This window comes from Lepidochelys kempii, chromosome 7 (assembly GCF_965140265.1).
Source record: "Lepidochelys kempii isolate rLepKem1 chromosome 7, rLepKem1.hap2, whole genome shotgun sequence".
Classification (NCBI taxonomy): domain Eukaryota; kingdom Metazoa; phylum Chordata; order Testudines; family Cheloniidae; genus Lepidochelys; species Lepidochelys kempii.
The window spans coordinates 106,412,211-106,473,158 of record NC_133262.1 but is presented as its reverse complement, the minus strand read 5'-3'; the positions used below and the strand labels follow the sequence as shown (position 1 = coordinate 106,473,158).

The window sequence follows — 60,948 nt, the reverse complement described above, 5'->3', positions numbered from 1 at the left end:
AGGTTATTTGGTATAGCATAGTATCAAATGTTTTCCTTTGTGGCTAGTCAAACTACTAGCTTTTCTAAACGTCTTTAACAGCAACGATTGCATTTTGGTTTAAATACAATACCCATGCTTCAGCTGATGTCAGATCGAACCATAAAGTATGCAGATAGCTGACCAATAAAATGATCTCTTCAGAATGTATTTTTTCCCACTCACTATTGTTTGTATAAAAAGCTCAGTTTACAGAACCTGTACAAGAGCAACAGTCAACTAGATTAAATGTTGAATGAACTGTAGTGCAACCCTCAAAATGACAATAGATATTCAAGTGTATGATTTCAGATGTCTAGGTCTCAGTTTATGCACAAGTATGGTGTAACTGTAGAATTGTTCTGTTTGTGAAGTGTAAGTTTAAAAAAAGCAATTCTAATAAAAGGTTAGTTAATTTTATTACATTAAAATTTATAGTCGCTAAACAAATGCATTCTCCAAATATTCTTGAGTTTATTTATGCAGAAATTAATTAAGAGCCTTCCATTTATTAAAATCCCACTGAAGTCAATGGATTTGGATCAAGCCCATAGCCAGGAAGTTTCATCTCTGATATTAACTAGTGGCATGGGGTGAATTATATGGCCTAATAGACATTTTCTACACTCAATCAGCCACCACAAATTACATACCTACACAACTCACTGGCTATTGTAAGGATAAAAATAGTCTCATGCTAGACAAACCTGTAGAGCCGTGCACTCAAGACCCAAATTTATAATTAAATAATGAAGTGAAAGAAAAGCTCCCAATACCACAACTCTTCTTTCTCCAAGGGCCTGATCCAAAGCCCACTGAAGTAAACAAGAGTCTTTCAGTTGACTTCATTAGATTTTGGATCTTGCTCCAGGACAACAGAAGTTTTTGGATAGACCCCCTACATCTGACATTCAGATGTCCCGTGGGGAAAAATCCCCCAAAATGTTAAGGAAGTAAATCTTGTACCTACTGCCCACAAAACATTCACTCTTATCTTGTATGTCTATGTTCACTTGTGTAGTAAAAAACAAAGCAAAATAACCCACACTTGTCTTGCAACAAGTAGTACAAAATGAAATAAAGTCAAAGTGAATTGCAAAATACAGAGAAAGTTACGTTATTCACTTTTCTGAAACATGACAAATTCAGGTGTTGTAATACCTAGTGCTTTTACAATGATCAAGATTTACAATATAAAAATAGTTACCCCATACAGTGGACGGCATGTACATCTTCAGACAGTATTTGCCAGTCACAGTATTAATCACAGCTTCACACTGTAGCCACCAATATTCCTCTGCCTACCTTCCCCCACAAACAGTGGAGGAAAAAAAGATGGCCATTTGAGCAGGTCCAGAAGGTTAAAAAACCTCTGGTAGGGGCTCTGGTAGACCACAGACAAAGAGAATTCCATGTTAGCTGCAGTTTATATAGACTAGAGTGTGTAACTTTCAAACATATAGGCAACCTAGCAAGACAGTTAAAATACATTGTTTTTCTTTTAAAAAAATTAAAATATGGCCTCTATTTATGTATTTAATAACCTTTAAGTGGGAATGTCTTGACAGTTTTTAAAATGAAAACTGTCCTCATGCAAAGCTGTCTATTGTCTATTTCTCATTTAACCTCTTTTACCAAAGCCTCATTCATAGTGTGTGTATATTTTAAAGGTACCTTCAAGTTTTCTTCATATCTATGAAACTGCTCTCTTTTTTTTTTTTTTTTTTTTTTTTTTTAAGAAAAAAAGAAAAGGCCTAGCATAAAAAAAACTTTAGAATTCACTAAAACTCAGATGAAACTGACAAATTTTAAATTGTATGTGTCCATGAAAGTGTATTCTTTGCTGTGAGTTAAAGATTTTATCCAGTTTGGTAAACAGTTAGTTTATAAGCATTAATATGGTTTTCATATTAACCATACATTTCACTGTATTAACAACTTTTACTATATTTTAGGTACCAAGACTTCTTATCTTGTTTAATATCTAGTCTGATAGGTTGCAATTTATGTTTAAGGATGCAATCTGGATTGGCATTTGTAGAATGTTTGTCTGGATCTTAAGTGCACATAACTTAAATGTAACAAACATAAAACATGTTACTGCACGCGAATCCTCATAACTTTATTTTAAACAATGACATAAAACTACCACCTCCATGACTCAAATATCCCTGGCATATTTTATGACAACATGAAAAGAATTTTGCCTCCATTGTCAAGTTGTTTATTAGATTTCTTGTTGGGGATGAGCAAGGTCTCCTTCAGCAAGTATGAAACATATGTTAAAAAAACTAAATGAAAGCATGTTTTCAGTCAATGTTGGTTATGTTGACCTCTTGCAAAATGGCAAGCAAAGTCATATTTATTTTTACATTTGCACCCACATATGTTGCACTGAAAAGGATTTTCAAACCCATGACATCCCATGTGAATAGTATAAAGGATATTGTCTGCAAAATACATGTCACAGTGCTGGCAGTGATGCAGAAGCTGAGGATCCTGAACTGGAAGGGTTGGAGCTGGAGTACTTGGCTGACTGTTACTTATGCTAGGAGTACTAGTATGGACGCTGCGATCACTACTTGGACCTGCCACTGGACTGTAGTTTCTTTGACTGTGTGGGGGCCGAGGATCTGGGCTAGTAGGAGATGAACTTTGAGGAATATTTGTTGACACAGATGAAACTACTGCTGGTGCAGTAGGTTGCTGTATTATAAAAGGCTTTTCATCTTGGCATGGTACAACATCAGGAGATGCTGGGTTTTGGTTTTCAGGTGGCAAGCTAGACAACTGTCCTGCTAATGTTGATAGCTGATTTAATGGATTGTCTATCTTAAGGTCTTGTGGATCTCTCGCCAGGCCACCAGTCTGTGTTGTTTTTGTCATGCTTTCATATGCTTCAGTCTGAATATTTGGGATTTCATGGGTGAAATCATTAAGGTAGTCTGGCTTCTGAACCACCATGGAAGGTGGGCTCAAATTAATTAATGATCTTCTGCTGTATCCCAGATTGCTGGTCTTCTTCTGCAAAACCCCCCACATTTTCTTGCTGCTCAGGGAAGACCTAGTACCTTTTATAGGTACCATTTTATGCTTGCGTCTACGATGATGAGACAGGTTACTTCTGTCACTGCAGCGGAAGGAACACAATTCACATTTATATGGTTTTTCACCAGTATGTGATCGCATGTGCGCTTCCAGATGACGTTCATAGGCTGATGCAAATGGACATAGATGGCATCTGTGTGGCTTTTCACCTGAAAGAGAAAATTACAGTGTAACAATTTATGTATACTTGTACAAAGCAGCCTAACAGAACATGGAAGAGAGTGAATGTATGTGGGGGCTACTAACTGAATAGAGCATTTCATTTTTTAATCAACAGTTCAAATCCAGTCCAACTCACTGCTAATGGAAGGTTGCAGGGTGTCATAAGTGAAATGAGTTTGGAGGTCTCCTCCTGCTTTCAGTAGGCAAGTTTAAACTTTAGAAAAGCCACCACTATTACTACAATTGACACTAATTGAGACCCTTGTTGGAATGGTGCGAAAATATGAATGGTATGTAGTCTGAATAATACTCACACCTCTAGAAGTGCTTTGTCCAAAATGGGTTTGAGGCATGTAGGCAAGACAGCATGGCAAAGCTTGTTCAGTTACCTGCCATAGCTTTATTTGTTTTATGAATAACTACGCTTCAAATTGAGATTTGCAGTGTTATCAGTCTGCCTTTTTACAAGCACCCACGTGGCTTTCAAATTTAAGAAAAATATAAGGACAAGTTTTTAGGACCCTGTGGTTAAATTAAAAAAAAAGTAAACTATGCCCCTGTAGAGTTAAGTGCTGTGTCACGGAGATGCAATTCTCGAGACACCCCTAACATCCAGCCCCCACCATCATGGAGTAGAACTGCACTGGTTACACTGTCTGGGGAGGTTCTGTATTCAGGAGGCTGGAGCTAGATTTTGGCTTTTTAATGATGCCAGCTGAGCTCTGGTAGAATACCAGATATCATGTAGGCTCTATCCTCACTAATGCATTTAAAGTGTTTGAAAAACCATTTTCAAACATGATTACAGGAAACACATTCGTAACAGTACAGTCGGCGCCTATGATCTTCCTTTAAGATAGAGAGATCCTTCAGAGTTGTTTAGATGAAACCTTTTCATTTGATCCAGAATGTTTCAAAAGCCCAAAGGTTTTAGTGCTTTGTGTTCTGGGAATTAAAACTCCAGATTTATGCTAGTAAAGAGGCTTAATGCCCTGCTGATGGTACTGATATCGTTAACTTCATAACTAGAATTATAGACCAGCTTCCAGGAAGGTGCTGTTCCATTAATTCTTCTACAAAGACTCCAGGGTATAACAGGTGTGACCTTTCTCTCCTTGGCACTAGGGAGAATAGCCTTAACTTTCTCTCTAAAGAAGTTTCCACAAACTGACTTCCAAAAAGGAGTTATGTGTCTGCAGGCATCTACCATTGATCTCGCATTCATACAAGATTGTAGGATGCGTGCATCTGCTGCTCCCAGATGAGAATTTTTATGTTTATATTTCTCCCAGGGGATATTTAGTTGGTTTTCTGCCAGAATTCAAACCAGTATTTTCTCAAGCAGGACTGGTAATCCCGATATAGAAAAATTGGGAAACTTTCCAGTGACAGGCATCTTATTGCTTAGTATCACAGCTTGGGACACTCAACTGTGATTCTTTCTTCTAGCCAGACCTGCTTTACCACCAGCTTCAGAAGAGAAGCGCAAGAAAAAGCAGCGGCAGCCCTTGGTGTAAGGTACTTTTGTACTATCTTTTCAGAGGTTGGCACGTGTTCACCAACTGGGACTGGATATCTCTGTAATAAGCATACAATTTATACCAAGATTAAGCAAACAATCACATAAAGACAGGAGGGGACACTGAGCACTGGAATGCCACCCCTGAAAGATAATTTAACAGCTTTAAAATAAGAGTTATGGGAGGTTCCACTATGAAATGGAAGCATGGTGGAAGGGAGTAGGGCTCTATTGTAACTTATACTTTTTGGAGAATGGAAATTTTCAGTTTACTAACTGATCTTTAGTACTCAAAAATGCCTTCATTAATTTTAGACACTGTGCTTTTCTTGTAAAATTGGCCTACAGGCAGATATTTCAACATTATCTTCTAGTAATAAAATATAATTTCATGTACTAGTGTAAGCAAAATATTTACTCAGTTTCTTGGTTTATAATTAGTGTTTGATTGAGACCATCGCAACAACAAGAGCTATTCTCTGAGACCCAAAATCCTGCCAACATTTACGCATGTGCTAAAACTTTACCAGAAGGACTAGTCCCATTGAAATCAATGCAACAATTTATGCTAGTAAAGCTAACCACACACATAAATGCTTATAGGATTGGGGCCTAAACAAGCATTATGAAAATACAGCACCTAATCTTTTAAAAAGGGAAAAATCTTTAAGAAATCCCACAGACTTTGCGTACAGTTGAGGAAAGTTGTCATCACTATGACACTGTTGGAAGATACATACACACGTCTGCAAAGCCTATGAGTGAGTTAGTTCCATATACACGGAGCATAGAATACAGAGGCACTGAAACACTGCCCCACAGCAAAGTACTGTAGAATCCTTCATACCTGTGTGAATTCTGATATGCTCTATAAGCCGTGCTGTTCCTTTGCTGGCATAGTTGCAATATCGACACTTCAGTTTTCCATCAAATGTCCTTTCAAACCCATCCACTAACATTCCTGAGTTTTCATCCAGTGAAACTTCAACAGAAGGATGATCTAGTCCATTCTGATCACCATCTGCTCCAGCTATAAACAGTAAATGCAGTAGAGATTCTGACTGAGAATCACTGGGTTGTTGCTTTTTGTTACAGTGACACTAGTCCAAACTTCTTAGCTCCTTATTCCCCTAACCCCCACACAAAAATAAACTAATGAGAAATAAGTTTTGATGAAAAATGTTTTTTTACAAAAGACTTCCCCCAAAGATTCTACAGCTTTACAGACTAGTATAGTAGCCTTCATAATAAGCATGTTCAAATGCAAACATCAGCACAATCACCCCCCCAAAAAAACTAGAATACTTGACAGCACTGAAGAGAGCCTACCTCCCTGAAGGGCATCTGCTTCATTGTCCCCACTAACAGATCCAGAAATCATATTTACATGGTGTGTCTGTTGAGTAAGATATTCCTGAAAATCTTTTACAAAGTCCAGAGGCTCCGGTTTCTTTTCACCCATATTCACACTTTGAGTTTACAATAACTTGTGCCTAGAAAAAAATCAATCAGAGAACATTTTACTGAATTTGAAACAAAAGAATTCACATTTACCGAAACCACTGTAAATCAAGGATGACATCTCTATAGTCTTGTTAACTAAAATGCATATGGTCAAAAGTAAAATACACATGAACAGACAATCATAAGAGTATTGTTGAAATCTTCACAGCAGCTCAATGCTATTTAAAGATCTCAGATAGTCACAGTTGGGAAGATGGTTCTCAGCAACAGTATTATAAATACTTTAAATTTAATAAAATGATGTAATAAAAGTCAAAGTTTAGTTGACTATGTGGACACGAGAACAAATTTCAATCTAACTTTACCATTCAGTTCAGAAATATTAAATAATCTTTACAAAGGTTTAGATTCAAATAGAACATTTTTTGACATTCCAGACAATTTTTTTCTTAAATGCCGAGATTTGACATCTTAGCATGGAAGGAAATTTATTGTAAAGAAGAGACTTCTTGCATTGACAATTTTATACTGTAATTGTTCTATAACTTAGAATTTTATGTTCAGAAATAATATTTCTCACGGACTTAAAGTTAGGCACATGCACAGTTATGGTTCATGAAATAATGAACCATAACTATGCATCACAGTGCATTCAAGACTGTCAAGAATGTTCATCATCATCTGGCAAGGAAAATTATATTTTGATTTATTCAAGTTTCAAATCAGCAACTGAGGGGAACAGATTTCAGAGGATGAGAAATTCCAAGTTTTCAAGCGTCAAATTTGGTGTTCAACGCATATTTTCTGTTAGTGTTATAAAAATCGTATAAATTAGAGGGAACTCATTCATTAAGAAGAGCTAAATTACAAAACAACGTTTAATCTTAAAGTCACTGAGATTTCAAAGCAGTACTGATATTATTACAGTACCATCACTTTCTCAAAGTTTCAAGTAACTTGGATACATTTTACTTTTTTTGGTAAAGAAACCCATTTCACATCCAATAGTAAAGCTTACGCCTCTTACCAACAATATGAATTGAAGTAGTGAGTCTAGCACTCTACTCATCTGTAAATTGGACATAAAAACCCTACCTACATTAGTGGTTTTGTGAGACTAAAGAGAACTGATTATTTTACTGCATTAGATGACTAAAAAAATTCATTTAATGTATATTAAAGAAATTAAAAGTCTATACGTAAAAATACTTGGAGACTTGAAAAATCTTCACTGACATGAACTGAGCAGCTCAGCAATGCCTGAGGCTACCATTTTATTGATTATTCCAGTAGGAAACAGAGCTGAATGACGCATATCATGACAGGAAAATCAGAGCTGCAGCCAGAGACAAGAACACAGCAGGAGATTTCTCCAGCTATTTTTAGCTAAGTTCTTTAGTTTTTCCCTGTGTTTGTTTTTTAAAGGTCTACATGAATTGTACCTGAATTTCAGTTTCCTCCTAGGTAGCAAACATACTCCAACCTGTACTCCCAGTAGGTCAGACAGAAAGCAAGGGAGCACAGCTGCCCCACTTTCCCTAGAACAAAAAATAAATAAAAAAATTAGTCTGTCAAACTTATGTTTTCTGATTTCTTAATCAAATATTTTTTAGCTTCTTGCTTAACTTTCAAAAGAGAGGCTCCCCTGCAACAAATAAAATTCATAGCAGTAGTTCAATTATTTCATTACATGAACTACATTTCCAGAAGGAGATCCTTTCATTGACCCCAGCCACTCCTCATACATAGAAAATATGAGAAAATTGAGCAAAACAAAACCCAAAATCTGGCATTCAAGTTAATTGGTTTTAGTGGATACTTAACAGCAAAAACCATATTAATAGCGGCTGTAATGAGGCCTTGGATTGTAGGAGTTGTAGCCATATTCATACTGGGGGTAGTAAGACTGTCCTTGTCTGTGCTGTTGGTAGCTGTTACCCCAGCTTCTTCCTGGCCACTGATCAGATCTATTACCATCTTGCCAGCCGTGCCTATCACCTCTGCCTCCAAACTGCCTGCCATCTTGAAACCACCAAGCTGTATGGAGCTCTCAAATACTTCATTCTGCAGACAACTAGTAGTGATCCACAAAACAAATTTTGGGGGAACCACTTTTCTGTAGGACAGGCAACTGGAAAACACACACTGTAATAGTGTTGATTTTAGTGATGGGAAGAGGGCTTACAGTGGCAGTGCTGCATAATTCTGTGTTCCCAGCCAAAGAATTTGAGTTTAATATTTTGTATAGGACGTGGGGTTTCGTTAGACTGCATTATCTTTCAATAATAAAAAAATTCACCATTTGTCACTCTTTTTCAATATCACCATTGTAAATTACCAGACTTTCATAGGACTTTGACTTGCAGCAAGTTTAAGATGGAAGATAAGTTTCAGTCTGAAAAGGGACAGTTTCAATCAGACGTTTCAATTGCTGCAAATTATCACAGAAATCATTATCTACATTTCAATTGGCAAATCCTTTCATTTTACAGTAATGACCAGAGTTTCATTAGATGATCTGCAAATGTCCAGTACCAAACTCCAGATCACTACTAGTCACACAGTGCTTTGCATTTTCAAAGTTCTTCACTAACACCGAATTAAATAACTTGTAAAAGTCACTTATGAGGCCTAATTCAGCACATACCACTAGAATACTGGTTTTCTGCAGACTCTTTAGAGAGATGTCTATATGAACCTTTCTTTCACAATAATGCTTTGTATTAAACAATATAGTATTAGTGCAACATTCTACTGTATTGTTGATCCCAGTTTGATACACCAGTTAAGTCACTTGCTACTTGTCTAGTAATAGCTGGAAACTTTTCAATGTCAACATGCTAAGCCCCCAGAATAGGGAGTGTCTCCTATACCAATTTACTACAGTGGTATGCAACCTGTAGTCCTTGAGGGCAACTGTACTAAGAAAATTTCTATTAAAATACAAATTGAAAATCTGTTCTGGAAGTGTTTCCTAGAGAACATAAGTATTTGAACAAAACCCACCACTTCAGGAATACAGTATTAGGCTCAACCCCCAACAGCTTCTCCTGAAACTTCTGATGTGAGGTGAGAGCACTGAGAAGTTGCTGTCCTTTTCCTGCTGCAGCTGTTCGCAGCTTCCCCACTACTCATCTGCTGCATGTCAGGAATGACATAAGAGAAGCAGATCAGGTTACACTATTCTCTGCTTACCTGCCAAGTTGCCGGAGTCTCTGGGAGAGCAGGATGGGAGCTCAATCAGCTCTGCCTTAACCTATAGAAATGCCTAGTGAAGGATGTCTCCTCACCCTCACACAGGGCAGTCAGGCAGAGGAGAAAAAAGAGAAGCTGAAAACGAACCACCAGTTATGGCTCCCTGATTCTCTGCCAGAGGTCAGTTTAGAGCCTTGGGGTTGTTCTACCTTGCACCAGTTGTAAGTGGTCCCTAAGGGACCACTAAACCATAAACCAGCTGAGGATTGCCAGAATGCAACATGCTTCAGTGGCTTCCCCTATACAACTTGACCCCAGCAGGGCGCATCAGGATGGAAGCATAAAAGCTAGCTAGGTATATGTGGATGGTGCCCTCCTGAGAAAATCTGCCTCAAAAAAGTGAGCGTGGTGTCTTGACTTTTTTGAAATAACATGTTCAGGCTGAAAGTGTTGGATACCACTGCTGTTCCAATTGCCTGATTCAGGAACAGCACTAATGAGCTTCAGAAGCAGTATTCGGTTCTTATTTGGAAGGATAGTCAACAAGACGTACTTTTGGTGGTTTGAGAGAATAAAGGAGAGGACCTTGGAAACATCAAAGGAGTGAAATAGGAGTGCTACCTTATCAATTCAAATCAGTTCCACCTTGTCCTTTTCACTCCAATATTGAAGAAATACAGAGGCAGAAAACCACTCTGGAAGTATATATCCCATACATATAGAGATAACTTTAATAAAATATGTAAAGTCCCACAAGTCTACAGTGAGAAACAAAATCAAGACATTCCTAGTACTCAAAACTGTATAACAATTATACTTTCTAACAACTCACCAACAACCACATACCACACAACAGAACCACTAACCCAGGAACCTATCCTTGCAACAAAGCCCGTTGCCAACTGTGCCCACATATCTATTCAGGGGACACCATCACAGGGCCTAATAACATCAGCCACACTATCAGAGGCTCATTCACCTGCACATCCACCAATGTGATATATGCCATCATGTGCCAGCAATGCCCCTCTGCCATTTACATTGGTCAAACTGGACAGTCTCTACATAAAAGAATAAATGGACACAAATCAGATGTCAAGAATTATAACATTCATAAACCAGTCGGAGAACATTTCAATCTCTCTGGTCACGCAATCACAGACATGAAGGTCGCTATCTTACAACAAAAAAACTTCAAATCCAGACTCCAGCAAGAAACTGCTGAATTGGAATTCATTTGCAAATTGGATACTATTAATTTAGGCTTAAATAGAGACTGGGAGTGGCTAAGTCATTATGCAAGGTAGCCTATTTCCCCTTGTTTTTTCCTAACCCGCCCCATTCCCCCCCCCCCCCCAAGACGTTCTGGTTAAACTTGGATTTAAACTTGGAGAGTGGTCAGTTTGGATGAGCTATTGCCAGCAGGAGAGTGAGTTTCTGTGTGTGTGTTTCCGGGGGGGGGGGGGGGGGGAGAAAGCCTGGATTTGTGCAGGAAATGGCCCACCTTGATTATCATGCACATTGTAGGGAGAGTGGTCACTTTGGATAAGCTATTACCAGCAGGAAAGTGAGTTTGTGTGTGGGGGGGCGGAGGGTGAGAAAACCTGGATTTGTGCTGGAAATGGCCCAACTTGATGATCACTTTAGATAAGCTATTACCAGCAGGACAGTGGGGTGGGAGGAGGTATTGTTTCATGGTCTCTGTGTGTATATAATGTCTTCTGCAGTTTCCACGGTATGCATCCGATGAAGTGAGCTGTAGCTCACGAAAGCTCATGCTCAAATAAATTGGTTAGTCTCTAAGGTGCCACAAGTACTCCTTTTCTTTTTGCGAATACAGACTAACACGGCTGTTACTCTGAAACCTGTCATTATGCAAGGCACTGCATTTAGCCGTATGGAGTGGAAATCTATCAACTGCATGAAAAAACTTGTACAGATACAGACAGACATCATCTTCCTTTCCAAATGCAAACAGATGGACATCGTACCAAAAGGACTGAAAGTAAAAAAATCCATTACAATCTACATACCACACAGACTATGCTGACAGCTTGTGCCACACGCTCTCAAAGAAACTGCGGAATCACCTGATCAACATCCTCTACAGCAAACAGGGAAAGATTAAGAATGAGCTCTCAAAAATGGATACTCTCATAAAAAAACAACCTTCCACACAAACTTCCTCGTGGCTGGATTTTACTAAAACTAGACAAGCCATTTACAATGCACACTTTGCTTCTCTACAAAAGAAAAAGGACACTAAACTTTCTGAACTACTACATGCTACAAGGGGCCACAGGAATGGTTCCTTCAACCCACCCAGCAATATTGTTAACATATCCAACTATACTCTCAGCCCAGCAGAAGCAGCTGTCCTATCTCGGGGCCTCTCCTTCTGCCCCTCCACCACTACGAACATGATACAGTTCTGTGGTGACCTAGAATCCTATTTTCGACATCTCCGACTCAAGGAATATTTCCAAAATACCTCTGAACAACATATTAATCCACAGAGGCCTCCCTACCAACACTACAAAAAGAAGGATTCTAGGTGGACTCCTCCTGAAGGTCGAAACAGCAGACTGGACTTCTACATAGAGTGCTTCCGCCGACGTGCACGGGCTGAAATTGTGGAAAAGCAGCATCACTTGCCCCATAACCTCAGCCATGCGGAACACAATGCCATCCACAGCCTCAGAAACAACTTGACATCATAATCAAAAAGGCTGACAAAGGAGGTGCTGTTGTCATCATGAATAGGTCGGAATATGAACAAGAGGCTGCTCGGCAGCTCTCCACCACCACTTTCTACAAGCCATTACCCTATGATCCCACTGAGAGTTACCAAAAGCAACTACAGCATTTGCTCAAGAAACTTCCTGAAAAAGCACAAGATCAATCTGCACAGACACACCCCTGGAACCCCGACCTGGGATATTCTATCTACTACCCAAGATCCATAAACCTGGAAATCCTGGGCGCCCCATCATCTCAGGCATTGACACCCTGACAGCAGGATTGTCTGGCTATGTAGACTCCCTCCTCAGGCCCTACGCTACCAGCACTCCCAGCTACCTTTGAGACACCACTGACTTCCTGAGGAAACTTCAATCCATCGGTGATCTTCCTGATAACACCATCCTGGCCACTATGGATGTAGAAGCCCTCTACACCAACATTCCACACAAAGATGGACTACAAGCCGTCAAGAACACTATCCCCGATAATGTCACGGCTAACCTGGTGGCTGAACTTTGTGACTTTGTCCTTACCCATAACTATTTTACATTTGGGGACAATGTATACCTTCAGATCAGCGGCACTGCTATGGGTACCCGCATGGCCCCACAGTATGCCAACATTTTTATGGCTGATTTAGAACAACGCTTCCTCAGCTCTCGTCCCCTAAAGCCCCTACTCTACTTGCGCTATATTGATGACATCATCATCATCTGGACCCATGGAAAAGAAGCCCTTGAGGAATTCCACCATGATTTCAACAATTTCCATCCCACCATCAACCTCAGCCTGGTCCAGTCCACACAAGAGATCCACTTCCTGGACACTACAGTGCTAATAAACAATGGTCACATAAATACCACCCTATACCGGAAACCTACTGATCGCTATTCCTACCTACATGCCTCCAGCTTTCACCCTGACCACACCACACGATCCATCGTCTACAGCCAAGCTCTGCGATACAACCGCATTTGCTCCAACCCCTCAGACAGAGACGAACACCTACAAGATCTCTGTCAAGCTTTCTTACAACTAAAATACCCACCTGCAGGAAGTGAAGAAACAGATTGATAGAGCCAGAAGAGTTCCCAGAAGTCACCTACTACAGGACAGGCCTAACAAAGAAAATAACAGAACGCCACTAGCCATCACCTTCAGCCCCCAACTAAAACCCCTCCAACGCATTATTAAGAATCTACAACCTATCCTGAAGGATGACCCAACACTCTCACAAATCTTGGGAGAAGGCCAGTCCTTGCCTACAGACAGCCCCGCAACCTGAAGCAAATACTCACCAACAACCACATACCATACAACAGAACCACTAACCCAGGAACCTATTCTTGCAACAAAGCCCGTTGCCAACTGTGCCCACATATCTGTTCAGGGGACACCATCACAGGGCCTAACAACATCAGCCACACTATCAGAGGCTCGTTCACCTGCACATCCACCAATGTGATATATGCCATCATGTGCCAGCAATACCCCTCTGCCATTTACATTGGTCAAACTGGACAGTCTCTACGTAAAAGAACAAATGGACACAAATCAGATGTCAAGAATTATAACATTCATAAACCAGTTGGAGAACACTTCAATCTCTCTGGTCACGCAATCACAGACATGAAGGTCGCTATCTTACAACAAAAAAACTTCAAATCCAGACTCCAGCGAGAAACTGCTGAATTGGAATTCATTTGCAAATTGGATACTATTAATTTAGGCTTAAATAGAGACTGGGAGTGGCTAAGTCATTATGCAAGGTAGCCTATTTCCCCTTGTTTTTTCCTAACCCGCCCCATTCCCCCCCCCCCCCCAAGACATTCTGGTTAAACTTGGATTTAAACTTGAAGAATGGTCAGTTTGGATGAGCTATTGCCAGCGGGAGAGTGAGTTTCTGTGTGTGTGTGTGTGTGTGTGTGTGTGAGAGAGAGAGAAAGCCTGGATTTGTGCTGGAAATGGCCCACCTTGATTACCATGCACATTGTAGGGAGAGTGGTCACTTTGGATGGGCTATTACCAGCAGGAAAGTGAGTTTGTGTGTGGGGGGGCGGAGGGTGAGAAAACCTGGATTTGTGCTGGAAATGGCCCAACTTGATGATCACTTTAGATAAGCTATTACCAGCAGGACAGTGGGGTGGGAGGAGGTATTGTTTCATGGTCTCTGTGTGTATATAATGTCTTCTGCAGTTTCCACGGTATGCATCCGATGAAGTGAGCTGTAGCTCACGAAAGCTCATGCTCAAATAAATTGGTTAGTCTCTAAGGTGCCACAAGTACTCCTTTTCTTTTTGCGAATACAGACTAACACGGCTGTTACTCTGAAACCTTTCTAACAACTGTCACACTAAAACCACCTGAAGGTAAAACCACAACAAAACTAAATTGATAGGTGAGAAAGATCCCCAGGTACCCTTGGTTTGAAAATAAGTCAAAGGGGTTTCCCTACTTGACATCTTTTTTCATTTGTTAAACATGATTTTTCCATTTTCCTTTCTTTCTTGCTCAACACTAGCCAACATTCCAATGGGTTATTTATGTCCTTGTTTATCAACATTGATTACTGGTATCAATTGTGTCTAAAAAATTATTGGAATGGGGTTAACCAGTGGAGGTTTCCTAAGATAGGCTTTATCTGCTATTTTTGGAATCTGATACAGCGGCTAAAATTCAGCCCTGGAGTAAGTGGGTGCTGTTGTGACAATTGGGCCTACAAATTTACCCAAAATGTGAGCTCAATGGTAATAAGTATGTATAAATTCATAAAATGTTACAGTACTCTGTAACAACAAAGGTTGATGGATAGAAGTCCAAATGGAAGACAGAATAACTGAATTAGTCTAAATAAAAAGGCCTAGTTGATATGACTCAGGGACTGTTAAAATTACACTTGATAAAAACAGGATATGTGGAGCCAGAAGTTAATAAGCTAAGATTGGTATATCAAATATTAGGCCCAACTGGTGGACAAAATAATGAGGGGATAGGCTATTCCACCCTCACTCCCTTTTTGGGGTCCTTAAAAGAAAGATTTTGTGAGGACATATGGAGAGAACAGAGAGAGGCTACTGGAGTGAGTGTCAGTATCACCGTTGCCAACCCCCAGCTTCCTGGGTCCCTAGGTCTTCATCATCTTGATCCTGAGAGGTGTCCTAACCAGAACGAGCCAAAGAGAGAAGCCCAGATGACATTGCCCCCCCTACCATCTCCAGCTGAATCCCAAACATCACCTAGGATGATAGTTATTACCATCTTTAATGCCATGTAAGAGACTGTCAAACAAGGGGGCTTTTCCTTCTAAGATGAACTGAAAAACAACAGCAGCAGCAACATCTCCAGCCCATCTCAACTAACTTCTTCTCTTTTCCCCAAAAGGACAGTTATTACCATCTTTTGATACCATCTAAGACACTAACAACAGGGGGTTTCTCCTTTTAAAAACATGCTCCTAAAGGGAAAGGGAACAAAAAATACTGTTACAATGAAAGCCTTATTTAATACTTTGCATTTCAAAGGTTTTAATAATTTCATTCTTTTCTGTACCTTTAATACAAGGTTAAAAAGATTTTTAATGGTGTGTTTGCCATGATGCTAAGCAGGCTGAGATCTCTGTATACCAAGCTACAGGCCTTGTATAACTCTGTTTAACATTAGACAATGACTGGGTTTTGTCACCACCTTTAGCTCATTTATTCCATCTAAATTAATACAAGCATGCCACTCTATTGGCTTCCAAAGAGTCGTGCCCTTTTATGGCAGGACTGAATATGGTCCACTATTCTCTCTTCTGATCACTGTAAGTTAACTCTGGGCACACCTTTACACATCAATTTTGCCTACCCTCTTTCAGATATCAGCTTCCTCTAGGTTTAAGTTAACTTGTGTTCCATTTGTTGGTGACTCCTGCAGTAAAACAAAGATACCAGCTCATGCATTAAAAAGGGGGAGGGGGATGGGAGAAAGCAATTTAGATTCCAGAGGCCATGTCTCACCAAGTTATAACTTTAAGGCATGTCAAATATAGGGATTAAACCAGTGGTGCACAAACAGGGGGGTGCCAAAGGTTCGGGAGGGGAAGAGTTGGGGGCCGGGTGGTGTGAAGAAACTTTAGCCTTTCACCCTTTAAAAAAAACAAACCAACAACATATTAATAAAAGCACAGGCTGGCTTATTTTCAACAATTTAAGTTTCTTAACTACTGCAGGCCTACTATGCCTTTAAAATTAATTTTGATTCTCTAATTTTAAAACTCATTTAATGATTAATAATTTATATTAAAAGACAAACTGGTAACATATAAAAGAATAGTTGAGAGCCTGGGACCTTTCAAGTGAGTTAGACACTATAACACTAAACTAAATGAACGAACAGTCATCTCTGTTTTTCCCCCTCCACCTTCTGGCATGAAAAATAGTTTCAGCTCACAAGTAATGGAGAAGGGGTATGACAAATTCTATTAATGGTGGGGGGGAGGGTGGGGGCCTGCGAATGGAAAAGTTTGCGCACCACTGGACTAAACCATTCAACAATGAAGATTAGAAAATTGAGTTTTGGGATGGCTCAACAGGAATCAACATTTAAAAACTATATTTTCACCAAAGAGTCTATTGTGATACTCTTTGCTTCAAGGGGAAAATTGATTCATGTGGTAATTTACACAGTAACATTTCAGTCTGAAAAACTCTAACAGATGAATGAATACTGAAAAGTGCAACTGGGGAAAGACAAAAGATATGATTTAGTGGTCTGACCATCATGTTTAAATTAACTCCATTCCCTCCATTCAACTCCACTGAACCTCAGACGCCCCTCATCCTTCTGATGTTCGTAAATTCCCAACAGGATTTAAAAACTAACTCAAACCTCACCATTTTCTGTTTCGCATGCAAGGAACACTTCTGTGACCTTGCTTAAATGAACAAATAGCATATCATGCATTTAAAAAAAAATGCACACAATTTTTCCCCAAGAGAGAGGAGAGAGAGAAAAAAACCACAGCTGACAGATACTAATCATATTACATACTAAAGTTGCTCATGACATGGCTATGGGTACCTGAACAGAATAAATTAAGCTATATATGTAATTTTTAGATGACATCTCAAACTACTCTTATGAAATTCTACTCATGTGGAGAATATAATTTTTTTTAATGCACCACCAAGCATCATGGAAAATGGAAGGGTAATAGATTTTGTACCTTAACTGGTAAGTTTTCATGATAATTTTGACAGGCCGTATATAGTAATCCGAGATTCTACCTACTACAAGCGTCACAGAGTTTTTTATAGCACATTCTTTAAGAATAGGGGGTTTGTTTAATTAATTGTTCTTGGGCAACATTTTCCATCCTATACTTCACTGTTGTATAGAGTACTGGGTGGGCACTGGTTGTCTGCCTGGATACCCCCATTCACCCTAAAGCTAGCTGCATTTCAGCAGTGCTGTATGCATATATTCTAGAAAATGCTATAGAATGCTTTAATATGAAAGCCTTACGTAAAATATTACTGAAGTCTTCTACAGGTCTCTTAAAGTAAAAATTCACACACATGCACTGTGGAGCCTTCTGGTTTGCTCCTACACTTCAGATACCATGGCTCTGAAATAGCTGTGACACAAACAAGCAGTTTGAAAACCTTTGACAGCAAGCAAACATACATATGAAGTGTCACATTTTCCTTCAAGGAAGTCTCTCTGATACCATCTCAGCCTGCTATGAAACCACTAGCTGAGTATCTCAGAATGAAGGGATTCTTTCATAAAGCGAAGAATCAAACACCTGTGAACCCCAGTAACTGTCATGTGACTTATTCTATTACTTTCTTCCCAAGGAGTACCAGGAGGAGGAGGGGAAAATCAGGATCTAAAACAGTCCCACATAATGCTCAAGGTTTTAAACACAGTTTCATGACCTGAGAATTAATTCCTCACAAAAAGTTACTAACAACTTTTCAAAGAGCTCCCACCTGGCACTCTTCAAAGTCTGTGACACAAATAAGTCTTCATACAAAGGCCAAGAACCAGATTCTCCACACCCCATTCAGAGCACTGCTTCCCACACCAGTTGCCTGGTAGGAGCCAAACATGGGAGGAAAACAACACTACCACTGCAGAATTCTGTTAAGCAAACTCGATTGAAAGAAAAGAGGGTTTATAGCAGATTCATATCCATTCCCAAGGGGGTGCTATGAACTCCAGGCCAGAGAAAACACTTCCCGAAGACGGATCTCTCACACCCATCCCACATTCAATACCCCTCGTTTGTGTCGGTTTAAGTTTTGTTAAAAATTAGACCACCTTTGGAACCGCGCCAGGTGCATCTGTCGGCCATCCGCCCTCGCCATCTGTCTCCCCGGCGGAGCGGTGCAAGAGAAAGAAACGGCCACCCCATTTCTGGAGAAGGGAAAAACCCCCGTGGGCCTCCTCCCTTAACTCCGGGAGCGAGTGGCAAAGAGCAGGGGCACCCTATCCCGCCGGGGGCCACACACACATCCCACCCACTCACCTGGGAGCCAGACAGAGAGCAAGGAAAGCCCCCCCCCACTCACCTGGAGGCAGAAGAGAAGACCCACTGCCCCCCAGGGGTCCGCCTCTGCAGGGCGGGGAGCTGTCACTGCTTCCGCCCTCGGCCCCAGCCCCACTGCAGCCTCCTGCTCCCCGAGGACAGGGCCGCGGCCCCGGGTGGAGAAGACAAGGGGGCTAGTCACAGGCGGCGACGGCGGCGGCCCCTGGGGGATGAGGGCACTGGGCGGCTCTCACCCGCCCCCATAGCCCGGCTCCTGAGCTACGGGGCGAGAGCATCACTCACCTCCCCTGCACCCCACCGCTCCCAACACCCACCGCAGCCGCCATGTTTGTTGTGAGTGTCTCCCGTAGTAGTCGCCCCGCCCGCCCCGTTCCTCCCACCTCGCGAGACTGGCGAGCCCCGCGCAGGCGCAGTCCGCGCGCGGTGGCCGTGGCGTTGGACGGCCGCTGCTGCGAGCCCGAGCGGCGGAGGGGCTCGCTGGGTTCGCCGCCGGCGAAGGGGAGTCGGCAGCCGGGGCGGCGGCGGCAGCAGCAGCGAACATGGCGGCAGCGGCGCTGTGGCGGAGCTGCGCGAAGGTGACTCGTGAACCTGCAGGGGTCGGGCTGCCTCTGCCCCGCTCTACTCGCGGGCCGGGAGCCCCCTTCTCCAAGGAGGCGCTGCGGGGTGCCGGGTCCGCCCGGAGAGCGGAGGCCCCGCCCCTCTGCCCCGAGCCTGGCCGCGCCCGGAGCGGGGTTGTCAGCTTTCTACAGGCACAAAACCCGAACGCTCTGGCCCCGCCCCTTCCCTGAGACCACGCCCCTTCCTGTGGGGGGGCCCCTCTCACTTTCACTGGCTCGGGGGCTGGGGTGCAGGAGAGGCTGAGGGCTCTAAGTGGGGGTGCGGGCTCTGGGGTGGGGCCAGAAATGAGGGGTTCGGGGGGTGGGAGGGGACTCCGGGCTAGGGCAGGGGGTTGGGGCGCGGGGGGAGGGGAGTGAGGGCTCCGGCTGGGGGTGCGGGCTCTGGGCTGGGACTGGGGATGAGGGGTTTGGGGCACTGGAGGGGACTCCAAACTGGGGGGTGGGGCTGAGGGATTCGCAGTGCGGGAGGGGGCTGTGGCTTGAGGCACGGGGTTGAGGTGTGGGAGGGGGTGAGGGGTTAAGGGTGCTGGAGGGGGCTCTAAACTGGGGGGTGGGGCTGAGGAATTTGGAGTGCGGGAGGGGCCTGCGGGTTGAGGCAGGGGGTTGGGGTGTGGGAGGTGGTATTGTCTCTGGGGTGAGGTGTGGGCTCTGGGGTGGGGTCAGGGATGAGGGGTTTGGGATGTCAGAGGGGGCTCCAGGCTGGGGGATGGGATCAAGGGATTCGGAGTGCGAGAGGGGGTTGGGGTGCAGGAGGGGGTGAGGGCTCTGGGGTGGGGCTGGGGATGAGGGGTTCAGGGTGTGGGAGGGGGCTCTGGGCTGGGGCAGGAGGTGGGGACTCTGGGCTGGCAGTGCAGGAGGGGGGTCTGGGGGTGCTCAGGGTTGGAGGTTGGGATGCAGGAGGAGGTGCAGGCTCTGGGGTGGGGCTGGGGGTGAGGTGTTTGGGCTGTAAGAGGGGCCTCCAGGTTTTGCGGGGGCCTCAGGGTTGAGGCAGGGGTTGGGGCGTGGACTTACTTTGGGAGGCTCCCAATCAGTGGGGCTAAGGCAGGTTGCCTGTCTATCCTGGGGCACCATGCTGTGCCCCAGAAGGTCCAGCTCCTAGGTGGGGGCAGGAGGCTCTGTGAGGCACGCTGTTCTCACCCGCAGGCACCGCCCCCTCCCCAGCTCCCATTTGCCGAGAACCGGCCAATAGTAGTGCAGAGCCGGTGCTTGGGGCGGGGCCAGTGCATGGAGCCTTGTGGCCCTTCCGCCTAGCATCACAGCGCGTTGCCCCAGGACAGGTAGGGACTAGCCTGCCTTGGCTCCGCAGCACTGCCGACTAGACTTTTAACGACCGGTTGGCGGTGCTGACCGGAGCCACCAGGGTCGCTTTTCCACCGGGTGTTCCAGTCGAAAATCAGACAACTGGTCACCCTAGCCTGGAGCCCCTCATGCCCCCCTGCCCAAATACATCTGCTCCCGGCCCCCCTTACCCCTCCCCTGCCCCGAGCCTGACACACACACCCACACACACGCCCCCCCCCTCCTGGTTCTGAGCCTGTCTGCCTCCCTCCTCCAGACCCAGGCCATTTTCAAAAGATAAAGATTCCAAAAATGGCCATTTTCGAAGGCAAAAGCAAACCTTTGGAGCACCTATTGTTCTGTGAACTTGTTAAACTAAATATCTTCCACTCAGACCTCTGTAGGTCCTCACCTCCAGGCTGCATCTAAATCTTGCTGATTCTTTCTGCATAACATTACTATAATTTGGCTTTTTCTACCCATCCACAGACCTAAAACTCTCATCCAAACTATTATCATCTTGTATCTCAATTACTTCAATAATCTTCTCACTGGCTTTGACAATTGCAGTCTTGCCTCGCTCATATCCATTCAGAATGTGACTGCAAAGGTCATTTTCTTATCTTGTCATCCCATTCTTTCCGTCCTTTCTATTGTCTGCCCCTTCTCTAGTTAATGTTATAAAATTATTGGACTTTTTGATATGTGTTGAACTTAAGTTTCTCAATTTGGAACAAATATTTTGAAGAAGACATTTAAATTATTTTTTTTGCTTCATTTTTTCATGCAGCTTTATTAATGGTTAAAGCGTTTAACTTTCAGTCCTGCTAATAAAGTGAGCCTGAAACACACATAGCATGCTATCATTAATCTAGTGTTCCATAGCAACATTAATAAGTAAATAAATATTTATATGTTATGGGCATCCTCAAACATTCTTCAGATTTTAATAAATCCATCAAAATTTGAAACTGAAATCTGTTGTTATCCAAAAGAAATGTTGTTAGAATGTTGCAGCTATTTAAAAAAAAAAAAATCTTTGAATGCTAAAGAATTCATATTTCTCCAAATAACCTTAACTAATTTATGCTGTAATTATCTCCCATGCTCTACTTACCCGCCAACAATTTTGCATCCATCTACGATGCTGTCAAAATACCATATCTTATGCACACTTTCTATATGGACTACAATCCTTTAACTACCATACTGTAAATGTAAGCCTACAAACTACCTCACAACCATGATATAGGCTGTATGCACAACCCATTCTTTGCTTCAGCTAGATCACCATTGGCCCCTGATGTGACTTGAGTGCAGTGTATGTGGTTGGCAAGTGAGTGTGGAGTCAGAGATAAGAATATTTGCAGAACCTTTACAGCGAATTTCCTAATTTCAGCTCTTTGTGCTGTATCACTTTTTGACATTTAAAAATAATCAGTCCGTTAAGGCTTATTACCAGTTGGCAGTCTGCTGCTTATCGTCATTTTCATTACACCAACTCTGGGATTTAAAGTAATTAAGTAGAAACATGTTTTTATATAATTGCATCTTTTCTGAAGTGCGTACTCACTCTTAAAGTTATAAAATGTTAGATTACAGTGTATTTTGACAAGTTCTATCACAGTTGTGCCGTAAGTTGTAAAATTATTTTAGCCACATGTTTAATAATATGCATTGTAGCTGAATGATTTGGATGCTGGGGCTGCATAACAGTTAGGAACAAGAACAAAAATAAAAACGCATTCAAGCTTTAATAAAAATAGAGTATTTGTACAACAGTCCATGTAGTTGCTAGCATTACTAGTTGATTGGTCTCAAGGCAGACCCACTGAAAACAGTGAATAGGACTATTATTGTAAAGAAACTTTTAGAATTTAATACAATTATGTTTTGATTGGAGATAAAATTTGTTAAAATGTACAGCTATTAACGTGAACATTCCAGAAAGCTTCTAATATTAGCAGTACTGAAAACAGATTCTAGCTGGTAGCTGCAATTCTCAAAACTATTCACATTTTAAAAACATTAATATTTTTGAATCCTTGTCAAAATAACAATATGTTTACCAAGGTATAGAAAACTGACAGGAAGAAAATAGTTTGTAGGACTGAAAGACACAGGTTGAAAGGAAATTAAATTGGTCGAGCCCCTTTGTTGCAAGTGCTCAAAAACTTGAAATTAGTATAATTGAAAATAATTAATTATGTGTAATTGTATTTCTTTTTCAGTTACTGAATAGAGAATAAAAACATTGGGTGAAAATTTATATTCCTGTTTATAAATACTTGAACAATGTTTTCTGTGCATCAAAATCAGTTTTTATAACTTTCTTTATTATTATTTGTCAACAGCTAAGAAGAAACATGCCAATCTACTTGGCTTCTTGGAAGGCTCCTCCTAGTGTCTGTAAATCATCCAAATCAGAAGCTATGGCAAACCTAGCCAATGAGCGGGTAGTGTGTGCTCCCCTTGACACACTTACAGAAGAAGAGATGATGATGAAAGAAATGGGTAACTTGCTGTTCAAACTCTTAACATGGAGCCACTGGATGCATGTTAGTCCTTTAACTGTCCGTGATCATCTCACCCCCCATCTCTCTGTCCAAAACAGCCTGACTCTTTCTTGACAGCCCTCCTTCCTGTGGAACGGCAGGGCTAAGCAGTGACGCCACACACTGAGGACTAGGCAGAGCGTGCAGGAAGAGTGCAGGGATCACTGTGGAGTCACTGGGGCTTGTTTTCAAAGAGGGACAGAAATGGGGGCAATGGTTGATGGGGGCTTGAGGGCAGAGCGAAAGCCTCCCCCAAGTTGTGATATGGAGACCTGTCCACTAGGAATTGGATCAAAATAGTTGTAACTGGGCCATGGCCTGATCAGCTAGAGAGAGTAAACAGAAGAAATAGATTAAGCAAAAAACCTTTTTCCAGTTTACCATTTACAGGGTTCTTGTTCGACCAAAATAATACACTCCAGCAAGGTGTCTGGCCACATTCGCTGAAAGCATTTTTAAGTCTGTAACCTCTTAAAAAACAAAAAAAAACCCCTAATATAAATATCAAACAAACTAAACAGGAGAGCTCTTATGTCTCCAGGGTTTCTGACCTGACTTTTGGTCAGCAAAGTGCTCTCATATGAGAACTCTCAGAAATTTAAAAAGGGTCTGAGCTGTAAATTGGTAGTGCCCACTTATGTCAGCACAGGGACTTGCATCTAGCTGAAACTGTTAAACCTCTTAACCCAAAACACCCATATTGCTCTCTGGAGCACTTGATCTTCCTTCCTGGGACACCACTGGGTTAGGGTGTTGGATATCTTTGGGATCTCCCTGCATTAGGCACTGAATGGTACATATGCCTTGCTACAAATACTAAATTGCTGACTCAGATATTATTTAAAGAATTGGCTAGAATACTTACATCCTTTCTTTTTCTTCATTATAGTGAAAAAATTTGCTCAAGACCAAATTGCACCTTTGGTAAAAGCAATGGATGCAAATGCAGAAATGGATGAATCTGTACTGCAAGGACTATTTGAACAAGGGGTCTGCATATTTTATTATTTTAATTCAAGGGTTACATTGTTATTAAATGTTACTGCCAGTTGTGCAACTTTTTTTTTGTTTTAGATTAAGTCGTTTGAATGAATGTTACCTTTTCTGTTTTCAACCCTAAATCGATGTTTAGTGAGAAATTACAGTTAGAAAAGTTAAAATGTTGTGTTTCATTCTGACATTTAAATTCTGACATAACTATATCAGAGTAGTCATGGTGATGAATCGCATATGTGTTGATAGCTCTGTATTTTGTTTTTTGTATGAGTAAATAACCCTATCTTGACCCCTCTGCAGTGACTATTAGCTGGTTAATTTATTGCAGGCATTGCAGAGGGATCTGAAGAGATTTTATATTCTCTGACTTGCACAAAAGTATTTTAATTGCTTCTTACCTCTGAAGTAATTTTTTTTCCAGTAGTGAAAATATTTGAAAATCTTGTCAGCCTAAATTACTGTCTGTGATGATCTCCCCAGAACAGTTGTATTTCATTCTCTCCCTTTTAGCTAATGAGTATTGAGCTTGGACCAGAGTATGGAGGAACTGGATCTTCATTTTTTTCTACCATACTGGTGGTAGAGGAATTGGCCAAGGTTGACCCAGCTGTAGCTCTTCTGTGTGAACTCCAGAACACAGTTACGAATAAATTGTTTATTACATATGGAACAGAAGAACAAAAGAGAACTTATTTGCCCAGATTGGCTAAAGATTTGGTGAGTTAAGTATGTCCTTTATGAAATAACATAAAATTTTATATGATTTCATAATGTTAGTGTCCATTTAGAGAATTAAATGATGCATTACATTTTAAGGCAATATCGTCATATGCAAACATTGGAATTCTATTTGAGACCTGAAATCTGTCATTCCATGTACACAGATATATCCCCTTCATCTGGAGGGTGAAGGGGAAAATCGAAAAGTCTGTTGCACGTTTTTCAGAAATTTGGGGCTGATTCTGCAGTCCTTTTGCACACAACTCCCATGGGCTTCAATTGGAGTTACATATATGTAAAAAATAGAGGATTGCATTTTTAGTAGTTTCTCCTGAACCAAACTTTTCCAGGAGATTTTTACCCTATTCTGTCTGTCTTACAGCAATTTGTACTGTTCTTTGATGTGAATTTAACAATAAACAAGGTTTTTATTTTTAAAAAAAAAAGAGGCACAGTGTTTATCACTAGTGAATTGGGTGGGGGAAAGGAATGATTATTATGTGTACATTAACATCAGCAAAGCAAAAAAGGTTGTTCTATATGGAATCATCATGAATACTCTTAAATATATATATATTTTTATTAGGAATCCTAAATAGAGTTTGATAAGAATCTTGACTTGCTGTGGAGAAGAACTTAAAAGCAGTGGACTTGAGGGATATGTATCCATGTAATCACTCAGTAATACACTGTAATATGCAGAAAGCAATACTGTGGTGCTGTAGAATAGTAGGAAGCCCAGATAAGTGTCTCTGTGAATGTAGTGAGTTGTGGTGCATACTCATGCTGTTCTTGCAACTCGGGAGTACCAAAATTAAATCTGAATGCAGCTCATGTAAGATTGGGTTGTGACAACACATCGAGGTCAGTTTGACAGTATTCTAACATCAAGACGTCAGGCAGAAATGTGAGATTTTTCTGCTTGTTTGTTAGAAAAAGGTATTTAGAATATTAGACTTTTTCAAGTATGTAAATCATGTTATTTACAGTATTGCATAAATGTTCTAGTGCTTAGGACCTAGATTCTATAACCTGTACTTGTATTTAGTATCTACTCTGTTACCCATAGATTTCAGTGGGACAAATTGTAAGGAACTACTCAGCATGAGTTACAGAAATTGGTATCAGTCTGTAATCTGCCCTGTCTCCTTAACTGAGGTCCCAGAACAGTTGCCATACTCTGGGGTTTTTTTTCTTTTTGGCAGAACACATCATTCCAGCAGAACCACTAAGACAGCTTACTTGGTAGGTCAAACCCTGAAATACAGTTAGCTAGTTAGTACTAGGGCTGTTGATTAATTGCAGTTAACTCACGCGATTAGCTCAAAAAAATTAACTGCGATTAAAAAAAATTAATTGTGATTAATAGCTTTGGTAAACAGTAGAATACCAATTGAAATTTATTAAACAGTGCTCACTTTATATTATTATTTTTTATTACAAATATTTGCACTGTAAGAATGATTTTAAAAATAGTATTTTTCAATTCACCTCATACAAGTGCTGTAGTGCAGTCTCTCTTTATCGTGAAAGTGTAAACCTTTTTTTGTTATATAACTGCACTCAAAAACACAACCGTCTAAAACTTTAGAGTCTACAAGTCTACTCAGTCCTATTCCTTGTTCAGCCAATTGCTAAGACAGACAAGTTTGTTTAAATTTATGGGAGATACTGCTGACTGCTTCTTATTTACAGTGTCACCTGAAAGTGAGAATGGGAATTCGCATGGCACTTTTGTCGCCAGCGTTGCAAGGTATTTACGTGCCAGATATGCTAGACATTCATATGCCCCTTCATGCTTCAGCCACCATTCCAGAGGACATGCTTTTATCCAAGGATCAGTACTATACCAATATTAATCCTCACAAAACCTTATAAGGTAGTAAGTAAGTCTGGGAGAGCAGGGAAGATGTTGCAAAAGTCATGACTTCGTTCTCCCTAGCTCTAACCTCTAGACAACCATGTCTTCACACCTATAAACCTAACTGATACTACCCGCAATATGTAGGTTAAGATGGTTGAAATATTTAACAACTTTATACTTTTTTTCCTTTCAAGTCTTATATTAATGTTGCATGCTATGCATATATTTTAAATAAAACCTATAATGTAGTTTTCCCTTCAATTGATAGACAGGCAGTTTCTGCCTTTCTGAGGTTGGATCTGGCAGTGATGCATTTTCTTTGAAGACTCATGCTGATAAGAAGGGAGACTACTATATTATCAATGGCTCAAAGATGTGGATAAGCTTTGCAGAACAGGCAGGAGTGTTTTTCGTGTTGGCAAATGCAAATACTTCTTTGGTAAGTTGCTAAGGAACAGTTGTGGCTGTTGATAATATGATACTGATGTAATGTGGTGTAAATTCTTTGCATCTTGCTCCCACTAAAAACTGATTTTTAAAAATTAGTCATATTTTCCCTGAATCATCTATATGAAAAAAATGGAGAACCTGGTGAGTATTTTAAAAAATTTCTTCACACACCTGGGAAAATAAAAATGTCAAAACAGTAACTGCTCAAATGAGGGACCAGCAAATATTGACATATCATGTGTCGTCAAAGAATAGACATTCTGAATCTTAATGGCACTTCTGTTGTCTTATCTTTTAATGGTTTGGTATTGGCAGGATACTGTGATTAAAAGTGCAATAGAACTAGGCCTATATGCAGTGGAAAGGAAAAGTTAGTACAATATTAAAACATGCCCATGTGACAAAGCACATTTGAAAAGAGACATGCCATGTTTTTTCATTTATCAGTTTAGGTATAAGTAAGGTAAAGATAAAAAATCCTAAACTGCATAGTTTAAAATGTAAAAACATTTCCACTAGTTAACTGAAAAAGATGGTGCAATTGAAAGGTGAAAACTGAGGAGCTGCAAAACTAAATTATAAGAAAAAGTGTTTTGTTTATTTATTAGCATTGTTTTGGAGTGACCCATTTAAAAAAAAAAAAAAAGCCTAACTTGAAAATATTTATAAAACGTAGTTATTGAAGTTTATGTTTCAACTGATCAAAAGGGTCTTTTAGTTCCATCAGTGAAGAGCTGACTTTTTAGTTGAAAATCATGTCATTTCCAATCCAGGTCTGTATTTATTGATTGATTCTGTTTATTTATTTATTTAATTTCTTCAATCGTAAATAGGTAGGCAACCTAAATTAAGAAAAAGTTCCACAATATTAGATACACTGAAGTTCAACTAAGTCTATTTTTAATCTCCTCCATGAACACTGAAATTTAGAGGCAAGTTATTAATTCAAGGAAGCAATGTGTTTCTTTGTCAACAAACAGACAATTTCAAACTATAAATTGAAGTGCAGTAGTTAATGAATGGGATAACTCTCACATGAACACAAAATATAATTTCAGTTAAATGCCATTTGTGTGCAGCTGCCATTAGTGTAAATGGGAATTACATATGTGCTATGTGAGAATAGATCAATATAGGATTATATACTGAAATATCATGTAGCCTGTATTTTACACAAAGCTTATAAATATTGCAGCCAGTAATTATGCTAAGAGAATATTAAGGTTGCAAAGTGAAGTAGCCAAAAATTAGTAAATTCCAGAATTAAGGTTGCTTATGCAATCCATGTATATTGTCCCATGCCTTATTTACTGCACACTATTAAAACTGTGATCTGAATACAAAATTAATTTCCTCTTGGACTTTTCTATGATACTGTAGCAATTGAGTGCTTCACTAATGTTAACTAATTTATTTTCCCAATTCCACTGTGCTGTGAGGTAGTAGTATTACCACCATTTTATAGATGGGGAACTGAAGCACAGAGTGACTAAGGTCAAAAGTGTCCACTAATTTTGGGTGCCCCAATTTGAGTCACCTAGGACCTGATTTTTTCAGAATACTTGGTATTTTATATAGCCCTTTAAATGTTCAAAACACAGTTTCTAGTAACTTCAGTTGCAGATGTGAGTGCTCAGCTCCGGGGGTCTTATTTTGACATTCATAAAATGAGGAATACACAATTTAGTGGACGTCTGTGCAAAGTTTAGTTTGTGATTTGCCTTGCATCACATAGAAACTCTGTGATAGAGGTAGGGTTAGAAACCAATTCTCCAGGATAGTGCTCAGCTGCCTTAACCATGAGACCACACTTTCTCTTCTTCCAACCCCCTGCATTCAGTACACACCTTTCAGCTTCTGCAGCAAACGAAGCACTTATCCTACAGACCACTCTCTTTCACTGCACAGTCCTGATTTATCCCATGCCAAGTCCATTCTGCATACTGAAAAAGTTAGGTGTGTGCTGTTGAAAAAATAGTATTAACGGGCAATCCTAATTTGAGTTTATCCTAACTTTTGATTGCTTTCTTTAAAAAAAACTAGGAAATTATAAATGTCAAGGTTGCAAACTGAAAAATAGGAATTCCCTCATATGGAATTATACTGACCTCTGTGTGCATCATCCACAGTGTTGGAACCTTTAGATCCTCTTCATAGACCTTCTTGAGCTAACTTGGTAACTGATAACAGTCGTAGCTTGTCATCCTTTATGGGGACTAGCCATTAGAGGTGGATGAGAGAAACACTTTGTCATTGGGTTTCACAAATAGTCGCTGACAGCAGAGGAATCTTAGGTTCGTTTCTAGGTTCTCCTGGGGGTGTGCTCTAAGTGGTCATACTCTTCTGTCCCTCTTTCTGCATCCACAAGACCTGACCCATTCTGCCTTTGTCCCCTCAGACAGACTGTCTCTATGATAGTCTTGCTTCTCGCCACTTCCAACTCTATATACCAGTCTCTGCCTTTTCTCTGGCTCCTTGTCCCAGTCTGTTTCCTTGCCTAATCAATCACAGTCTCCACTCCCTTACCCAGGCTTCTAATCCAATTCCAGTCTTTTTGCCTAGCCAGTCTAAGTGGATAAAGCACAATTGGGTGACCTTGTTTTTGCTGATGGCATTTTCCTGCTTAGTTTGACACATTATTTAATAGAAAAAAAATCCAGCTTTTGGCAGACACAGCAAAACACGTTGGTTTGTTGATAAACAAGGGGAGGACAATATATGGCTATTGGTGTCCCAAAAGCAACCATTAGCGTAGACTCAGAAACACTAGGAAGAAATAATTTTACCTGTTTAAGGAGTCAGGCGTGCAGTGATGGTGACACCATGCTACATGTCAAGCAATAAATATAAAAAACAGCAAACAGCTTTCATAAGCTTGAAAAGATTTGAAATAGTAGTATGATTGCCACTCATGAAAATATGGATTTTTAACACCAGCATCATGTCTGTCCTCCTTTATGGAGCAGAGTCATGGAAATCTACAACAGAAATTGTAAGAAGATCAACTCATTCCAAAGTAAATGCCTGTGGAATGTCTTCAAAGTCCATTGGAAAAAAGTTTCTTGCAACATCAGAAATTCTATGTAGAGCAAACCAACCTAAAGCATCAAACATGATAAGAAGACAATGATGGACATATTTAGGGCACGCTATTAATGATGCCACCAACATGACTTCCACGTCAAGAGATAACATGGACACCACCTGGGAAGAGGAAAAAAAAGGGTGACCTAAGGAAACATGATGCAGAGCAATAAAGAAAGAAGCTAAATCCGTCAACAGGACTCAGAAGCCTGCACAGAGCACAAGACCTAAATAAATGGTGGAAACTGGGTGGATGCCCTATGCACCTGAGGATGTGTGGCGGATAAAGAGAAAAGAAATCTAAATCTTTCCCTCTGGTCTCCTTGTCTAAGTCCAAGTCTTCCCTCCACCATCCAATCTCTCCCGTCACACTCTCTCCCAGGCTCCTTACCATCTCAGTCCCCACAATGCCTCTCTGCTCCAGTCTCCCCAGGCTCTTAATGCAATCTCAGTCTGTATCCCACCGATCCCACTCTCTTTGCTAGACAGTCCCATTATTTTTCAGTCCCAGTCTTCCTCTCTGTCGCTTCCGCCCCGCCCTTCAGGCCTGATTCCTCATTCTACTGCATTCCAGCCAGGCTGATTCCTCCATCTCCACACTGCCTGGGCTGCAGCAGGACAAGCACTGGGAGCACAAAAGAGATGTTTTTCCTGCTCTCCTTCCCTGTGTCCACTGTCACAGCAGCACCTGGCAGATGGGAGGAGCAAGTGCAATCTGGGAATGAAGCATCCTCAGTGGGGGTGGAATCTTTAGAGAATTTAGGTGCCAAACTAACAAATCTGTACTGAACATGTGTGAACTGAGATCTTTCAAAGGCTTATAATTTGGGCAGTTTTTCATGGGAACAAGAAAAGCTACTGCCATGCTAAATTTGAAATCCCTGCACCAAAGCCTGGAGGCTTAGGGAGTCTCAATGAAGTGGTGCTAAGAAGTATTTTACCGGGGGGAAATGTATTTTCTCTAATCTTGAAAATGGCTGAAACATGTTTGCTGAAATTCCGCTGCTTCCCTCTACCCCCATGAGGTTAACAGCCAGCATGGAAAATTTTAGCCTGAACAGTTAAAGTTTGGCAAAGCTGTTATAAACAATTGAAAAGAGGGTCTTCTAAAGGGATGTGTCCGAAAACCTTAATTATTAGCACCACTACCATCTCCACATATAATAAGTCTCGTGACTCACCTAGATGCTTTAGATGTAATACTAAAAAAGGCATACTAACTTTTTTTTGTTTTCTAGAAAACTCTGCATATGTTGGGTTCAAGTATTTAAGGTAACTTCTGTGTTAGGAAATACATGTTTAACCAGATTTAGAAATGGCATAAAATACCAGACATACTAGTAAGAGCTATCAGTAATAATAAATTGATAAATTATCAAATTCAATACTTCAGACTTTTTCTAGTGGATTTTATCAGTATGAAGAAAATGTAAACAAATCAGTGGACCCGGGGATTGGAGAATGACATAAATTAAACAATGTTACATAATATGAAATAGAAAATAACATTACAGAAATTGGGAAATATCTTTCAATGATGTTGCAGGAACGCTATTTACAAATGAACACTGAAAAGACTCAAGAACCTAGTTACATATTTTTTCTCTTTTACAGTCTTGATTAATATTAATTTTTGATCATTGTGATTAATATTAAATAAGCATTATGTGACAATAGACATCTATTTTTTAATCCTGTTTCTGTGAAAGAAACCTTTAAATTATTTACATTTTAAAATTAACATAGAGAAGTAAAAATTAAACCATTATGGAAGGATATAGTTATTAACTTAGACTTCATGTTAATATTCAACTAGATGCTCCCCTCTATTTAGTCTTAGGGGAATTCTGCACAAAAAAATTAAAAATTCTGTGCATGATATTTTAAAATTCTGCATATTTTATGTCAAAATAACACAGTATAATCACATCAGTTTCAATTATTTTGTTAATTTATTTCAAAATACCTGTCAGCAAGTATGTCTGTAATAATATAGACGACAAAAATTCAGAATTTTTTTTTTTGACAAATTGATTCCTTACTAGGCAAATTAATACAGAACTTTGAGTAATTCATTTAAACTACAATACAGAAACGTATTTCCCGCATCTCTCAGAAGCAATGCAAAGGCTTGGGGGAGTCCTGGCTAACGGAGAAGCTGAGGGAGAGGGAAGGAGCCTGGGAGTGAACCTGGAGGATTGTTGCATGTGAGTGGCAGAAGTATGGAACAGTTTTTGGGGGGAGGGATAGGGAGTTGGGGAGCCTCCACCATGCAGGCCCTGACTGACCCCTAGCCTCTCCCATTCAGTCAGGCACATTTGCTCCCATGCCCGTGTGGCCCTGCACCCCTTCCCATTCAGCACCTGGCTCAATGCTGTCACCCCACTAGTTCCTGAGTCCTGCCCTAGTCTGCCCCCCCCCAACTAGCCCTTCTGGACCCCAGTCCATGACCCCCCAGCAAGTTCCCTGTGTGCCCCACTCTGTCTGTCCTCTGCCCAGATCCCATGCCTCCTAACCTGGCTCTACAGGCCGGATGCTGTGATGAACGGGGGGAGGGATAGCTCAGTGGTTTGAGCATTGGCCTGCTAAACCCAGAGTTGTGAGTTCAATCCTTGAGGGGGCCATTTGGGATCTGGGGCGAAAATTGGGGGTTGGTCCTGCTTTGAGCAGGGGGTTGGACTAGATGACCTCCTGAGGTCCCTTCCAACCCTGGTATTCTATGATTCTAACGCAGCAGGCTGCAGGGTGTTACTGCTGGCCAGCTGCTGCTGTATGTTCTGGCATCACAGCAGTCTCTGGTGGGCAAAATGCAGAACCGCAGCACTTCTTGGGCAGGAAAAAAATTTCTGTGCTGGACATGAATTCTTCATGTGCGCAGTGGCACAGAATTCTCCCAGGAGTAAGACTCTATTTTACAGCATAGAAGGAGAAAATTGTACGTGAAAATGGGCAAAAGAATGGTGCCTAACACCATGTACATCCCCAACGTCATATACATAATCGCTGTCTGCAGCCTCACCACATGAATGCCTCCTATTAAGGCTTGTGAAGGTGCTAAACTCCCCTGGTCCCTCTAATATCAATGGGAATTGATGGTACTTCAAAGGATCAGGCCTTTGGGGCTCTGCTGAAATTGGGTTCTGGTTGCTGGAAATGGGGTGAAGCGCAGGACACAGCCACTCTGAAAATCCTGATTTCATGGGAAAGGCCTCAGGATTTCTCTGGTAAGATGGTGTGATGCTTCAGAGAGCAATGCTAATTCTTCCACCTCCGAGTAGAAGTAGGCGGTTTTAGTAGGAGAGCCAATGGGAGCACAGCGCAAAAACGGGATTTGCTGTCGGGTAAAGTGAGCTCAAAGGAGCGCAGAGCAGGAACTTCAGTTGCATGAGGCCTGCAGGATTGAGCCAGAATTTCTAACTGCTTTGCATTCTATATAGGTATTACAGACCCTATCCTTCCCCCTTTATTTGAAGCTCTCTCTCCTCACCATATGGTTGATATGGCCAAGAGAGCCACTCAGACTGTTCTAAATGTGCTTTTTTCTCTATTATTTTTCTACAGAAAGAGATGACTTAGCCTTTGTTAAATTTTTGCAATTGCAAAAGATATAGCTGGGGAAAATAAAATAGATGATGGTTCCACATTTTGTACATTAATATAGTATTTAATAGGTTTATACTGCAATATAGAAATCAAATATTCAAAGCCCATTTGGTTTTATCTTAAAAGTCAGTTCTTTGTTTTTTATTCATTGCTTAGGGATACAAGGGAATTACATGCTTCATAGTAGATCGTGGCACAGAGGGCCTACATGTAGAGAAAAAGGAAGATAAATTGGGAATCAGAGCAACTTCTACGTGCCCCGTAACGTTTGAAAATGTTAAGGTACAGTAAGTGTTCTGGAGGTTTAGGCGGAAATTTAGTAACCTTGTTAAGTGTAACTTGCATACATCTTGAGTATGATACAGGATTAGGAAAGAAGACTTGGTAAGCACTTGATTTTCACAGATGCTAAATTTTTGGGGGTAGCTGTGGCTGCCCGGCATCCCTGAAAATCAGGACTTAAGGGACTTAGATTACTCACTTGGCACCTCAGTGATACAGGTTTTCATTAGTGGTCCAATTCTGAGTAATTTTCTCTGTCATCCTTCTTATAATCCTGTGTGTGTTGGGGAGGGTTCAACAAAAGTATTATGGGAATCGGGTGCCCATTTTATATTGCTGCCTTCAGTTATGAGACATGTTAAATAAAACATTCACGCTGATTCAGCTGTGAGCGGTACTAGCAGTTACAGAACAGAAAAGAAAAAATAATTGAGTGGTTTTATTCTTTAGGTTCCTAAGACCAATATCCTGGGACAGCTTGGACAAGGCTATAAGTATGCAATTGGAATGCTAAATGTGGGCAGAATAGGTATTGCTGCACAGGTGAGTAACATTGTTTAATATTGAATGTGATAATTCTGTAGTTTGAATTTGGATTGAAACATTTAAAATATTAAAGAAAGAGGTTGGTAAGGGAAAATTAAGAAAATACCTTATGAAAAGAATCCGTGTTGCCACTAGATGTCACTCTTCTTTTTTGTAAGATGAAATAATGTTTGGTATAGGACTATACATTACACTGATTATTGTACATAGTATTGCTTTTAATAATGCAAAATTCTGTTTCCATTGTAATAGTCTATGTTGAGAACAAACAGCAGTTAATCTCCAATGCTTAATTTATTAATTTTCAAATATATCTAAAATGTCATCATCATTAGAGAGACAAGGTGGGTGAGATAATATCTTTTATAGGACCAAGTTCTGTTGCTGAGTGAGACAAGCTTTCAAGCTACACAGAGCTCTTCTTCAGGTCTGGGAAAGGTACTCAGAGTGTCACAGCTAAATACAAGATCAAACAGATAGTTTAGCGTAAGTAGTTAGCATATCCAGTGTGAAAGATGCCTGCTGGTGGAAACTCTCAGGAAGCAGGTGGGAGAGCTACAGGAGGAGGTGGCTAGGCTGAGGCGCATCCATGCCCATGAGGAATTCCTCGAAAGTATTCATATGGAGACATGCAAGGCCGAGGAAGCTATCCAGCTAGAGAGGACTGCTGTCACGCCAGGGGAGGAGGATATGGTTCTGTCACAGGGAGGACACTGGCTGCTGGTTGCTTCTGGCAGCAGGCAGTGCTTCAACCCTGCTCTGAACCCATCTACCACGGTGATGGAAAACCGATGGGCAATAACTGATGAGGAATCACCCCCAAAGGGGGAGGAGGAGAAACCATGTACCCCCAAGGCTGGGAGGTTTGCAGTCACCACTCCCAGGAGGAAACGTAAGGTAGTGGTGGTTGATGACTCTCTTCTGAGGGGGATGGAGGCACCCATCTGTCGCCCTGACATGGCATCCTGGGAGGTATGCTACGTGCCAGGGGACAATATCTGAGATGTTATGGAGGGATTGTCGAGGATCATCCGGCCCTCTGACTGCTACCCTATGCTACTCATCCATGTGGGCACTAATGATACTGTGAGGTGTGACCCTCAGCAGATCAGAAGTGACTACAGGGCTCTGGGAGTAAGGGTGAAGGAGTTGGGAGCACATGTGGTAGTCTCTTAGATCCTTCTGGTCAAGGGTAGGGGCCCAGGCAGAGACAGATGCATCCTAGAGGTGCACACCTGGCTGCGAAGATGGTGTCGCCAGGAGGGCTTCCTTGACCACGGGATGCTGTTCCAGGAAGAAGGACTGCTAAACAGAGATGGGGCCCACCTATCGAGGAAGGGGAAAAGCATATTTGGATACAGACTGGCTAATCTAGTGAGGAGGGCTTTAAGCTAGTTTGAAGGGGGAACCCACAGGTAAGTCAAAAACATGGACACCTGGGAGAAGGGTCAGAATTTGGGGAGAGTATGGTCTGTTATAGCAGGAATAAAGGAGAGAGAAGACAGAACCAGGGGGGAAATCAAATCAGTATCTTAGATGTCTGTATACTAATACGAGAAGTATGGGGAATAAGCAGGAAGAACTCAAAATGCTAGTAAATAAACACAACTATGACATAGTTGGCATCACAGAGACTTGGTGGGATAATACGCATGACTGGAATATTTATATAGAAGGGTACAGCTTGCTTAGGAAACACAGGCAGGGAAAAAAAATCAAGGAGGTGTTGCCTTGTACATTAAAAATGTATGCACTTGAACTGAGGTTGAGATGGAAATAGGAGACTGACTTGTTGAAAGTCTGTGGATAAAGATAAAAGGGGTAAAAAACAAGGGTGATGTCATGGTAGGGGGTCTACTACAGACCACCTAACTGGGAAGAAGAGGTGGATAAGGCTTTTTTTTTTTTTTTTTTAAACAACTAACAAAATCATCCAAAGCACAGGACTTGGTGGTGATCGGGGACTTCAACTACTCAGACATCTGTTGGGGAAAATAGTACAGCAGGACACAGATTATCCAACAATTTCTTGGAATGTATTGGAGACAATCTTTTATTTCAGAAGGTGGAGACAGCTACTAAGGGAAAGGCTGCTCTAGATTTGATTTTCACAAATAGGGAGGAACTGGTTGAGAATTTGGAAGTGGAAGGTAGCTTGGGTGAAAGTGATCATGAAATGGTAGAGTTCATGATTCTAAGGAATGGTAGGAGGGAGAACAGCAAAATAAAGACAATAGATTTCAAGAAGACAGAATTTAGCAAACTTAGGGAGTTGGTAGGTAAGATCCCATGGGAAGCAAATCTAAGGTGAAAAACAACTGAAGACAGTTGGCCGTTTTTCAAAGAGACATTATTAAGGGGCACAAGAGCAAACTACCCCACTGCGTAGGAAAGATAGGAGGTATGACAAGAGACCACCCTGGCTTAACCAGGAGATCTTCAATGATCTAAAAATCAAAAAAGAGTTCTAGAAAAAGTGGAAATTAGGTCAAATTGCAAAGGATGAATATAAACAAATAAGTAGGTAGGTACAAAATTTGAAAGGCCAAGGCACAAAACGAGATCAAACTAGCTAGAGACATAAAGGGTAAAAAGAAAACATTCTACAAATACATTAGAAGCAAGCGGAAGGCCAAGGACAGGGTAGGCCCGTTACTCAATGAGGGGGGGAAATAATAACAGAAATGGCAGAGGTGCTTAATGACTTCTTTGTTTCATTTTCATCAAGAAGGTTGGAGGTGATTGGACGTCTAACACAGTGAATGTCAGTGAAAATAAGGTAGGATCAGAGGCTAAAATAGGAAAAGAACAAGTTAAAAATTACTTAGACAAATTAGATGTCTTCAAGTCATCAGGGCCTGATGAAGTGCATCCTAGAATACTCCAGGAGCTGACTGAGGAGATATCTGAGCCATTAGCAATTATCTTTGAAAAGTCATGGAAGACTGGAGAGATTCCAGAAGACTGGAAAATGGCACTATATTTGCCCATCTATAACAAGGGAAATAAGGACAACCTGGGGAATTACAGACCAGTCAGCTTAACTTCTGTACCCGGAAAGATAATGGAGCAAATAATTAAGCAATCAGTTTCAAACATCTAGAAGATAATAAGGTGATAAGTAACAGCATGGATTTTTAAAGAACAAATTGTGTCAAACCAACCTGATAGCTTTCTTTGACAGGGTAACAAGCCTTGTGGATAGAGGAGAAGCTGTAGACCTGGTATATCTTGACTTTAGTAAAGCTTTTGATACTGTCTCGCATGACCTTCTCATAAAAAAAGAAATGCAAGCTAGATGGAGCTACTATAAGCTGGGTGCAAAACTGGTTGGAAAACCTTCCCAGAGAGCAGTTTCAGTGGTTCACAGTCATGCTGGAAGGGCATAATGAATGGGGTACTGCAGGGATCAGTTCTGGGTCTGGTTTAGGTAATGGCATAGAGAGTACACTTGTAAAGTTTGAGGACGATATCAAGCAGGGAGGGGTTGCAAGTGCTTTGGAGGATAGGATTTAAATTCAAAATGATCTGGACAAACTGGAGAAATGGTCTGAAGTAAATAGGATGAAATTCAATAAGGAAAAATGCAGAGTATTCCATTTAGGAAGGAACAAGCAGTTGCACACACACAAAATGTGAAATGACTGTGAAGGAAGGAGTACTGCCGAAAGGGATCTGGGGGTCATTGTGGACCACAAGCTAAATATGAGTCAACAATGTAACACTGTTGCAAAAAAAGCAAACATATACCCCAAGCATTCTGGGGTATATTAGCAGGAGTGTTGTAAGCAAGACACAAGAGGTAATTCTTTTGCTGCACTCTGCGTTGATTAGGCCTTTTAGTGTAAGTACTTACATAGTTAGGTTGACATAAGCTGCCTGGCGTTGACCTAACTCTTAGTGTAGACCAGGCCTCTCTCTCACCAACAGAAGTTGGTCCAATAAAAGATATTACCTTACCTGCCTTGTTTTTCTAATATCCTGGGACCGACATGGCTACAATAACAGTGCATATCTTCCATCATGTGTGTTAATTTTTCAAAAAACAAATTCAACTATTTGACAGATACTGCAGTTGATATTAATGGTGTAAGAATAAAGTATAATATTTAGTGCTTACAAAATTGGTTGCATACTTAGCAAATGACATTTGATATTAGCTTTTTATCTTAATCATGAAAAGGTCCCAGAACAAAATTGATATGTTATAATGGAAGTCTGCTAAGTTTGTGGTGTTGTACTTTAAAAAATGTACATTAGGGCACCTTAGACCAAAATGTCAATTAAGTTTCTGGATTATTTAAAATATGTGCTATTTAGTTGAGAGTCAGATTCAGATCCATAAATTCTAATTGTTTTAACTGGGAACAGAGTCCAGCCCTATAAAAGTTGATTTGGTTTTGTGGCTGTTTTTATCATTCAACCTTTGCTTTTAAAGGGAAATATAATTAATGCAAAAAATATTATTTTTGTTATGCAGTAGAGGTGGTGTGTCTGTCCCTATCATTTTGAAGGCTGTTATTCTTCCTTATTCCTTTTCCAGCTGCTGGCAGACAGACCAGGAGTAATAGGTCGTGCTTAAATGCATGCTTTCCACATGGTAATGTAGCATGACACTAAATAGGGTTGGCTTTTCCATCATTTCTGAAGATTATCTGTGATTAGACTTTGTCAGGTATGGCCTTAAAAAAAATCTAGATCACTGGCTCGGATTGTTCTCAGAGATATAAATAACATAGCTCTTCTGGCAGTAAAGTACACTGTCAAGGTCTTAATCTAATTACTGCGAGTTACCCTTGTAACCTAATTAAAAGTTAAGGTAGGTATTTGTTATATCTTAGCTAATACTTGTTTTTGGCACCTTCAAATGAAGAGATATGTGCCTGAATGAAGAACAGCAATTCTAAAAACCCTGTAGAATTGAGTTTAGTTTTGCAGCAGTAATAGTTTAGAAGGAAATGAATTTCTTATAAATGTGATTGTTTCTATGAAAACAGTTTCAAATAATTTTAATGTAAAAGAGTTATTTGTGATGTTACATGTGCTCATTTGTTTGTCTTCAGTGCAGTGGAAAAGAGTAGCATATAGTATAGCTAATTAAGAATGTACTACAACTATATTTTCTTCTTCCCTTTATCTATTTTTATTTTATTTTGTACTGTGTTCCTCCAGAATTTTAAGAGCGAGTAGAGGATAAATACTGTTTGAGTTCCAGTGGCTCTGGAGGAAGCATCTATGGAATCTGGGATAACATAACCCTTGTAATTTCTCCTATGTAGCTCTGGCCTATGTGTACAATCTTTCCCCGCCCCCTTGAATTCATGTTTGAAAAATAAAAACTCTGCACCTCTCCCCTCCCCCCCACTTTAATTACTGGAAAGGCGCTTGTCTTCTCTGATTGGGACACTTGGCTTTCAGTCAAAGACCTGTCTTCCTAAGGATCTGTAAAATAACACACGTTGGGGCACCATATAAAAATAAAGTAACGTAGTTCAACTGATCAAATAGTTGGTTACCAAATGTTAGTAGCCCATCTTTATACTCTAGTGGCCCAGATCATTCTCAGTGGAAAAGGTATTGTTTTTTGTTTGGTTGTTTTTTTGGGGGGGTTGTTTTATTTTTGTGAGATTCCAGTTTCAGGATCATCACTGTTAATTCTGCTTTCTTACCAGCTGTTCATGTCCCTTGTCTGTCTCCCTTTCCATCTCTATTTTTTGTTGCACGTGCCTCTTGTTTGTTTCATTTTCTGTCTTTTTCTTTGCTCCTGTTAGGAAACTTCTATATGTGTAGCTGAATACAGAATGAAACCAGCTAGGATCCTAATTGGTTTAATTGAGCATCTGACTCTTACTAGTAAATTCATAACTTTGCTAGACGTTAAAAATCATGGCCTTAATAAAGACACTGAATTTATGGCTTTTACAACAATCTATACCTCACTAACTTCCATTTTTGTCCTATGACTACAGTGATGTTAATGGGCCACTTCACCTTGAATGTCCCCTTAGAATATGTGCTAACTACTTATGCTAAACTAACTGTTTGACCTTGTATTTAACTGTGATGCTCTGAGTACCTTTCACATAGCAGAAGAAGAGCTCTGTGTAGCTCAAAAGCTTGTTTCTCCCACCAACAGAAGTTGGTCCAGTGAAAGATATTATTTCACCCATATTGTCTCACTATTATTAATGGATTCTCTAATAGTCCCTCTCTTGTAAGAAGAGTTATGAGAGCTTGTGGGATCTTTTCTTCATGATTTTCTTTGCAGTAAAGTATTCTTCATGAGTATTAATCTTCTATCCAGATCTGAAAATCTTTGCTTGATCATCTTTGCTCAGACCAGTCTGTCAGAAGCTGGCATAAATGCTGTTTTTAAAAGTGTGTTTTTTTATAGGAGATTTTAATTTCCCCCCCAAATAGTAAATAGGGGTCATGATATGTGGCAGCCTTGTGGTATGTCAGACACAACTGGCCCCAGAGCTCAATACGTCACATTCGCCAATTACAAGTATATTCTATTTCTGATGCTTGTTTAACTCCCGTTAGCATTAATAGAAGGCTGTGGAATGACAGAAATGTAGGGCTGGAAGGAACCTCAAGAGATCAATTCCCTCCATGCTGAGGCGTGACAAAGGTATACCTAGACCATCCTTGATAGGTGTTTGTCTAACCAGTTCTTAAAAACGTCCAATGACTGATTCCACAACCTCTCTTGGTAACCTATTCCAATACTTAACTATCTTTTTTCCTAATGTCTAACATAAATCTCCCTTGCTGTAGATTAAGCTGATTACTACTTGTCCGGCTTTCAGTGGACATGGAGAACAACTGATCACCATCATGTTTATAAAAGCCATTGATGTATTTGAAGACTTCTCAGGTCACCCCCCTCCCCCCCCCCAGTTGTCTTTTTTTCTCAAGACTAAAGGCCGTTTTTTAACCTTTCCTCATAGGTCAGGTTTTCTAAATCTTTTATCATTTTTATATCTCTCCTTTGGACTTTATCCACATCCTTCTTGAAATGTGGTGCCCAAAACTGGACACAATACTCCAGCTAAAGCCTCACCAGTGCTGAGTAGAGCAGAAAAATTACTTTCCACATCTTATGTAAAACACTCCTGTTAACACACCCCAGAATATTAGCTTTTTTTTCCTTCTCCTTTTTTGCAGCTTTGTCACATTGTTAGCTTATATTCAATTTGTGGTCCGAGCTGGTGTTAAAGAAAAACTTGTACTTGTTTCCTATGACGTCAGTTTTGAGTCATTAGGTAGGAGTAAGAGTTTAAATGGGTTCATCTAACATGTTGGATATCTGAGACAGCATGTTCAGGGAGTCAAAGGCTCAGGGGATTTGTATTGCAATACTTTCAATTTCTAGGTCACTTATTTTCATCCATCTCAGCTAGATTGGTGATGAGTCAAAGTTTTGCTGTCTGATGTCTCTTTGGCGGCCTATATGAAGTTAATTGTTACTATTACTCCAGTTGTTAATAAGCAGGTGTCCAGATCACAACTAGCTGCCCTTTTGGTAGCTTCGGTAGAGCTGCTAAAGGTTGAATAGGCATCAGTCCCTTAAAACTGTCCTCTAAAGGTAGTCTCTCCAGAACATTATGGGGGAACTGTGCTACTGCCACCTCCTTTGTACCAGTTCTGTAGATAAATTACTCTAATTTTTTATGCTGTCAATCTGGCACCTTCATAACAGCAAAATAATTTGATTATAATTGAGTTTCTATAGGTACTATATATATTTATATTTATTCACTGTTTGCTTTAGACAGGAAAATCACTGTATACCAATTAGGGCTTTTCACAGGATCGTACACTGAGATTAGAAAAGACTGCTTGGGCCATCTTTTGATTCCTCTGAATTTTACAGAAAAGTTCACCACATCATTTTCGCTAATGTCTTGCCTTGATTTATAGGGCTTCACTGTGTATCCAGATGGTTATGGAATAGGCTTGTTCTTCATGCAGACTCTTTATCATGACTCACCTGGACAAGAATTCTAACAGTAGTAAAACCTCAGCTAAGGTTCTGGTTAGAATTGTTTTATTATATTTTGTATTTACATCATCTTTGGTTTCATTATTCCTGATACTACACACAGCATATTTCTTTTTACAGAGAAAAACTAAGCTCATCTCCTTGAATGCTGAAAAATTAAAAAGGCACACCATCTGCCCAGAAAAAGAATTACTGTAATTATTACCTCCGTTGGGTACATTAAATGTACAAATTGTTTACTCAGTGTAATCTTTGTTTCTCTGTTCATTCACAGATGTTGGGATTGGCACAGGGATGTTTTGACCACACAATTCCATATGTAAAGGAGAGAGTCCAGTTTGGGAAAAGCATATTTGATTTTCAGGTATTCATCAGTGTATATATTAAAAGCTGTCTACTTAAAAGAGTCGTAAACATAATAGAAAATGTCAGGAATGAGTCATTTGATTGAATAACTATAGTGCTGTTGTGTTATTTAATGTCTCCCCTTCTCAATGTCTGTAAATGGCAAATTGAAAAGAAATTCAGATAAACCTGAATTTGGCATATGTGATCTGCAGATCTAATGGTTTTTGTGCATCTGTTTGTGCATCTATTTCATACAATAATTAAAACCTGACAGGACACTGGACTAGATGGACCATTGGTCTGACCCAGTGTAGTCATTCTTATGTTCTTAAGTGCATAGTTCAAGTACTCATTCGGCGGGGGCATGATTCACTGCTATTCTCGAATTGGAAGTACATTAGAAGACGTCATCTTCTTAAGGTGGGGAATGGAGTTGGAGTCACTATTACTGAATGGTTCAGCCATATTCACCTCCTGGACCAGATCCTTTGCTCTACGTAGGAGTAAATCAAGAATTGCCTCCCCTTGTGGGTTCCAGGACTAGCTGCTCCAACAAGCAGTCATTAATGGTACCTAGAAATTTTATGTTTGCATCCTGTCCTGAGGCAATAAGTACCCAGTCAATAGGGCAATAGTTGAAATCTCCTATTGTTGTTGGGTTTTCTATTTTTGTAACCCCTCTAATCTCCCTGAGCATTTCACAATCACCATCACTATCTGGATCAGATGGTCAGTAGTATATTCTTACTGCTATACTCTTACTATTCAAGCATGGAATTTTTATCCATACAGATTCTGTAGTACAGTTTGATTATATTTGACTTTATGCTTTCTTGTATATATAGTGCCACTTTCCCGCCAGCGTAACCTACTCTTATTCCTCTTTAGTTTGTATCCTGATATTACTGTGTCACAATGATTATCATTGGTACACCAAGTTTCTGTGATGCTTATTGTATCAAATCCTCATTTAATACTACGCACTCAAGTTCATTCATCTTAATATTTAGACTTCAACTTACCAAGTTGTAACAAATTTTACAACCTAATGTGCCCATTGGGTCCCTGTGTTGCTGTGCGGAAGATTGGCTGGGGGTGGGGAGGGGAGGAAGCGAATGTTCAGATCAATCAGGCAGCGAGGGAAATATTCATTCCTTGCTCCCAGAAGTCTGTTAGTGTGATACCCACAGCAGGGCCCCAAAATCCAGTTCTGCTCCAATTGTGAGGGGAGGGAAGTTTTGATCAGGATGCAGAATGAGGAAAAAAGCTTATCAGCCCAGTCGTGAATACTCAGAAGCCAACAGCCTTATAGTGCAACCTTCTGTCTAACCAATCAGCCAAGGAGCTCTCCCTCCTCAATTACATGAAGCTGAGTATCCAGGAGGAAGGGAAGAAAAAAGACAGGTGCAATTTTTCAGGTGGCTCAGATTTTCTTTCTCCTGCTGGCCCAGATGAAGTCTTACCACCTCTGAAAGTGCAGAAAGGAGCGGGGGAAAACATTTTAATAATCCACGATCATATTTTATTTCAGAATGCAGGTTTAAATCTTTGAAAAGCAATACACATTTTGCTGCATATTGAAGTTAGGCAGCTGGATAATACTTTAAAGAATATTAGATGTGTTGTAAGTTCTGTCTAACATCAGGCCTGCTTATTACAGGGAATGCAACATCAGATAGCTCAAGTGGCCACCCAGCTGGAAGCTGCACGGTTGCTGACCTATAATGCAGCCAGACTCGTAGAAGCAGGAAGGCCATTCAGAAAAGAAGCAAGCATGGCCAAGTATTATGCTGCCGAGGTAACCAATATTTGCCTTATTTGGTACTCTTAGTTCACTTGCTTTTTGTTTTAAAGCCTTATTTTTGCTAAATATGTTCCTTGTTTTCTTTGTAAATTAAGCATAGTTTTCAGACAGGATGAAAGTAGGACAACTGAGGGATAAACAGAATAACCCTCTTAAATAGAGGACAAAAAACCCTCAAACAGCAGAATTAAAGAAAGGAAGTGTAGTATTATTTATGCACTCAATAAAACCTCAAATACTAGCATTCACCCTCAAGGAGATGCTCTGAAAGATTCCATCACCTCAGAATTCACTGCTATGGTAAGATAGGGGGGAATTAATCTGTGGTCAAGAACGCCTCTCCCAGTCATGATGATAATTCTGGATATAAAATCCAGAAATGTCTATGGGCATAGAATCACTTCCTTTTCACTTGCAATGGTAGCCAAAACAGCAATTAAAGTTTCTTTCTTGGTAGGGAAGGGACTATTGCAAATAACTATTCTGACTTCTTCATGTCATCAGGTGGGTGAAGTGGGAATGAACCTTAAATTGGTGCACAAACAACATTCTTATAAAGTTTGCATAGAATAGGTGACTCAAATCTCCATTCTTTCCCTTTCCGTCCAATTGCTGCTTTAATTATTGCTTTGCTTTTCTGAAATTAGATGGAACAAATGACATTGACTGACTTCTTGGCAAAGATGTGTCCTGGGATGGTAATTGTGAATCTAATTTTCCTTAGGTTGCAACACAGACGACTAGTAAATGTATTGAATGGATGGGTGGAGTTGGATTCACAAAAGATTATCCAATTGAAAAATACTATCGAGACTGCAAAATTGGTAAGCAGCAATTACTTACGAATATATAATATAGACGTGGGTTTGGTATTGTTTCAAGGTTAACATAAGAACGGCCTTACTTGGTCAGACCAAAGGTCCATCCAGCCCAGTATCCTGTCTACTGACAGTGGCCAATGCCAGGTGCCCCAGAGGGAGTGAACCTAACAGGTAATGATCAAGTGATCTCTCTCCTGCCATCCATCTCCACCCTCTGACAAACAGAGTTCTAGGGACACCATTCCTTACCGATCCTGGCTAATAGCCATTAATAGACTTAACCTCCATGAATTTATCAGTTCTCTTTTAAACCCTGTTATAGTCGTAGCCTTCACAACCTCCTCAGGCAAGGAGTTCCACAGGGTGACTGTGCGCTGAGTGAAGAAGAACTTCCTTTTATTTGTTTTAAACCTGCTACCCATTAATTTCATTTGGTGGCCCCTAGTTCTTATATTATGGGAACAAGTAAATAACTTTTCCTTATTTACTTTCTCCACACCACTCCTGATTTTATATACCTCTATTGTATCCTCCCTTGTGTTTCAATTACTTGGATACCAATTTGTCAGAGGTATTTTCCTTTCAACAAATAAACACTGAGATATGACACTGATAAGGGTCATAAATATCTAGATATATGAGTCAGTCTGTCTATTGTATTTAATTCAGAGTTAAAAAAATAGTGTGTGTGTGTGTGTATTGCTTTAGTGTGAATGTTACTGTTCAATCCAAATTTCAGTTCAAATTACTATCAAAGGTACTTAAAAATTAAATTGAAACCACAAGAGGGAGGAGAGAGTTTGGGTTAAAAAGTGTCAAAGTGACTTAGGAGTACAAGTCTCACTTTCAAAAGTTACTTGGCTATTTACGCTTCTAAGTCCTGTACTAAGTCACTTTGATAGTTTTGACAGTTTTAGTCTGACTTCTGGCTTTAATGGCTGATGTCAGCTGTAAATACTTTAAAATTTGACTTGAAATGTGGGAATTGCTGTTCATGGAAATTTCTTACCCCCCAAAATAAGTCAACTATTGATATTATATACCAACAAGAAAGTTTGCTTCACTATAGTCAACAGTAAAATACTGTAATATTTTATGTGAATATCAGCTCTGCTTCTGGTTGTTAATATGAATCTTTGCTTTATTGTCTTAGAGCTTTAATTGGATCTTTAAAACAAGGATTTAAATTACTGTTAATATGCTTAGTTTAGTTTTATTTCCTTTGGTTTGTTTCAGGTACAATATATGAAGGAACTTCAAATATCCAGCTGAATACAATTGCAAAATGCATAGCTCAAGAATACTGAAAACGGCAAGGACGTTGTGACTGTTCACACTGAAATTTAGAATCAGCATGCCTCATTGGTGAAATCAAGGGTTACATATTTATTCCAAATTGTGTGTTTGTTTTTAAAAAAAAAAAACCCTAATGGTGGAATTTTATCCCTAAAACACTTCTAAAACAGTGCAATGATTTAAGTGATTGGGTTGTTTCAGACTGTACAGATCGACAAAAGTAAACAAAGAAACAGGAGATAAATCCTCAACCTGCTCTACTGGCACAAAAGGGCACAAAGACACCTGAAGGGACAGCTGATTTCCCCCAGGGCAGAGGTATCATTGGCTGGTGTAAAGCCAGCTATATGCCGTCTGGTGTGGTGAGAATGGGTAGACTTGGATAGTTCAGCCATCCTTGCTACCTTTCTCCGGTGAGCGATTCCTTTGGGGCCGCTACAGTTGAGGTTACTTAGAGCAGTCTTAGCCTATTCTAAATTATATCTGGCAGCTTGGCCCTTGGCAGTCCCTGGATTGGGGATCTTGAAAGGTGCATTGGTCAAACTGGACAGTCTCTACGTAAAAAAATAAATGGACACAAATCAGATCTCAAGAATGATAACATTCAAAAACCAGTTGGAGAACACTTGAATCTCTTTGGTCACTCGATTACAGACCTAAAAGTGGCAATTCTTCAACAAAAAAACATCAAAAACAGACTCCAACAAGAGACTGCTGAATTGGAATTAATTTGCAAACTGGATACAATTAACTTAGGCTTGAATAGAGACTGGGAGTGGCTGGGTCATTACACAAAGTAAAACTATTTCCCCATGTTTATTACCCTCCCCCACCCCCCAGACTTAACATTCTTGATATTTATGAGGTAAAACAAGCAGACTTGTGCATGATCAGAAAGAAGCGAAAAGCATAGTGCCATTTTTATAAAAGTTATTTGTAGGTCACTATTGTGACTTGCCCAAGGCCACCAAGGGAATCAGTGTAGGGATTAGAATTTGGGGCTTCATTATTGCAACGCTTGTGCTTCAACCCTGCACCATTCCTCCCTTGGTTGAAGCTTCAGTTTTAATGTGACTGCTTTAGTAGAGTGACTCTTCCAACAAATGCTTAGATTAGGGTGACAGTTGTCCCTTTGCTGAAGAGAACAAGTTTCAAGATTCATTTGATCAATGCCTTGGTGACTTTCAAGAGAAAAAATTTCAAATTGTTTGCAGACATACTTCCAGCTAAACTAAAAGAAGCTGAGGGTACAGTTCAATTAGAATTGATTATTTTAGGGCTTGTCTTCACAGCAACAGTTAGCTCAAGTACCCCACTCCAGCTAGCCTAGCTTGAGTGAGAGCAGCCACACTGTGAAACACTTGAGCTACACAGATTGATTGGCTTAGCAACTGATGAGTTGTGCTAACATGGTGAACTATACCCTATAGCTGCATCCCCACTTTATTACTAGCTTGAGCATCAGCAGTGTTTGAGCTTCAACCTGCACTCCCTGATGGGCCAGCTAGTTGAAGTTTAAAGCACCACTGAACTTAAGCTAGAGATTTGTATGTTGACAGGAGTACCTGAAGCTAACACTGCGGTGAAGGCAAGCCCCTAAGTGCCTTGATCCAAATTTTGTGAGGAAAAATATTGAATTTCTATTAAGACCTGCTGTGGAACAGATATCAAGGGTTGTATAAGAGGGCTACTCTTTGTATGACCTCCCTGGAAGTATGTCATATTGGTAAAGATCCGCTTAAAGTGATTTGGAAAAATCAGAATATTGCAATGTGCCTAACAGCCTCAAATCTGCATTCTGTTATCCATGTGGTCATCTTGAAAATTCAGCTAGCCATCAGATAGTTGATTTTAGAGAATTAGTGCCAGTCTTTCCATTAACACTGAGACACAGAACATGTTTGTCTACAGTGCTGTGTGCAGTTATATAAGTAAGTACAGAGCACTTTCCAAGAGAAACACTACATAAATGTGTATTTATCTATAAACACCTAAACAAATTTGTGTGCAAATTAATTGCAGTTATTGAGTTTCTGGCAAGATGCCATTAAAGCCTTTGCTGCGGCAAAAAATGACATACCACTGTCCTAAACACTAGTCTCCCAAGAAACGGACAGTGTCATGTTGGGCCAAATTATTTAATCTCCTTGAGTTAGATTCCATTGCTGCACCAGTGCAGACTCTGGTTTGGCAACTGAGTGGGTTGTGCCTTCTTGCCTGAGTCTTCAGGGAACTGAGTTGACCCCCGGTGCAGGGTTAGGGCAACCCATCAGGACTTCCCTAAGTTGCACCTCTGCTGTTAGCACTGCAAAATAACCTGGGCATAGGATTGGCCCTCCTGTCTCCCGCAACAGGGATCTTTTGATGGGTTGCAGCGCTGCCTTTGTACCTCTTCAAGAAAGTCTGCCATGCTGAGGATGGGACTTACAGCTGCTTTTTAGCTTTGTTATGTTGTTGTAAAGTGGCTTCAGTGCTCCTATGAATTCCCCCTTGTGTCTTCAGTCAACCCAGCTGAACAACTGCACTGAAATCACATCTTCAGTAACAGGAATGTTGCACCTGTGCTTTCCTAGATTAAAAAATATTGGGGTTGTTCTTAAAAAGTGCCTGTATTTTTTTAAATATAATACCTATATTTTGTATCTGTTGTAGAGTCTCTAACAATCTCATTTTTAATAAGGCATTGGAACTATGAATTTTGTAATTTATTGAGACTGAGCAGAAAAATTTTGGTCAGATTTTTGTGCACTAATTACTCATTCTTGTTAAAGCTCTGAGGCAGATATCAAGTTTAGGGCATGGTTTCTGCATGGAAAAATATTAAAATATGCTATTTTATGTGATGTGTTCTGTGCTCTTGTTCTCAGTCATATTTTTCTTCAAATGTCAAGACTCTGTACTGCTTCTGCAAAATGACCTCTTGAACTTCACAAAAAGGAACAAAAATAAATATTTGATCCACTGTCTTAAAGGAATCTGGTGTGAAATACAAAGTAATTAATTTTAAAAAGAAACTTGCTCTTGAAAATAGATGGAATCTTTAACTTGACCAAATAATTACTGAACAATTTACAAGTATTTGTAGAGTTTGATCACCAAATAGAGAGAGGAACTGGCATTCAGCTATCTGATTTGGATGTGTTTGAAATACCTAGATAGCTTTTAATTCTGTCCAAGAGGTGCAGCAAGAGAGTATTGGAATGAAATTAAGAAAAGGAAAAATTGGTTTGATATGATGGAAATTTTCACCAGTAAGTTCTATTAGATTGTGGAATAATCTCCTAGTTAAAGTAGAAGCCCCATTATTTGAATAATATTACATTTAAATGAATAAAGGGCTTGAGAATGTACTGTAGTAATCAACTGTGCATTGAGAAAGTGTGGATTTGATATCCTCAGTTGGAAGATACAATAGAAGTGCAAAGCTGAAATTTAATTTTCTGATGTATGTATTTTCTAGAAAATTGTTCGTACAGAAGAGCTCATTGTTCAGTGGTAGGATATTGACTGTTATAGTTTTTATAGTTACAATGTAAAATACACATGAAATTTCCATATTACAGTCCTTTGGTAAAAGTCTTGTTTCAACTGACATCAAAGCTATTAAACCTGTCACCTCATGATAATGTTCCAGATATGGAATATCTGGTTTTACAGCAGCTAACTATGGCTTTTTGACTTTATCTGTTAAAATGTTTCTTCAGTTTGTACGTATTTACTCAAATCCAGGGCATATTTGCAATATTAATCTGGTATTCTTTTCACGAAAAAAGCTGAATTTAACAACCAGCACAAATACCTAAAAGTTCTCCACTGTGATCCCTTTTCTTCAGTTGTCAGATATGAATAACTGAAGTAGATGCACATCAAGTGTCAGTAAGAGTAAGAATTGAAGGGGACAAGTGTGTATTTTTTTAAGATGCTTATGAGAAGTCTCAAGTGTTCTATAACTTAAGTATTATGTAACATTTCCCCCATCTATCAGATTAAGTACAGTAGCTGCAGAGCATTTTACAGAGATGGAGTTAGGCAGTTCCCTCGTAGGACTAATTCCTTGTATTGGATTTAGTAAGGTGATGTGGCATGGCAGAGGTCCATGACTATATTGAGTTTGTCTAAGATTTCATGAAATATTAATATTGTGTGACTAGTTTGCAAGTTGTCTGCATGTCGGGGTGAGGGATTTACAAAAGGTAAGTGACTAACCACAGACCTTGTTTCCAATACTGTAAAGCCTATTCATGAACTATCCAGATTATATTGAGATAAACATAGTGCTAACTCTAATAGTTGGTTCAAACATTATATACAAATTTATGAATGTTTAGTTTTTCACAAGTTTATGCCTGAATCTTATTTAAATAACTAAGTCCTGTTTACTTTTGTTGCAGAGAGGAACAAACCATTCAAAGTGAAGTGGCAAGTTACAAAGGGTGGTTAGTGAGTTACAGATTAGATTTACAATGGTGGCTTTATTTAGACCATGATTTTTAGCAAAGCTCCCAGGTTCATTTTTTGAATGTGTTGTGAAGGTTTCCTTTGAGGAGGAGGCCTCAGAGATCGTATATGGAGTGATTGTTTTGTGAAAAGTGTTCACCCAGGGATAATATGGTGTTTTTGTCTTATTCTTCTGTATAAATTTATATGAGAGTGTAGCGATTGTCCGGTTTCACCTACGTATTTGTTATTGGGGCATTTATTGCACTAGATGATGTACACCACATGTTGGGATATTCATGTGTAGGCTCCATGTGCCTCCAGGGGCCTGAACTTCTGCCTCATTACAGAACCTGATATATTAATGTGGAGAACTAGGAGAATTCTGTCATTGAACCACCCACAATTATCATCTCACTATCGACAGTCATAAGAAAAAAAGAATTATCTGAATGGCCACCGCACAGTGGACGAAACCACGCACTTGATCATTACATTGATTGCTTTTCAAAAAAAAAGCAAAACAAACATCACAATCTCTCCACTGCGAGAGGACAGCTATATAGGACAGCTATATAGTCGCTGTAATCCAACCACCAGATAGTGATCAAACCAGCATACAAAGGGAGTGCCATCATTGTTCTCAACCATGACGACTATGTCAATGAGACCAATTGACTACTCTCTGACACCACCTATTATAAAGAACTCAAAGATGACCCCACACCACAATACACTCAGGAATTTAAGAATATCAAATCCTTCCCCAAACAATTCCAAGAGAAACTGTACAACCTTATCTCCCATGAACCCACCCCAGGGACACTTTTGTATGCTTCCCAAGATACACAAACAAGGGAAACCAGCCAGACATATATCTGGCCATGGCATTCTTACTGAAGGAATATCTGGACACAGAAATCATCCTAAAACCACTCACAGCACAAGGGGCCAGCTTCTTCCAGGACAAAGTCGACTTCCTCCAGAAACTCCACAGCATTAACAGCCTCCCTCAGAACACCATGTTTGCCACAATGGATGTCTCTTCCCTATACAACAGCATCCCTCAGGATGGCTCCCCAATATGCAAGCCTCTTGATGGGCCACCTTGAGGAAGAATTTCTGGACAAATGCACTTCAAAACCCCCGATGATATACCTGAGATACATCAATGATATTTTCATCCTTTGGACAGACTACCTAAACTCCCTCAGATCTCCACCAAAACTTCAACAACCACTACCCATCCATTAAACTTTCTCTAGAACACTCCCAAACCAGCATCAACTTCCTGGGACATCATGATCAGCTTCAACAATGAAAACCCATAGTCAACTATAAACAAGAACCCCCGATCACCACAGTTACTGTCCAAGATCCAGTAATCACTCCAAACACACTAACTACAACCAGGCCCTCAAATACCATAGAATATGCTCTGAGGAGAGTGTCAGGGATACACACCTTAACATACTTAAAACAAAGACACTCCAGCACAGAAGTAGATCACATGAAAAGGGCCACCCAAATACCCTGAGGGAACCTGTTTCAATACCACACCCTTCTGACCGCACCCACCTATTTGTCACCTACCACCCCACACTAGAACCCATATGGGGTATAACTAAGAAATTACAACCCATATTTGATGGGGACCACATCCTAAAAGAAATCTTTCCCAAACCCTCTCTTCTGCCTGTCAAAAACACCGCAATCTCACCAAGCTTATCAGCAGCAAGCTCCTCGCAGACCAGGACACCAACTTGAAGCAGCACCAGACCTGCCACAACAGCAGATGCAAAAACTGCAGACATATCTCCACTGCTATGATAATCATTCTTCTCCACCCCCCCCCCCAGCCCAACACACCTTTCAAGATCCACGGGTCGTACACATCCCAATATGTGTCATTCCTCATCCAGTGCACTAAATGCCCCAGTAACAACTATGTGAGGGAAACCAGACAATCAGTACACTCTCAGATGAATTCACACACAAAAATAGGACATAAACACTATATCACCCCTGGGTGAACCATTTTTACAAAATTATCAGTCCTCATTCTGAAAGGAAGCCTGCACAATGAGTTCAAAAGACAAGCCTGGGAGCTTAAATTCATAACTTTGCCAGACTCTAAAAATCATGGACTGAATAGAGACACTAGATTTATGGCTTATTACAACAATCTATAACCCGTTAGCCCCCTTTTTTTGTCCGAGGACTACAGAGGTACTAATTGGCCACTTAGAATATGTGTTAACTATTTATGCTAAACAATCTGTTGCATCTTGTATGTAGTTGAAAGCTTGTCTCTTTCCCCAGCAGAAGTTGGCTCAATAGAAGACATTACCTCATCCACCCTGTCTCACTAATATCCATGGACCAACGTGGCTAAAACAACACTGCACACAACATTTTGAAGCTCAGTGCCAAGCTAACATGAAGTCTCATTCTAACATAGATAGCAAAAAGGAATTGGAATATCTATTTCAATAGAAATGTGCCAATTCTAAAATTATCCAGTATAAAAATGCTTAATGTGACTATATGTCTGACTCAGGACTTCGCTATTTGATAATAGATGTAATATTAGGCTGCTTTAAAATCTTGGCATTATATTAGCCTTAGCAATGAGAAGCAGCATTTCTCTAAGCTAAACACTATTCTGACCACATACATTAACTCTGTAGTAACAAGTATGTCACGAATACCAGCCAAATTGCCACTGAGTCAGTGCAACCCAGTGGCAAATAAAAGATTCAGGGATAGGGAACCTGTCATGTTACTTGATCTACTCTACTTAATATATAGCAGATGATATAAAAAAAAATTACGAACGTCCAACCAATCTAATGACTCAACTTTTTTTGTTAAAATATAAGAGTTTAATGGAACATCGTAAGTCTAACATTCCATTATTACATGAAGATTTAAAAAAAAAATATAAAATCTTAAAGGTTTTGAATTTAAAATCTGTACATGGATTAGTTGTAGACTTGTTGGGTCTCTGAAACTGGCCCTCATGTGAGTGCTCTACTAGCTAAACAGGTATCTAATCTCAAAGTGACTTCAGAAAATATTGAGTTAGGTCTGCCCAATAAATAAACCCTCAATAGCCAATGAATCATTTTTTTCAAAAAGTGTAAGTACCCCCAGTGGGATCATCTGCACCCCCTCATGGCAAGGGTTGCCTCTTCAGTGCCCTGCTGACAATTCGTTCCCTCTTCAGGGCTCCCTTACTGCATGCACACCAAACTAACAGTCTCACAGGCTCTTCTTTTTAATTTTCCCAGTACAGCAAGCCAAAAGTGAAAACAGAGCAATTACTATGGTGGTCCTGAGCTCTGTCCTCAAGGTAACTCTTCCACAGCCTACTACAAGGCCTCCTGCCTCTGGCGGTTTCAGCACCACACTTCACTTCACCTGACCCGACCCAACCCAACACAGCCCAGCCCAGCCCTGTTCGCTGCAGCTTCCTCTTCTTAGAGTGGAACCACCGGATCCTACCTTGGTGTGGCTTTCGTATAATCAGTGTTGGCTAGCTCTAGGCTCTTCAGCCCGGAAGGAAAAGCCACCCTGTTACAGTAACTAAATAGGGATCCAATTATCAAGTTCTTAGCACCAGCAGCTCCCAGTGAAAACCATGAAGGTTCACTCTCCCATTGAAAGAAGGGGAGTTGCTGCCTGCTGAGCACTTGAACAACAGGCCAAGAACATCTAAAAGGGGCTTGGATCACACTGAAGAAAGAACAATTATTGGTTTTCCTTAGTGCTATGAGACAAGAAAAAGATAAAACTCATCAATAGGAAAACCTGCAATATGACAATAAAAATCCTTATCCATGTTGGCAAATAAGCGGGGCCATCTGCCCAGGAAATTGGTATTTATGGGCGGAAAAGTGAATGCCGTGCTTCTCCACCCAACAAAATTGAGGGTCTGTTAACATTAATTGCTTTGAAATGTCATACTGGCCACTGATGCCAAGTCAATGTGGCATCTTATATCAGTATTTTTTTTTACTCTTGCAAATCAGAATCCTAGGCCCTTCCATCCCTATTTATTAATGGAGTGGAGGGAACATTCTCTGTTATAAAACCATTAAAAATAAAACCTGCCCAAACAAGTGTCAACTGCTTTCGAGAGAGATGTCAGATGGAGAGATGTGAACATCTGCAGACTTGGGCAGGAATTTCTCTTGATTGGCTCCATTCTGTTCTCTCTGAGGTGACCCAGAGGTTTAGAGTGGGTGACCATTCCTTGATCTTGCTTTCATCACTCATAGATCAGATTATTATTACAGTATACATTGTACATGGGTTGAAGACTACTCTTTCTTTCATAGTTGAAGACCAAAGTGCCATAATACACCTACAACAGGCTAGCTTTAGATGTTCTCTGTCCTCATCCGGAAATTAAGGCTGAGCTTTTGGATTTAAAGGAGTTCAGCCCAGTAACTGGGATGCCATCTGACTATACAGTCACGTGCATACAGATGACATTCTTCCCAGATAAACATATGGGATGGAAATACAATTCATGCATCCTGAGAAAACAATTCACAATCTTTGATTTAAAAATCATAAGCCTCTACTAAATAAACTAACAAAATCTCTGTTAGTTGTCAGAGTTGAGCAAATGATTTGTAATGAACAATTTATTGGATGAATGTATCCTTTCTTTTCATGGAATATCCATGGCAATTTCACAATTTCCTTAAATTTATTTGTCGGTGAATTTAGACGACTTTTGTGATACTTCTCTCCTCCTTCTCCTTTGGAACCTTTAATAATTTGCTGCATATATTCAATCCTCAATATTCTGAATTCAAGCTATGTTACTTAGGTAGGTTATTTTTTTTCTCTCTCTCTTCAGTGTGATGAACCTAAGCACTTCTGGCATGAATACTCACTTTCCACCTTTTGAAATTCACTTTCTGCAAATATGGGAAGACATGCGTGGCTAAACATTTTTGCTGGTAAAACTTGCTTGAATATTTGTGAAAAGCAAATACAAAAGAGGCATAAACATGGCCAAAGCAAATTAATTTGAAAAGTCAAGCAATTCAGATCTAGTTAGTTAATTAGTTACAGTTCACACAGTTTTACTTTCCAATAGGATTTTTATTCCCATTCCAAGCCAGCCACTAGAGGGCAAGCCATTCCCAAACTGAGCACATCTGATTCTGTACAGTAGAGGGCAGAGGTACACATTCATATAAGCCTACAAAGTAAATTATGCTCACAAGAAATCACACAAATACTAATTTTAAAAATTTCAGGAAACCTTTCTTTTACCAATATACACACAAATGAATTTCATGTCTGAGTTGGCATTTAAGTTTCACAATAATTTTTCTTTGGCTTAGATTGGTTTAGATGATTAGAGTGACTTTTCAAACTTGCAAGGTTCATTCAGCATGTGTTTTCTACTTTACTGTGGATCTGCAGTTTTTTTTTCCTTTGGGAGTAAGGTGATGGGTGGGGTAGAGGAAGGGATTTGCTGTAGACAGCTAAGTATGTTCCCAAAACTGCATTTTTTACAATTTTTAAAAGTTAATTTTCAATTTCAATCCTATTTCCAGCATTTTTTGTCAGATTATGATAAGCCTATGAAATTTACCACCTAGTAGGAAACCCTTAAGAGCATTATTGAAAGTGTAACACCTAAGAATCAGGCTCCTAAACTCTGGATCCAGATACTGAAGTATTATGGACATTAATAACAATCCACCTATACTTAACTGCACATTCAACAGTGTACAAAATCTAAATATTTTTGTAATTTTTCCATCTGCCATTCACATTCTTTCAATAATTTCTTTTTTTTAAAAAAAAAAAATACTATTTTTCATGGTTTACAAACCAACTTGTTTGAAAATGTTTGTCATTTAATCTAACTATTAACTGGGTATAATCTAATGAAGAGTACTGGGAGAGAGATTTTTCAGAGCTCCAGAATTTACCTTTCACAGAACTAAATTTCTCATGTCTACTTATATACTCAAGAAGTCTGTTTATAATTAATAAATTATCTGGCCTACTTTTATATCTGTTCCTTACAATAAATTACATTATAATAAAGTATAAGTAGATAACTTAAGGAGTAACTTTTTTAAAGAAGGTATTGGTCTTGTATCTCTTCTAAACAGGTTGATTTATGGCTGTTTGCCGTTTTTGAGAATACAAAACAATTTAATTAATGTGTGAAAAGAACAATGAATTAATCCTAGAGAGCCCTGGAGCCTTTAAAGCCCTGAATCATATGTTAGGCTCGTTTAAAACTTGCATAAGAAATTAATGTAGAATAAAGCCTTTTAATTTGAAAAGTGCATCTATAGTAGCTGTCCCTAGGATATCTTCTGGATCATTATTCAGAAAGGTTAAGAAGGACTTAATTTTTTTATATGCAGTATGTATTTTCCAGTTACAGCTCAACATGGTGCATTTCAACTTAGAGAGAGAGATTTTTAAAAGAAATGGGGAGCTTTTTATTCACCTTCCACTTAATTTCCTTGCTGCCATGCCAGTCTCAGCTTAATGAATGTAATTGCTACCTTTGATGAAAATACTATTATCAAGATCACACATTACATTGGAAAACAGTTTTTCTTTAAACACACTACTGCAGTCTCTAATTATGCATGTAACAAGTGGCTCCTGAACAAAAGAGCATGTTGTCTACAATTGCTAGGAATTGGAGCAAGGCAAATTTGAACAAAGAACAGATTAGATTTGCTACATGCTCCACAAAACCCATTCCCCTGATTAATTTCCTGCAAAAACTAAAACAATTCTCTCTTAAAAGACTCTAACCCTCATCTCCTGAATGATCCATATGCCATTTGTGTCAATCTATATGATAATGGCTACAGATTTAAATTATTAACTATTAGATGTAGTAAAATAGGAAAGCTCTTTTATAAACTTATCTTTTCATATGTAAATAAGTAGTACACGCTCTTAAGGAATAATGAACAAAAAAATCTGACTTTTCTGTAGAAATCAGGAGCCAGAAAGCACCTTGCTATCTGAAAGTCTGAATTGTGCATGCATAATTCAATTATTTTGTCAGTGTATTCTAAAATATATATTCTCCACATAAACATCTGAGTATGATGATCATGCTTCCTAACCTAACGTTCTTCTGGCTTCTCAGGACTGATATGTTTTCATGACTATTTCTAGTATGCTCTTATTTTTCTAAAGAAGACCATTTCCAAAATTAATGTAATTAATTATTTCAGACAAAAAACATTCCATTAATAGATACTAACCCAGTCAAAATCAGAATTTATTCCATGAACCAGACATTGAAAGCCAGTAAAGTCAAGTTTTGGAACCAGCATATATTCATCAATAGAATATTGAGTGTATTAACTGAATTATTTCATTAAACTATTAAATGTCATCCTTTAAAACATGACATTTGTATAACTGTGCCACCTAGGAGCCCTACTCCTGGACCAGGGTGAAAGTAACATAGAAGACTTACCGGTATGGGGGCCTGGCTCCGGGCCCCCAGAAGGGGCGGGGTCTTGGGCACAAGGGGCGGGGCTGGGAGTCAGCCTCCTCCAGCCAGCCCGTCCGCGCTGCCTGGCCCGCACCTCCTGGGGCTCCGGTGGTGATTTAAAAGTGCCTGGGGCTCCAGCTGCTGCTGCGGTAGTGGCAGCGGCTGGAAGACCCGGGCCCTTTTAAATCACTGGGCTCCATGTCAGCTGCCCCTTTTGTCACCCCCCATCTGCACTGTCGGCGGCCCTGCTGGCAGTCATGGGCCGTGACCCTATTGTACTAGGTGCTGTACAAAAACAGAACAAAAAGACTGTTCCTTCCCCAAAAGATCTTACAATGTGAATATGACAACAGACAGATAGACTGATCTTATTTTGCAGTATTTTTCAGGTAAAATCATTAGGCAGACATTGCATAGTGTCAAGAAGCAAGTTCCATAACTAACCCAACCCTGTGCATCCTTACTCCTGTGTACAGTCCCAGGGATGATCCCTCAGTCAATCGGACTACTGACCTGAGTAAAACCTAGTCTTCTGAGAATTGGTTTGCCAGCTCAGCCCCATATGTTGTAGTCAGTGGATTGATGGGCTGTATATGTTTACCACTGCCCTCTATGGTATAGAATCAGAACTCTTCAGCTGTGTGCTGACGGGGCCCCCTCTTACTGTTAGCAGCTGAAAGAGATTTTTGTTTGGTTCAAGTGGTAAAGGCTTGTGCTTTTGGAAGATGACAATTTGAATTATGTCCCCACTGTCACTATACAGTCCTAAGTGGCCACGGCACACAGCATCGTAACATCTGTGAAGTTCTCAAAAAGCCATAGATTTGTTACAAGGCTAAAGGATAAAAAAAAAAAAAAAAAAAACAAGGCTGTGAGCTTCTCTTATGTGGTTCGGGAGCTGAGCCTCACCCAGCACTGGAACAAGAAGTGTCAAACCTGTGCTTTATGATAAGGTTATTAAAGATATTAAAGGTTTCAGAGTAGCAGCCATGTTAGTCTGTATCCACAAAAAGAAAAGGAGTACTTGTGGTACCTTAGAGACTAACCAATTTATTTGAGCATAAGCTTTCGTGAGCTACAGCTCACTTCATCGGATGCATGAAGTGAGCTGTAGCTCACGAAAGCTTATGCTCAAATAAATTGGTTAGTCTCTAAGGTGCCACAAGTCCTCCTTTTCTTTTTTTAAAGATATTAAAGACATTTAAAAATATACAGAGGCCTCAGATAGCAAAATGCAATTTTATGGGATTGTTTTATACATAATGACATTTAGGAGGTTTTTTTAGTGCACTAAGACAGGGCAGAGAAACCACCACAAAAATTATTAATTTTTCTCTGTTCCCACTCATTGCATATAAGTATCCTGCCCTTCTGATCTATAGTATGTTTTAGTGCACTGTTGATGTATGTCAACAATACTCTGTACTCTGTCCTGTAATACCTAGTCTAGCTCATCTGTAACCCTGCACCTGAGAAAAATCTGATCGGTCTCTTACACTAGGAGATCATATTATACAATGTAAATTAGCAAAATATTATGTATAAGATGGAGAACAAGAGAAAAGATTCTGAACTTTATCACAGACAATGAACAGTAATAGATTTTCCATTCACAAATCTAGGTTTTTCACAAGAGTTACAATGACAACAGTAGGTGGCTGCAGCAAAAATTTTATTTTTCACAATCTGCATTACAGCACTTTCTGTATGCATCCAAATGAAGGGACATGCACAGCTATTCTCCCTCTATGGGACTGATCCCGCAAGGTATTCAGCTTTTCAACTCCTATTCAAGTCACTGGGAGTTAAAGGGCACTTAGTACCTTCCAGGATCAGGTTCAGTGTATGTGCATGAAAGGTAGGCTTCTAAAGCCTTATCTACTCTGGGGATTTCAGCCACTGGTATAGTTGCCTGAGAGCACACCCCTAATGTGGACAGGCAAAAAACACTACAAGCTGTGGCTTGCACCATTGTAATTTACTACT

General features: G+C 40.0%; 2 protein-coding genes across 6 annotated transcripts; one reads left to right on the top strand and one right to left on the bottom strand.

Annotated features, from left to right (window-relative positions):
- Positions 1–420: 420 nt before the first annotated feature.
- IKZF5 (IKAROS family zinc finger 5) lies at positions 421–19,461 on the bottom strand. 4 transcript variants are annotated; one of them, XM_073354139.1, is made up of 6 exons: positions 18,766–19,051; positions 8,571–8,666; positions 7,714–7,809; positions 6,137–6,300; positions 5,655–5,837; positions 421–3,275 (listed from the first exon to the last, which is right to left on the bottom strand). In XM_073354139.1, the coding sequence occupies exons 4-6, from the start codon at positions 6,267–6,269 to the stop codon at positions 2,332–2,334; spliced, it is 1,260 nt and encodes a 419-aa protein (XP_073210240.1). In that variant the 5' UTR covers positions 6,270–6,300; positions 7,714–7,809; positions 8,571–8,666; positions 18,766–19,051; the 3' UTR covers positions 421–2,331. The 4 variants fall into 4 exon arrangements, with proteins under 4 accessions (XP_073210240.1, XP_073210239.1, XP_073210241.1 ...); XM_073354138.1 differs by lacking the exons at positions 8,571–8,666; positions 18,766–19,051 and adding an exon at positions 19,124–19,461; XM_073354140.1 differs by lacking the exons at positions 8,571–8,666; positions 18,766–19,051 and adding an exon at positions 19,058–19,095.
- Positions 19,137–47,186, top strand: ACADSB (acyl-CoA dehydrogenase short/branched chain). Of its 2 annotated transcripts, none has more exons than XM_073354142.1 (11): positions 19,137–19,318; positions 22,993–23,152; positions 24,083–24,183; positions 24,700–24,906; positions 27,042–27,212; positions 34,067–34,192; positions 34,643–34,735; positions 43,021–43,110; positions 44,755–44,892; positions 45,623–45,722; positions 46,956–47,186. In XM_073354142.1, the coding sequence occupies exons 1-11, from the start codon at positions 19,283–19,285 to the stop codon at positions 47,024–47,026; spliced, it is 1,293 nt and encodes a 430-aa protein (XP_073210243.1). In that variant the 5' UTR covers positions 19,137–19,282; the 3' UTR covers positions 47,027–47,186. The 2 variants fall into 2 exon arrangements, with proteins under 2 accessions (XP_073210243.1, XP_073210242.1); XM_073354141.1 differs by lacking the exon at positions 19,137–19,318 and adding an exon at positions 20,619–20,637.
- Positions 47,187–60,948: the final 13,762 nt, after the last annotated feature.

Coding starts and splice junctions, on each gene's coding strand:
- IKZF5 (XM_073354138.1), bottom strand. CDS start 6,269: ATGGGTGAAAAGAAACCGGAGCCTCTGGACTTTGTAAAAGATTTTCAG. Junction 5,838..6,136: donor AGCAGATGCCCTTCAGGGAG/GTAGGCTCTCTT, acceptor TACTGTTTATAG/CTGGAGCAGATGGTGATCAG. Junction 3,276..5,654: donor GCATATCAGAATTCACACAG/GTATGAAGGATT, acceptor TTTCTCTTTCAG/GTGAAAAGCCACACAGATGC.
- ACADSB (XM_073354142.1), top strand. CDS start 19,283: ATGGCGGCAGCGGCGCTGTGGCGGAGCTGCGCGAAG. Junction 24,907..27,041: donor CCAGATTGGCTAAAGATTTG/GTGAGTTAAGTA, acceptor TTCAATTGATAG/ACAGGCAGTTTCTGCCTTTC. Junction 44,893..45,622: donor CCAAGTATTATGCTGCCGAG/GTAACCAATATT, acceptor AATTTTCCTTAG/GTTGCAACACAGACGACTAG.